This window comes from Notamacropus eugenii, chromosome 2 (genome assembly GCF_028372415.1).
Source record: "Notamacropus eugenii isolate mMacEug1 chromosome 2, mMacEug1.pri_v2, whole genome shotgun sequence".
In the NCBI taxonomy this organism is placed as follows: domain Eukaryota; kingdom Metazoa; phylum Chordata; class Mammalia; order Diprotodontia; family Macropodidae; genus Notamacropus; species Notamacropus eugenii.
This window is the reverse complement of record NC_092873.1, coordinates 14,517,627-14,588,320: the sequence shown is the minus strand read 5'-3', so window position 1 is coordinate 14,588,320 and position 70,694 is coordinate 14,517,627. Positions and strand designations below refer to the sequence as shown.

At 46.5% G+C, this 70,694-nt stretch overlaps 2 protein-coding genes across 9 annotated transcripts in view; both read left to right on the top strand.

Moving 5' to 3' along the window:
* Positions 1-9,385, top strand: part of LOC140522113 (inner centromere protein-like) — a 17,339-nt gene extending 7,954 nt beyond the window's left edge. For all 3 annotated transcript variants that reach the window (XM_072637182.1, XM_072637181.1, XM_072637180.1), the window contains 8 exons: positions 1,172-1,281; positions 1,384-1,480; positions 1,576-1,692; positions 2,383-2,528; positions 5,631-5,694; positions 5,884-6,018; positions 7,607-7,757; positions 8,903-9,385. In XM_072637182.1, the coding sequence (XP_072493283.1) occupies positions 1,172-1,281; positions 1,384-1,480; positions 1,576-1,692; positions 2,383-2,528; positions 5,631-5,694; positions 5,884-6,018; positions 7,607-7,757; positions 8,903-9,102 (1,020 nt within the window). In that variant the 3' untranslated portion in view covers positions 9,103-9,385. The remainder of the gene's footprint in view (positions 1-1,171; positions 1,282-1,383; positions 1,481-1,575; positions 1,693-2,382; positions 2,529-5,630; positions 5,695-5,883; positions 6,019-7,606; positions 7,758-8,902) is intronic.
* A 28,601-nt stretch (positions 9,386-37,986) lies between these two features.
* LOC140522140 (inner centromere protein-like) lies at positions 37,987-48,086 on the top strand. 6 transcript variants are annotated; one of them, XR_011973224.1, is made up of 5 exons: positions 37,987-38,087; positions 39,725-39,844; positions 40,057-40,201; positions 41,285-45,117; positions 47,973-48,086. XR_011973224.1 is itself a non-coding variant. In XM_072637239.1 (5 exons), the coding sequence occupies exons 4-5, from the start codon at positions 41,296-41,298 to the stop codon at positions 48,020-48,022; spliced, it is 732 nt and encodes a 243-aa protein (XP_072493340.1). In that variant the 5' UTR covers positions 37,987-38,087; positions 39,725-39,844; positions 40,057-40,201; positions 41,285-41,295; the 3' UTR covers positions 48,023-48,086. The 6 variants fall into 6 exon arrangements, 5 of the variants coding, with proteins under 5 accessions (XP_072493340.1, XP_072493338.1, XP_072493341.1 ...); XM_072637239.1 differs by having other exon boundaries at positions 41,285-41,977; XM_072637237.1 differs by having other exon boundaries at positions 41,285-41,977; positions 47,949-48,086.
* Positions 48,087-70,694: the final 22,608 nt, after the last annotated feature.

The following is a 70,694-nucleotide window of genomic DNA, read 5'->3' as shown; positions in this document are numbered from 1 at the left end:
AGCTGGAACTCAGTGGGGATTGATCCCTTGGGTAGCGTCTGTGTGGTGAGCTTCGGAAGTTATGTCAACCCTCGTTCTGTGAGAGGGAGGTGTACCGTCCACAGCATCCTGATGGGGTCATCTGTCTAGCCTTTACTGGAACACCTCAGAGCAGCAGGGAGCTCACTAGTTCACAAGGCATGGCCTGTGTCTATGGTTGCCAGCATGATGCTTGAGTGCAGTGGACCTCAAATCCCTGTACATTGGATTGAGTTAGAAGGCTCCATTCTGCTGTCCCGTTGGTTTCCTGCAGATTTTGACCCCTTCTGGGTGTGCATTCTGAGGCTGGGCAGAGTAGAGCTAGTCACTGTCCTCCTCCGTTCTCCTTTTTCTTCAGTCCCCATGTGATGAATTTCTGAAGCCTGACTCAGTCTTTCCCCTGGAGGGGTATCTAGATCTGGCAGGCCAAGAAGACCCTCGAGGTTCTCTCCCAGCACACTGGGTCCAAGGCTTCTTTCCGGACAGGTGGCCAAGGGGTGTGCGAAGTGTTCTTGTGGGGGCTGCACTCTCCTCGAGCTGGTGGGCTCAGGTATCCTGGGGTCCGATGGTATCGATCATTTGGCTGCACCTCACAGCTTTTGATGGGTGTGAAGCCCAGCTCACCGTGTCTTGTACGTGAGGCCTTGGATCAGCCCCTTGCCTCTTTGGATCAGTGAGGCCCTGATGTTGACTATCAAAAGGAGCCAGGAAAGCCTCCGAGCCTTGGTTTCTATACTGCCTCCATGGAACGGAAGGACAATGAGCCCATTTGACAGATGATGAATTTTGGATCTCAGAGAGGGGAAGCAGTGGTGTACAGCCACCTGGCCAGTTAGTGGCTGACCAAGCCCTGGGAGTCTACCCTGGCAGGACACCAGCCACCCCCCATGCCCTCAGCTTCCCTTCCTTTGACTCACTGATGTCAAGAACGGTTGTTAGAGCATGGGCAGAGAAGAGCCAGCTGCCTTCAGAGCTTGGTTCAGGTCCTGTCTGTGACACAGCCCTTCTCATGCTCTCTGCATATCGAATGGGGGGAAGGTGGGCCTTCCAGGGAAAGGGGGTGGGGAGAAGAGAGTCTGGGCATTCTGACCTCTTCTGGCCCCTGGCGGTCTCCCCATCTGCCTCACAGCTGCGATGCCCTTCTTGTCCTCAGGAGAAGGAACTGCAGCAGCTGGAAAACCTGAAAAAGAAGGAGGAGGCTGAGCTCCTAAGAAAGCAGAAGGTGGAGGAGGGCCAGCACCAGCGCCTGGAGGAGATGAAGATGTGAGTGAGCACCTTCTGGAGGCATGGGCGGGCGGTATGGTGGGGAGGACTGAGGGGGCTCGCCAAGCCCAAGAATGGGTCCATTGCTCCTTGTTCCCCCAGGAAACGGGAAGAGCACCTGTGGAAGGCCCTGAAGGCCCGCAAGCAGGCAGAACAGCTGGAGGTAGAGAAGAAGAAACGCACTGAGCAGAAGTTGGAGGTCAGAGGCAGCCCCAGAGCCTGGGCCCCTGGCAAGATGCTGGGTGGGACAGGGCAGGGTCTTGACCCCTGACCTCCTGGCTCGGGGTCTCTCAGGCAAAGCAGAAGCCGCTGGCTAAGAAGGCCAGCAAGAAAACTGCCAGGAAGCTGGAGGAGGCTGAGATGATGCTGAAGCAGGAGGAAGAAGCCTGGAGGCAGACGAGACTCCAGCAGGTGAGTGCAGATGGGCCACCATGGAGGGAGGAGTGGAGCTGGCCAGCCTCTGGTCCTTCGGCCCCACTTACTTGTGGGCAGCCAACTGTGTGCCCCTGTGTGCTGAGCCTCGAGGCAAGAGGACCTTAGTTCAGATCCAGCTGTGCCACCTTGGTTAGCTCCTTTAACTGTTGCCTGCCTCAGTTTCCTCTTCTGCAAAGTTATATTTGCCTAGTAGAAGTGTTGGTAAGGACCTGAGGAGATAAGCCAAGCCAAACACAACTGAAATGTGATCTTCATCATTCTTGTTGTCAGGGCCCAGCCCCACAAGAGAGAGGAACCTAAGAGAGAAAGACTGGGGACAGTTGTTCACCGTCCATTCTGGGATACCTGATGCCCCTCACTGCCTGGTGTGTTATTGGGGCGAGGAGGAGGACTGTGCCAGGTGCAGAATATTCATTCTGTAGTCAGTCAGAAGCATGGGCCCAATCTGGAGCCAGCATGGATGGTTCTTGTACAACCATTGATTTTAGAGCTGAGGGGGTCTTAAAGACTGTTGAGAGCAGCGGGGATACTGAGGGCGAGCTAGAGCAGCCTGATCCGTGCCCACACCAGTCCTCCTCCTGCTCAGTGAGTTGTCTGTGCTCGGAGGCCCATGTGGCCCGTCGCTCCCCACCTCCCTGACGGAATCCCTCTCCTTTCCACCTGCAGCAGGAGGAGGAGCGGGAGCAGAAGCGGCAGAGGAAGGTGGCAGAAGCCCTAAGAAACGCGGTGCAGCGGAGGCAGCGGGAGAGGCAGCTGGCGCTGGAGAGGGAGATGCAGAGGAAGAGGGAGGAGGAGAGGCTGCAGGCTGAGTGGTGAGGGCCTGTCTGCCCCCTGAGCAGCTGTGCCTCCCCTGCCTCTCTGCTCATGTCTGTGTGTGTGTGCGCGTCTGTGGATGTTTCTGTGTGTGCGTGTGGGTGCAGAAGTGTGGCCGTGTGTGCGTGTGTGTGACTGTGTGCATGAGTGTGGGTTCCTGTGTGTGATTATGTGGGTGCATGTGTGTGTACATGTGTTTGACTGTGTGTGCTTCCGTGCGACTCTATGTGTGACTGTATGTGTGCATGAATCTGTGCCTGTCTGTGCATGAATGTTTGCGTGTTTATGACTGGTCATCTGAGATTTTGTGTGTGTGCATGTCACTGTGTGCCTGTGTGCGTGTGTTTGGTTGTGTCTTCATATTTGTGTAACTGTGTGTTCTTGTGTGTGTGGCTGTTTCTGGGTGTGAGATTGTGTGTGCGTGTGAATGAGGAGACTGTGTGTGATTGGAATGTGTGTGAAATTGTGTGAGTCTGTGAGAGATTGTGTGTGTGCGACTATGTGCAGCTGAGTGTGAGAGATTGTATTCGTGTGCGTGTGTGTGTGTGTGTGTGAGAGAGAGAGAGAGAGAGAAAGAGAGAGAGAGAGACAGAGAGAGAGAGAGGATGTGAATGTGAGTGAGCTCCCTGCAGATACCCGACATCTGTGAGAAGGCCTCTTGGGCAGGGAGGTGCGTGGGGTTACTCCAGGCCACATGCTGGCTCCATTATTTACTTTCAACCGGTCATTGAGAATGTCCCTTGCCCTCTCCAAGACTCAGTTTCTTTTCCTAAAAGGTGTGGGTGCTAGATGGGCCCTGTCGGGAGACTCACAGGGTCGTGCTGAACTCTCCTCGTAGTTCCTGACCACCTTGGGAGCCTGAGATCATGTTGGCATCACTGGCAGGCAGGGCCATGGAGAGGATCGATTTTCACATTGGGGAGCTTGGGATCATGGAGCACGATTCCCCAGACACATCCTGCTTTTCTTCTTTGTCCTTTGCCCTTCTGGGACTAGCTGTTTTCCTTCCTTTCGATGGGCCATGTCTCCTTACTTCTTAGAACATGAGCAAGCTCTTTATCCCTCGCACTCAACCCAGAGCAGATGCTAAGTCAAGGTCTTTTTCCTTCCTTGGGGTGACTGTCCCGCTGTGTGGGACAATCTCCTTCACTTCTGTCCAATATCACAACAATTTTGAGAGGTGTGTATTTGCAGGGATCATCCCCATTTTGCAGATGAGGAAACTGAGACTTTGACGATTTGAGACACAAGTTGAATTTGTTGGAAGCAGATTTGAGCACGAGCAACGGTTTGTTTTTAATTCTGTATTTTGAAAATAGGTTTTATTAATGTCTTTGACAGGCGTTGTCTGCTCTCCCATAGTATTCCGTCCTGTGACAAGGGAGCTGGGCTGCCCTGACCTCAGGTGGGCAGCACTGTGCCCTCCACCTCCCTACCGCAAATGGGCTGAGGTGCAGGAACAAGAGGGGCTGGGGCGGCTGTTCAGTCCATCTCCCCTTCCATATGATTCTTGGCTCACACTCTTCTGTCCTCATGCCTGCTCTTCTCCTTGGACTTTTCTCGGTACCAGAGCTTCATTTCTTGCTGCATACTAATATTCTGTTACACCCATAGACCAGTTTGATCAGCCCCTCCCCAGTTGGTGTGTTCCTTCTTTGGTGGAGATGCTTCCTCCACGCTGGTGGGGTTCCAGCTCTGCCCAGGTAGCTGTGGCTTCTCAGTGTGGCTGAGAGCCCTTCTATATGCTCAGGTAGCATACCAGGGCCTGGGAATTTAAAGAATGACAAGCAACCCAGCTTACCAGAGAAATCGGCAGACCTTTTCTATGTTTTCATCTCTTTGCTGTCCTAGTTGCAGCCTTTGACGCTTTCAGGACAGTGCACTTACTTGGACACTCCAGCCCCATGCAATATCAGCTTGTTTTCCGGGGTGGTCTGAGGCAGCCCTGCTCGTATTTCACCTCTGTCCTGGTCCTTCGTGGAATTTTACGGATCACTCTGTATTTTTGGCTGCTGCCTTTCCACTTCCTGCGGGCATCAAGTGTTGACCTTTACAGTGAGACTTCTGTAGGACAATGATGGTCTGGCACTGAATCTTCTGTGTCCTTTGCACTTTTTCTGAGTTACTAGTCTACTTAAGTGAGAATTGCCCCAACTGTGTGCCATCTCTTCTCGTTCCATCTTTTGTGACTGGGCGCTAGTCTTGGCCTTCCCTGTAACAGTGGCGCTGCTGGCAGAGGCATCCCCAGGCCCGTCACACACCTCAGTAGGCAACCACTTGTTTCTTGCCTTTCCCGCTTTCTCTTGACTCCCGTGTTGGAATTTCAAAGTTTTTCCTCAGCTCTGAGCTTTTCATCAGGGTGTTGGAAAGTGCTCTATTCTGCTCAAGACCCCTTTTGTTCCTCTGCAGCATAATTATACTCAGTTTTTGAGCGAATCTCTTGACCGATCCTTTGACTCACTAAGGAGGCCCTGTAGCATTCTGGGATCTGATGGCAGCTACAAATCCTTTTAACGTTTTGGACCATGACAGGTGGACTTTTCATTTGAAACGTATGGCTCTGTCTCCACGGATGCGGCAGTTTCTGCATCAGGTTCCCTGCTGTGATGACATTACTGGTCCAGATATGAAATCACATCCTGATATTTACATGTATAGTTTTGCGTCTCCTATATTCATCATTCCATTAGTTTTCTAAGCTCTTGACTCAGAGGCCTATGGTGGGTGTCTGTTTTAGTGGGAGGCAGTACTGATTCCCAGCTCCTGCATCAGTGTTTGGGAATGTTCTTGGATTAAAGTGGAACAGAAAAGAGAGTTCAATTCCTTGAGCATTTCTTGAGTGCCTACGATGTACAAGAGACTGTCTCAGTTCTCTGGGGGTACAAAGACAGAAACAAAGCAGGCCCTGCCATCTGGGACCTTAGGCTTTCCTGACTTTCCTCCTGATACTCTTTCCCCTGTCCCATTGTCATGAGTAGGTGAAGAGTAGTTAAGACCTGGGCAAAGTGGCAGGAGGGGCCGCAGGGAGGGATTTGAGTCAGGACCAACCCTCTGGCCCCCTTCCTGCTGGTGACTGCTGAGGAAGGACTCTTGGTTTTCAGGGAGCGAGCTCTGCAGCTCCACAAGGAGAGATTACTGAAGGAACTGGAAGAGGAGCAGAAGAGGGTGAGGCACTGGGCAGGACCTGGGGTGGGCCTTGGTCTTAGCTACAGCCCCAGCCCTTACCTCCTCCTCCAATGGTCCCTTCAGAGGCTGCTGCCCCTGGGCTCTTTGGGTTTTCCTGGAACAGGGCAGGGATGAGGGGCAGCACCTTGGGCAGTTGTCTGGGCTGACGCAATGTTGTTGTGGCCCCAGGAGCAAGATCAGCGCCAAGAGCAGGAGCCAAAGAAGCTGCAGAAGGAGCAGGAGAAGAAGGCCAAGGAGGCCAAGGTGGTGGCAGCCGCTGCTGGAGCCCCTGACAGATGGTTGGAGGAGACCACGCACGTGCAGGTGAGGCCCCTTCTGCATCTCACTGCCCAGAAACGTAGAAAGGCAGGCTCCTAGGGGGCTGTTAGGCCACTAGCCAGGTCCACGCTCGGTCTTCTTCCAGTGCTCAGGATAAGAGGTCCCTTGGCCTCTGCTTCAAGATCTCTCAAGACCAGGGAGCCCATCAATTGATCAGCCAGCCCATTGCATTTTGGGAGAGTTCTGAATGTCAGGATGTGCCCAGGGGACCTCCCCACTTTGGCCCTGGTTCTATCCTCTGTTGTCTCAGCCAGGTGCCCACCACACGTGGACGTGAGGACACAAATTAAGTCTCCTCTTGTCCTGGCTCAGCAGTCCCACGTCCTTTGGCATTGGATTGCCCTTTTCTGCAGACTGTCTGGTTTTCAATATTGTACGATGGGGTGTAGCCTGGGCCTCAGAGGGAGCAGAGGCTAGAGGCACCAGGGCCACCTCTTTGTTTTTGGAAGCCCTGCCCACCTGCCTCTCCCTGTCTTTCTGGGATGCTGTGTCACTGCTGACCTACCCTGAACTTCCTGTCCCTTGAACGTCCTGGGGCCTTTTCACATGACCTTATGACTCTCCACACTTCGCCCTTGCAAATTTGGATTGTCTGAAACCATATTTTGACATTGACATGAATGCCTATTTAATTCCATCTTCTCAACACTGAACTAGGGCTCAGTGGGCTGGCACCGCCAGCATTGTGCAGCGTAGCCCAAGGCTGTATCTGAGAGCAGTGGGGGCTAAGGACCAAACAGGACACCACGTTGGGGTTCAGCCTATAGCATGCACCATTTCCTGTGTGAACTCTTCAATTACTAGCACCCAGAGTTCTCTTTTGCAACGTGGGGCAGTGGGATGACCTCAATGACCCCACAAGGTCCCACTTGGTTCAAACTCTGAACCTCCTCCACATTCTGTGACCTCTACAGAGGAGAAGGGAAAGAAAGCCTAGGGAGAACTCTCCAAGGGGAGCCCAGTGTGGGGACCCCTTGGCCGCCTGTCAGCCCAAAGCTTAACCAAGCTCTGCAGGCTTGCCTCAGCTCTGTCTGCCAGCAGTTTCCTGATGTTTGGCTTTTTTCGGTCAGCAGAGGGTCAAGTCCAAGAGGTCCTGGCCCTCAGGAGTGTTATCTAGGGTTTAGCTACACACATCAAGATGTGGCCATCTCCACCGCCCTTCCCCATTGCTCTCAGTGATCAGGTCCTTGGTCTATAAGGAGTTGAAGATGCCCCACAAACCCTGTGGGGTCAGTGCACACCTTCCCAGAAAAGAAGTCTTTGGACCCTGCCAGACACAAGATTTCCTCCACATAAACAGGGATTTCTTTCTGTGTTCACATCCTTTCCTCTGAGACTCCCAGCTGGAAGCTGCGTGTGACTTATCCACATTTGACACATCGAGAAACGGATCCACATAGAGGTGGAGACATAATGAGAGTGTTCTTCCTGGCCTGTGGCCACTCAGGACCTCAGTCTCTTCATCAGTCAGATGGGGTGTGGGTGGGTTTGCACTGAATCATCTCCCAGCTTCTTTCAGCTCTGGCACCCCAAGGGGCCAGGAAGAGATAAAGAGGTCTCCTTTCTTCTTCAGTCTCCAGTTGGCAACTCTTCTGAAATGACCCCCCAGAGCCCCAAGGGGAGCCTCAAGATCATCCCAGACAGTGATGGAATGGACCTGTGTAGTGATGACTCCACAGATGATGAGTTCCAGCCCGGCAGGCCCATTCCTGCTTGGGCCACTGGTAAGTGAAGACCGTCTCCCTGAATGACAAATGACACCCCTCATGAGATTGGAGTGAGGTGTACTAAGGGGAGCAATGTTTAAAAGGCTAGAAATGTAGGCTGATAGCAAGTTGTAAAGCTTGGCCTTTCAATGTCAGTGGAAACTTCCATTTGATCTAGAGGCTAAGCAGGGAAGGGATGTGGTCCGTCCTGCTGGGCTTTGGAAAAATTCCCGTGTAGCCTTGTGGAGGATGGGTGGGGGAGATCCACAGGGAGGGCAGTGTGCAGGTGAAGTCGCGGAGGGCTGTGTGAACTGCTGTGGTGGGCGAGGCAGCATCAATAACTGGGTCAGATCCAGTTCAGATAGTGTAAGGTCTGGTTGGCCCTCGATGGGCCATGTGCGTGGAAAAAGAGTGAGGAGTCTGGGGTAATGCTGAGATTGTGAGCCAGGTGGGCAGTGCTCTCCACAACAAGGTGGAGGTGTCCGTTAGGGGAGAGAATTCTGCATGTCAGATATAGAGAACTGGAGGTGCCTTTGAGACATCCTTTTTGAAAGAGCCAGCTGGCAGTGGATGATCTGGGGCTGACACTCAGGAGAGAGCAGAAAGCTATATGGATGCATAGCTCTGGAAGTGATCCACTTCACGAGAGGAAACAGTAGAGAGAGAAAGCAGAATGGGGCCCAAGAAGGATCCTTGATCCAGAGGGCTGATGAGAAGTCAATTAGGAAAGAGGAGAAGCAGGCGAGGGGCAGGTGGCCCGGGAACCATCAGCTGCAGAGATAAGATTGCTCCCTTTGGCACTGAAGAGGTTATTGGGGACAGTTGTATGTGAAGGGGGTGCTGAACATCTGACATGTGAAAGGAATTCAGTGGAGGGAGGGAAGGTCAGGAGGAGACATGCTGCAGGGTGGGCTCTTAGGAGGTTCCTTCAGGAAGAAGAGAGGAAGGGATGGGATTGAGGTATCTGGAGAGAAAGGGAATTTCCTGAGAGCCTGGGGCCTGAGGTCAGGGGAGGCAGGTTCTCAGCTGCAAGGGCTGGCGTTACAAGGGGTGAGGAGAAGGGAATATCTGGAACAACCTTGATGAGGAGAGTCATTAGGACTTGGGTGGCATCTGTTTGTGAGACCCCTGCTCTGATGTGACCCCTGACTCTCCTGCCCCAGGGTTCCAGCTCAGGCAGGCCACCATCTATCAGTACTACGTCCCTCCTGACATTGACCAGATCTTTGGCACCATCCTCAGTCCGGACCTCGAGGACATATTCCAAAAGAGTAAACCACGTTATCACACTCGCACCAGCTCTGCCCTCTGGGATTCCCCACCACTTGCCAGAGTCCCGGAGTTTGAGGGAACTGTCGTATGACCTGCAGACGCCTTGAGATGGGAGCAGGGAGGCCCCTCTTGGCCATCCTGTGCAGTCACAGCCGGACCTCACTGAGACTCTCAAAAGCTGTGGGTGAGCTCGAGGGACAATGGTGCTCACAGCGCCCACATGGTCAAGACAGCAGTCCCTCACCTGTACATAAGTGCTAGCTTGCTAGGTAGGTAGTTCGAAGCTGATGTCAGACTCCAGTGTTACAAGGTTAGGTTAAGAAAAGGTTAGATGATAAGGTTAGGTTAATAAATAAAAATTTTCTGGCATATGATGTGGCGTTGTTCCTTTTAGGAAGGTCTTGGTACTTGATCAAGAAACTCTGCAGCATGACCTGGGCTGTGAGGAGTGGCAATGGTCGGTTTCAGGTGGCCGAGTTCAGCAGCTACCTGGGCTTGGCACTGGGGTGAAACAGCTGACCCTCAGCAGCAGTCAAGGAGCAAGAGAAGGTTCTGAGATGCCTTTGTGCCCTGACAGCCTGGCTTCCAAGGATCTGTCCAGCTCTGCCTTTTCCTGGCCCTCCTGTCCCAGTCATTGTCTCCTTCCTGGCTGGAACCTTTTACATCCTGGGTTCTCTGGTTCCTCCAGTGCTGATATTTGACCTCCTCTGCTGCCCTGCTCCTCAGCCTGGACATTTCATGTCCCATGCTGTCTGGTCTCCCCAGCCCGGACATTCCTGTACTGTGTTCTCTGGTGCCACCCTGCCGGTTGGGGCTGGATGTGTTGAAGAGACCTAGAATCGGGGCAGGTGTGCAGTCAGGGTGCAGTGGGAAATGTTCAGAAATTCTTTTCTCTTTAAGAGTGTGGCCCAAATGGGAGCCCATCTGGGGGTTGCAGCATCTTAACTCTGAAATGCACGCCTGCTCAGGGAGGATGATTAAGGCCCATACCACTAATAGTTATAACAATGACATGTCTCTCTAAGGCTGATAGAGCACCTTGCAAAGGTCATTTCATTCTATCCCTCACAACCCTGGTAACTCGGTGCTGTGATCCTCACTTTTCAGCTGGGGAAATCAAGGCAGGCAGCAGCTCCTTGACTCGCCCTGCACTCCATGCACCTGGTACATGATTGGAAACTGGGGTCTTCCTGACTTCGAGCCCAGGCTCTCTTCATCTTGCTGCAGACATTCACTAGTAGAGTGACCCTGCGCAAGTCGCTTCGCCCAGCTTGCCTCTGTTTCCTCACCTGGAAAATAAGCTGGAGGAGGCTGTGGCAAATCTGCTACCATATACCTGCAAGGAGAACCGCCAATGGGATTACAGAATTGGACAAGACTGAACGTACTTTAGGCTGATGATGAAGTGCTTTGTGGCTTACAGCAGGCTTCACCTGCATCCTTGACAAGAATCACAACTACTTAAGAATGAGAAAAATGAGGCCCAGACTCCCCTCCCTGCTTCAAGGAGCAGACTCGGTGCTGGTGCTTGGACCCAGCCTCTGACCTCACTGCTGGGTTTTCAGCACAATACCATGCTTACATCGCCTCTCATGTGGGCCCCAAACTCCCGTGGATGTGGCAGGGAAGGGAAGAGGCCAGACATACACCTGCAATTTTTGTCTCCCCTTTGATTTCTCCTGAGGGGGTTATTTTTTTTTTTCAAAATCAGAATCAATCTGAATGAAACTATTTATTTCCAAGTAGTGTTTAAAAGGTCTTGGGTGTTTCCCCAGTTAATCACCCTCCATTCCTCCCCAGAGCATACCTGCTCCCACCACATCAGTGTTTGAGAGGTAACCTGGACCAGAGCTGGTGGGGAACCCGAAGCTGAATTTCAATGTCTCCATGGGGATGAAACTGGCTGTGTGACCCTGTCAAGTCACTTAAGCTGAGCCTCAACTCTTGCATCTCTAAAATGGGCATCAGAATGTGTCATAAAGTGGTTGTGAGAATCCAATGAGCTCATGGTGGTAAAGTGTCAGACATATTGCTGCTTGGTCGTTGAACAATTCATTTCACTTCTTGGCCTCTGTTTCCCCATATGTAAAAGGAGGGGGCTTCATCAGACGACCTTTGAAGCCTCTTCTAGCTCTGCAACTGTGATCCCATATAAATTCTTTTAAAAGTAGTTATTAATGACTTACAATTTTCTTTTTCTGGAAATAGTAGTTTACCTTTTTCAACTGCATGTAAATATTCCTTTGTTGATAATAAGGTTTTGAATTCCACATTTGTTTATCAGTCACTTTATTCTCCCCTCCCCCCTCCACAAGAGGCCAAGCACTTTCCTATAAGTTATGCAGACTCCACGATGAAAACATGTCTGCATTAGTCATGTTATGAAAGAAGAAACATAAGAAAAGGGCAAAGTCATACTCCCAAAAAATAGCATGCTTTGATCTCCATTCTGACCCGCTAGTTCTTGCTCTGCACATGGGCACCATTTTCCATCTTGAGTCTCTTGCAACTGTCTTAGATCCTTGCCTTGCTGAGAAGAGCTATGTCTATCATAGTTGTTCATTGTACGCTGCAGCTGCTCTGTGTACAGAGTTCTGGTTCTGCGGACTTCACTCAGCCTCAGTTTCTGTAAGTTCAGCTTTTTCTGAAGTCTGCCTGCTCATCATTTCTTAGAAGATATATTTTTATAGCACAACTTATTCAGCCATTGCCCAAGAGATGGGCATCCCCTCAGTCTCCAGTTCTTGGCCACCACAAAAAGTGCTGCTCTACATATTCTTGTCCATGTGGGTCCTTTACTATTTTTTATGATTTCTATGATACAAACCTAGTAGTGGTATTGCTGGATCAAGAGGTATACACAGTTTCGTAGCCTTTGAACACAGTTCTAAATTGTTCTCGACCATGGTGGGATTGGTTCAAAATTCCACCAATAACGCATTACTCTTCTAATTTTCCCACACCTCTAACATCATTTTCCTTTTCTGTCATGTTACACATGACAATCTGATGGGTGTGAGATGGTACTTCAGACTTGTTTGCATTTGTATTTGTCTAATCAATAGTGATTTAGAGCACTTTGACATATGACTATAGTTAGCTTTTAATGATTCAATCTGAAAATTACCTGTTGAATTGCTTTGACCATTTATTAATTGGGGAATAACTTCTATTCTTAGAAATTGGACTCACTTCTCTGCATATTTGAGAAATGAGGCCTTTAACAGAAACACTGGCTTTGAAAATTGTGTCCAGTCTTTCTGCTTTCCTTCTTCTACCCTTGGTTGCATTGGTTTTGTCTGAGCAAAAACCTTTTAATTTCATATACCCACAATGATTCATTTTGCATTTTATCATTCTCTCTTTCTCTTGATTGGTCACAAAGTCTTCCCTTCTTTGTAGATCTGACAGGTGAACTATTCCACGCTCTCTTCATTTGCTTATGGCATCAACCTTTATGTCTAAATCATGTACCCATTTTGAACTTCTCTTTGTATGCAGTGTAAGGTATTGGTGTATGCCTAGTTTCTGCCATATTTTTCTCCCTTTTTCCCAGCAGGTTTTAGGAAATCATGAGTTCTTATCCCAGAAGCTGGACTCTTTGGACCACTGAATTCTTTCTTCAAGGCCCAAGTCATGCCTCACTATATCTGGTAACGCTTCCCTGACTCCCCAGCTAAAAAAGTGGAACACTTTTTTGGATTATGGAGACCTCCTCTGTTCCCATCCCATCCTTGCGCACGGTTCCCCACTCCTCTTGTTCAGTCATGCCCAACTCTCTGGGAATCCATTTGGGCTTTCCTAGGCAGGTACTGGAGAAGGGAAATCGAGAGCTATTGCTCACCCAAAGGCCTAACACTGGGTGTTGGCTGGTGAGAAGACCTGCTTCATTGTTCGAGACGCTGGACCCCTGAAGTGGTCAACTAAGTGAGGACTAGACAAGTGCAGAAATGAAGCCTGGACTCAGTCTACATCTAACAGTTGGGTCTTACAGGGGTGAAAGTGTAGTCCAGAAGTACATGATGCAAATATTTGTTTTGTCAAGCTATACAGATTATGTAATGTAAAAGCCAGAGTGGTGATAGAATGTGGAATGTGGAATATAAGGGCTGGGAAGGATCTTTTTAAAGAAATAATTCTTAAAATTGATTTTTCTTCTATATTTATAATCTTCCCTTCCATTCATCCCCCCAGTCCCAAACAAAGGAAAAGAAAAATTCTCTCCTCATAAACATGCACAGTGCAGCAAAACAAATCCTCAGTCTTGATCCTGCCCAAAAATATACATCCTTCTTGGCACTGGGAGGTCATCAGCCTCCCATCAAAGTGAGATGGCGGTTTCCTTTTGAGTTTTCTGGACTCACAATTTTCCCCTGCTTGCTTGGACATCTGGACGTTGGTTTTCCCTACAATGTGTTCCCTATACAAACTGTTCTGGTTCTGCTCACTTTGCTCTCTGTGTGTTTATTGAGGTCTTTCCAGGATGCTCTGAAACTGGCCATTTAGTCATTTCTTGGGACACAATATTCCATCACACTCATACAGCACAATTTGTCCAGCCGCTCCCCAGTAGGAGAGTAGCCCCTTAGATTCCATCTTCAAGCTACCATGAAAAGAGATGCTCTAAGTATCTTGGGATATAGCAATCTTTTTCCTCTTTCTTTAGTCTCCTGACCTTGGGGTACGTCTTGAATACTGGTCCAGCTATTGGGAAGAATTTTAAAAACCAAAAGGTCAAACCTGGGATGGAGTAACCTTGTAATAGGGAAGATAGGATGTTAGAGCAGGACCTTAGCAGAAATGGTTTAAAGAATGTCAAGTTAGTGGACTAGTCAACAAGCTTGATTAAGCAGCTACTTAGTGCCAGACACTGTGCTGGGGATAGGAGGAGAGGCAAAAGACATTCCCTGCCCTCAAGGAGCTCCCCGTCTGGTGGGGACCATGACCAATGTCAACCCTCCACAACCATGTCAAGGTAATCACTAATATCCACACACCTTGTTGGGCTCACCACTTACTGTAACCTGGGTGACCTTGGGCAGGATACGACACACCAAAGTGGTTCAGAACATCGAATGTCAGAGCTGGGAAAGACTGTGAAGAAACTGAGACCCACAGAGATTTGGGCCAAAATTCCCCAGCTAAGACCTTGATTTCTGGCCTCGCTGATTCTGAGGCCAGAGTTTTTTCCACCTGGCCTGAGAAGCAGAGACGTCCTTCCTTCAAGAACCAGAAACCAAGACTCATGTTCTCTTTGATTATAGATGGAAGGGAATTCAAGAGAATTGAAATAGAAATCCAGCTAAGCCAAAGTGAGGGAAGCAACTCAATCTCCTAAGATTCATGGGGTTCTCACACACACACACACACACACATACACACACATGCACACATATTCACACACATGCTCACATGTGCATGCACACACATGAATGTATACCTTGATTTAAGCCTCTTCCTATTAGTGAAAAGCTGTGTTTTGTAAGTTATTCCTAGTCTAGTGCTCATCTAGATGCCAACATTAATTTTCAGAGTCAGTTATTATTTCTCTTTTCCTTTGACAATCTGTGTTTCTTTGGTCTAGAGGACACCCTGATTTGACAGAGTTTCTACTAAATTTTCAGCATTCATCTCCACAAAATCTTGACTACCATATTTTCTCCCCCTCTCTCCCCTCCCCCCCAAAACACCAAGCATTCTGATTACCCCTACCACCAATCTGCCCTCCCTTCTAACATTCCTCCACTTCCCTTGAACCTATCTTCTCTTTTGTCCTGTAGCGCAAGATAAATTTCTATACCCCACCTGTAGTTCTTATTTTCCAGTTGTGTGCAAGAATAATACTCAACATTTTGTCCTCCAACTTTCAGTTCCAACTTTTCTTCCTTCCTCCCTCCCTACCCATCAGCACTGAGAAGGCAAGCAATTGAAAATATGCTATATATGTGCAGTTTGGCAAATGACCTACATAATTCCAGTGTGTGTGTGTGTGTGTGTGTGTGTGTGTGTGTGTGTGTGTGTGTTCATCCTTCATTGCCAAAGAACAGCATGCCATCAGAGAAATGATGACATGACTTGCACTTGACTTTGTTTTGAGTGAGGGAGGGCTGTGCAGGTCACCAGCCTCACTTTTCCTCCAGAGTCCCCTGAATCCAGGGACCAGATATTCATCGGGATGCCTGGAGATGACCCAGCATGAGGTCTTTGGGATTAAGTGATTTACCCAAGGTAACACAGCTAGTGAGTGTCACGTGTCTGAGGTGAAATTTGAACTCACTTCCTCCTGACTCCTGCACTGGTTCTCTATTCACTAGCTGCCCCTCTTCCATAATAGTTATGTTGTGGAACACTAACTCTATTTCCTTCCATCCTATCCTGCCTCCCATTTCTTCTATTCTCTTTTGACCTTGTTCCTCCCCAAGTGTTTACTTCTAATTACTCCCTCCTTCCATTTGCCCTCCCTTCCATCATTCCCCCACCCTGCTTATCCCCTTCTCCCCTACTTTGCTATGATGTAAAATATCTTTTCATACCAAATTGAACATGCATTTTATTCCTTCCTTGAGCCAAATGTGATGAGAGCAAGCTTCACTTTTTCCCTCTCATATGCTCACTTTTCCCCTCCTTTGAAAAGGCTTTTCTTGCCTCTTTTATGAGAGATAATTTTCCCCATTCCATTTCTCCCTTTCTTCTTCCAGTATATTTCTCTCTCACCCCTTAATTTTACTTTTTTCAGATATGACCTCTTCCTCTTTAACTCAAGCTGTGTTCTCTGTCTGTGTGTGTGTGTGTCTGTGTGTGATTGTGTGTGTGTAATCCATCCAAGTACCCAGATGCTGAGAAAAGCTTCAAGGGTCACAAATATTGTCTTTCCATGTAGGAATGTAAAAAGATCAGCTTTAGGAAGCCCCTTATGATTTCTCTTTCCTGTTTATCTTTTCATACTTCTCCTGATTCTTGTATTTGAAAGTCAAATTTTCTTTACAGCAAGAATATCTGAAAGTCCTCTACTTCACTGGAAGGCCATTTTCCTCTTACGGTATTATACTCAGTTTTTCTGGGTAGATGATTCTTGGATGTAATCCTAGTTCCTTTGACGTCTGGAATATCCTTTCCACGCTCTTCACTCCCTTAATGTAGAAAATGCTAACTCTTCTGTTATGCTGATCATATTTCCACAGTACTTGAATTGTTTCTTTCTCCTTGCCTGCAATATTTTCTCCTTCACCTGCAAACTCTGAATTTAGGTTACAATGTTCCTAGGAGTTGCTCTTTATCGATCTCTTTCAGGAGGTGATCAGTAGATTCTTTCCGTATGTATTTTGCCCTCTGCTTCTAGAGTATCAGGTCAGTTATCTTGGATAATGTCATGAAAAAGGATGTCTAGGCTCATTCTTTGACCATGGCTTTCAGGTCGTCCAACGATTTTTAAATTGACTCTCCTGGATTTATGTTCCAGTCACTTGTTTTTCCAGTGAAATATTTCACATTGTCTTCCACGTTTTCATTCTTTTGGTTTTGATTTGCGATTTCTGGGTCTCTCATAAAGTCAATAGCTTCCATCTGTTCCATTCTAATTTTCAAGAATTATTTTTTCAGTGAGCTTTTGAACCTTCTTTTCCATTTTTCTAATTCTGTGTTGTTCAAGCATTCTTCTCCTCATTGGGTTTCTGAACCTCCTTTGCCAATTGAGTTAGCACCCTGTTTTAAAAGATGATATTTTTCTCAGCACTTTTGTGTCTCTTTTGGCAAGCTGTTGACTGGCTTCTCATGATTTTCTTGCATCTCTATCATTTCTCTTTCCAATTTTTTCTCCACCTCTCTTACTTGATTTTGAAAATCCTTTCTGAGCTCTTCTATGGCCTGAGACCATTAAAAATTTATTCTGGATGTTTGGGATGCAGAAGCCTTGACTTTTATGTCTTTCCCTGATGGTAGGCATTGTTATTCCTCATCCAAACAGATGAGAGAAGATATCTGTTCACCAAGGATGTCACCTTCTATAGATTCATTTTTCTTCCCTTTCAGAGACAAGTTCAGAGCCAGATACTTGACTTTTGGGTTTTTTCTCAAGAGTAGGGTGTACTGTGGGACCCTGTAAGATCTTAGTTCCTCCAAGGTGGCCCAAGCAAGCCTGCACACTGGTCTGGGAGCAACCAGAAAAGTTTTGTGCCCAGAATCTGTGAGTGGTAGAATTTCCTCTCCACATATACCTCGCTTCCAGTTACACCATGCCAGCCCTGGGGGCCGAGTTTCAGATGAGATGCTCAATTCCCTGAGGAGCTTGAGGTGAGGGTAGGGTCCCACTAAGGCCTGAAGTTCAAATCAACTGGTCAGTGCCCCCAGAGGCTTTACAATGGGTCCTCCTGCAACAGATGCCAGCTGCTGCCTGCCGTGAGAGCTGCAGGCTGCGGGCTCTCTTGCCTCAGCCTGGCACAAGAGCTGTGAGGGGACTGTGCTCCCTTCTCAGACAGCTGAAAAAGCCCTCTCACTGGCCTTTGGCGCCTGTGGGTTGAGGGATTTGGGCTGTCCCTGGGGATTGCTCCCCCGAGGCCTCCGCCAGCTCTGCTCCTCCTGGCAACTAGTGACTAGGACTGGGCTGCACTGTCCCCTGAGTCTGGCGAGACAGACCTTTTCCCATAGGCCTTGCAGGTCACCCTGGGCTGAAAGTCTCCTCTACTCTATCGTTCTGTGGCTTCTGGTGCTCTAGAATTTGTCGAGTCATTCCTGACAAGTGCTTTTATGGGCTGTGGGGGAAGAGCTAGAGTATGTTTGTCTTTCTACTCTGCCATCGTGCTTCCATGTCCCGACAGTGTTTTTAATCTTTTTTTTTCCTTCTAACATTTTTGCCTGTCTAGATATATCATGAACGCCAGGGGTGTCAGTCAGTCAGTTGACTGGCTTTGAATAAGCACCTACTACACACCAAGCCTTGTGCTGAACCCTGATGTCAACAGTGTGGTAGAGAAAGGTACAGGATGGAGTGAAAGGAGAAATAAGTTTGGGGTAAAGTGACCTGGATTTCACCAGCTGCATGACCTTCAGCAAGTCACTCATTTTCCTGGCGCATCAGCTTTCTTACCCATACAATTCTGGGGTTAGAGAGTTTCTGGTGTGTGACCTGGTGACTGCTTTTGAGCAATCCTCGAGAGCCCAGAATCAGGGGTCATGAAGACCTGACTTCAAACGCTGTCTCAAACAATCATTGATATGTCAGAACCTCACCTTCCTCATTGGTGAAACAGGGATAATAAAAGCTCCTACCCCAAAGACTGCATCTCAGGAGGATCACCTAGGGAAAATGTCACACAAAACTTTCAGTGTCATCTCAATCTTGGCTGTAATTGTAATGATGATTAATGGATCATCATTGAACAGTCACTGGAAAACCACTAAGAATCCCGGATGCTTTTCAGAAAACCTGCTGTTTAATGAAAAGCTAACCTTTATATTCTACTTTAATATTTGTGCAAAACACTTTACAAATACTATCTCACATTTTCCTCATACCAATTCAAAACCTGTGGGTTATTTTTATTCCTGTTCTGAAGATGAGAAAAGTGACTTTTGATCCACAAAAATTTAATCAGATGTATCCTGTGCAGGAGGTTCCAGAGAGCACCAGGCTGGTTCTTGAACATTCTTGATTCAATGTCCCCAAAGTCTCTCTATGATTATCTATTCTAGAATTGTCCCAGGAAACCAAAATTACCTTCACTCACCTAGAGTTTCAAGATATACATCTGCTTCCCTTATTTTAAAAAATTTCTCAACATTGGCTTTCCTCCATTCATAGAGGACATCTCTCCCATTCCTCATGATCAATAAATGGGTGCATTGCTGAGATTACCTCTAGGGGTCTGATGGCACTAAGTCTGTCATACCCAAATAAGGCACTAATCCTTCCTAGTTCCTAGTACCTGTAAGGATAGAAGTCATGGCTCTCGTCCTAGAACACAGTGTCACTAGATTTAGAGCAAGGACAGCCAGGGTCGAAGTGTAGGCTATATCATTTCCTGGCTCTATTTCCGTATGACTCAGTTTCCTCATCTGTAAAAGAGTCCACATGACCCTTCTAGTTGCAGGATTCTCTGTCCTGGGGTGCCTAACTGCTCTGACATGATGGAATAATGTTCCTTCCAGCTTTCAGTATCATAAGTGCCCACTGGAGGGAACTGAGCACATATATTTACACCATTCCTTCCTCCCACTACCTGGAGTTTCCTGAACTCCTGATGCTTGGCAGCTGCTGTTGGCCTCAATATCTTTCTGGCATGTACTCTGCTCTCCAGTCTCCACCCCATACCTGGGACATTTGCTCTCTTGATCAACATTATTCATAAAACACAGTATGAGTTTGAGTTTTCAGAAACAAATAAGGGAAGGAACTGCAGATTTGTACAACCCTGAGATTGGGTCAGCAAGCGATTGGAGGAAGAGGGAAGAGCCATGGCTCAGAACTCCAGCCCACCGGCTCTCCTTGTGTCTGAGTGGTTTTGCTGGACCTGCTCCATCAGTCTACTCTTGCTCGGATTTAAACCTCAGTGAGCAGTGCAGTCCCACTGACTCCATGTTGTGCCAGGTCCCTGCCTTCAGATTCCCATTCTGAGCAACTTTGGCCCCAATGAAGTGATAGGGGAAGGCACCTGCTTCAGTCCTTTACAAAGGAGGGAGACTATGGGGGTGAACATTGCTTATATCAGACTTGTTGTATGAACTATTGTTTTTATTCTTTTTTTTCATAAGGGATGGCTCTCTGAAAAAGGAAAAGAAAGGGGAAGGGATACCTTGGGAAATGTCAGGGATGTCAAAACAATCTATATCAATACATGTTTAAAATGCAATATGGAAAAAGTTCTCTCATTTAAAAAAAGAAAAACGTGGAGGAGGAGAATCCAGATGATTATAGATAGAGATGGATGGATGGATGGATGGATGGATGGATGAATGGATATTTGAATAGTAGATAGTTGGCTAGATAGGCAAGAGATGATATAGATGGAGGAATAGGTCAGTGGATGAGTAGATGATAGAGATATATAGATGCATGGATAGTTGATAAAGATGGATGGATGGATAGATGGATAGAGAGACAGAAAATTGATTAAGCTCTCCATCTCTGCTAGGCATTAGGCCAAAGGAAATATCCCAACACCCCTGGGGAAAGAGGATGGAGTCACCTGGTATTGTTTTGGAAGCTTGGAAATTTGCAGCAAATGGATTACAGTCTTTTTTAATTAGGACACTTCCGGATTTGTCCACAAAGAATTTCTTGAAATGCATAACATGTGAGCTGTTAAGTCTGTGTGTGCTCAGCGAAGCTTGCTTACCTAGGGACAGCAGTCCTAAAGTAGAACTGCACAAATCTGGGTCATATCCAAGTTCATGGAGAGATATCACAAGGTCACAGCCTGTTTAACTCGTTGCTGGTGAGTCCTTCCCTACAAACAGCTTCCTGCAGATTTGCCCCTTTAGCTGCCAAGTCAGTCCCTTCAGTTGCTGTTTTCTTCCCCTTTCCTACACCCCCAGCACCTCGTCTGCATCAGTGGGAGGCACCCACACACTCTGGGTGCATAAGATGTGCCAAGAAGCTGATCTCCCCTCAGCAAAGAAGCCTGGGAATCTCATAAATGTGAAGGCTTGGCTCAGAGGCAAACAAACCTCTCTGTATCTTTGAATAAATAAAAAGATCTTGCCAAGGCACAGGTCTGACCAAAACACTCTTCGCGCAAAAAATCTTCGGTGGCTGCTTCTTGTCTCCATTGAATGTGAGACCCTCCATATCCATGCTGGTCTAGTTTTCTAGCCATGTTTCACACCATTCCCCTTTACCTGCTCTGAATTTCTACCATGCTAGACTGTTGCCTGCAACCTGGTCATATTCGGCCTTAGCCTGACAACCTGTGTGGGGTGATATTACCTCTCCCTACCACCAACTCTCTTTCTCCTCCATTTTTTCTTAAAATCTTTATCTAAATTTCTCCTCTGCGCTTCCATGGATCCGCAACTATCTTGAGGACGAGTTCTCTAAAACAGCGTCTCTTTGGCTCATTTCCCTCACTCAGGAGTTTCTCTTGGGAAATTTCAGAATAGAGATCAAATAGAGCCAGTATCTAGACACTATCACGTGGTATCTCATTCTAGGGAAAGACCCCAATAGGAAAAAATATGGAGATTCCCTGCCTTTGGGCTCCAACTACGGAATCAAGGGGAGAGGGCTAGGTCCTGAGGATTTATCCAGTGTCCCGTGTCTTTGGTGGAAGAGAGAGCAATGGCCTGAGGTCTGGACACTCAGAACCTTGTCCTCACCATCTGGAGACTGCTGAGATTCTGGGTAAAGAATTCTGAGCACTAAAGGAAGGATGGAAGGCAGAACACAGACCTGAACTGCAGAAGTACAGGTAGGTGCAGAGAGGCCGGATATCATAGTGAAAAAGAATACTTCCTTGGGAGTGAGTAGAGCTGAGTTCAAATATTGGCCTTGCAAATTTCTGGGCATGGGCAAGGGACAGAACCTTTGTAGGCTGCCTCATTTGTCAAATGATTGAAGGTGGGTGAATGAGGTGGATGTCACATGAGTGAGTGTGTCAGGTACTTCTGAGATGGGTCCCATTCATTCCTCTTTAGGACTTTGAAGCTGGACTTGCCTACTCACAGATTTCCAGAGGCTCACTTCTTTGGCCTTTGAAAATCCACAAGATTGCAGTCTCAAAGTCATCTCTTTCACCTCAATGACAAAATAAACAAACACCAAGACAGACAGAGAATGAAGGCCGTATTCATGGACCCACATGTCAACGTTAAAGAGAGAGAAGGTCCAAGGCCTCCCCCTGATGACATTATCTCTTAGTAGCTACTAACAAAAGAGAGAGAAGAGAAACACTGAGACAGAGAGAGACAGGGGGAGAAAGAGACAGAGATGGACCAAGGAAGAACTGCCAAGGAGAATGGTCAAGGCTCTGGTTTGGTAGCACCTTCTGAAGGAACCCCAAGTTCCTTAAGATGCCATCATCTACCATGTCCTTTGCAGAATGAAACCAGGAATAGAATGACTACACATGATCCCAAGTCTCTCCAAGCCACATTGATGACCCTTCATTGTGACTCTCCCCAGCCTCCTCTACCAGGTGAGTTACATGAGTGGAAATCTCGGAATGTGCCATTCCCAATTCTGCCTATTTTACCAAACCGAGGCTCAGAGAGTTTCAGTAAATGTATTATCATCCAGCTGCCTCCTAATCCATCTCCTTACCTCCAGTCTTTCCTTTTCTTTATCAAGTTACCAACTAAGATTTCCTAAAGCCGTTCTTCCACAAGCATTAGGAAGTACCTCTTACATACCAGTTGTTGAGATGAACACAGAGGCTGGAAGGGGGAACAAAACCAAACCAAGAAGCAACCCCTGCTCTCAAGGAGCTCATGGTGTAAGGAGGATTGCTGTCTGATTGATATTGGTAAATCACACATCTGACTGTGTCAGTGTTCAACTCCAAAACTTTGTGACTTTATTTTATCGAAGACAGAATACACATTTCTCTTTCTGGCATACAGCGTCCTTCACCATCATGATCTTTCCAACCTTTCTGACCTTTCCTGACTCATCTCACTTTGCTGCCCCTCACAGATGCTCCCTTCCAGCTGTTCCTTCTACAAGACATTCCATATCCTGCCTCCAGGCCTTTGTAGACAGGTAGTGTTGTGTGCTGAGAATGCTCTCTTCACCTGTGGTTCAGAGAATCCTCATATTCCTTCAAAGCAGAACTTAGATACCACCCCAGAGAGGATGTTATTCCCACACTGTTAGTGTGCTCTGTCTCCGTCTCTCTGTCTCTGTCTCTCTCCCCTCGCTCTATGTTTCTCTGTGTGTTTCTCTCTTTCTCTCTTTTCATGAAAGTAAAAATTTTGCATTAAAATGAAGATTATATTTAGCATTTATACCCTGATTGCCTCAGTTTCCTCCTCTGTAAAATGAGCTGGAAAAGAAAACGGCAAACCACACTAATATCTTTGCCAGGAAAACCCCAAACAGGGTCATGAAGAGTGCGATATGACTGAACAATTTCTTTGTATATGTTGTTTCTGCCCAGTAGAATGTAAGTTCCTTGAGGGCAGGGGCTTATTTGTTTTTGTCTTCATATTCCCAGCACCTTGTGTAGGATCTGGCAAGTAACAGACAATAAGTCAATGCTTGTTGAGTTCATTGGCTGTGAGAGCAACTTCTTGGACCCTGAATCTAATGCTTCATCTGTGCCAGTCTCCAAGGGCTCCTTTTCCCCTTTCCCTCCCAGTCACCAAGGGTAAAATATAGATCAGAAACTGTATTCTCAGACTTCCTTGTTTCCCTAGGACTCAGTTTTCCCACCTGCCCTCGCCTCCCCACCTCCACACCACCGCCTGGGAGGTGCTAGATTCTTGGATCGATTTTGAATATGCCTGTGTGTGAATGCGTTTTTGTTGTCAGACAGAATGGAAGTTCCTCGAAGATGGATACTATTGCCTTTGTGTCTTTGAACAGCCAGCACAGTGCCTGGCATGTAATATAGGTTTAATAAGGGCTTGTTAATTGCTTTCTCGTGTTGACAATTCTCAAACCATTGGAAAGCATGTGAGGTCACACTGTAAATTTAGGAGTTGGGGATTCTTTACCTGAAGGGTGGTGCAATGGGATTGAGTCCCTTAGTTGTGTTCCTACAGGCTCCATTTTGACAAAACAGGGGTGAAGATGCTACCCATGGCACAAGAAGTCAATAATAATAATAACAATACTAGCTCGTGTTCAGACATTACCTTATGATTTAGAGAGCCCTTATCTCCTTGGAATCACACACAAATCCCATGAGGTGACCGCGAAAAGTATCATTATTTTGAAAGTGAGGCTCAGTGAGATCAAATGACACTCCATGGACAGATAGCTGCTCTTAGAATTGACATTCAAACCCAGATCTCCCCTGAATCCAAGGCTTGCCTTCTATCCATCATGCCATCTGGTCTCTCAATGGAATCTCCTAGTCACTGGCAATATGGATTTTGGTCTCCACCTTCCTGTGCCCCTTAAAGAAAGCCACCCATGTTAGGATATTTCCATGATCCCTGTGGATGGAAGAATCAGTGAGAAATGTACCCAAAATGGTCAGCGAAATATCACATGCTGTCAAAGTCAGAGGAACTGGAGCAGGTGTTGATGTCTCCCAGAGTGGCTTTGTGAATGTCCCTTGTAAAGTGCTTAGAAGCTGCAGTCAGCTCTTCTTCTAACCCTAGGACTTCCCATCAGGTTTAGTTCTGTCTCCAAGCACCCAAACTCTGAAAAGGCGTCCAAGGCACCCAGTTTCCCACCACAACCACCAACTGGCAAGAAAGAGGAAGGACTGGATCTCACAGAGCTGGGGCTCCAGCTGCCAGGGCTCCATGCCCTGAGGATACGCCCTTCCCTGCCAGTGAGGAGATGCTAGGGAACATGGGAGAGGTTTCATGCCAGGTTGGAGGCCCTGGGGAGGGGTTTCATTGAGAGACGCCAGGAGAGGGTATGGGGACAGGGGTAGAAATGGAAGGTGTGCCAAGATTTGCCATGATATCACTTGACTGACTTTTGGGGAGGGAGTGGGCAGCCTTGAAGGACACAAAGATCCCTGTGAACTCTGCTAATCCCAAAGCACTCTGAGCCTCTTTAAACTCACGGGCCAACATCTCCACCAGGAGACCTTTCCTTGATGCTCTGCTGAGGATCACCCCAGCCATCTCCTGCTGTGAAAGTGAGTAATCTTGCACCAGCTGAGCTCTCCTTAGGAAGAGGGTCATGATTTACATCTACTTCCCCCAAGAAATAGGAGAACTAAAATAGGAAACATGAGGCTATCCGTTTATCATCCAACAAACAGCTCAAAGCTTAGGGCATTGGTGCATAAGTGAGAGAGAAAGCCATCAGGATGGCTGAGTTCATGTGTCATTTTCTTTAAAAGAATGATTGTTCATCTTCTCTTGCACATTTTAATTCCTACGTGTAGTACACAATTATTCTCTAAATGAATAATGCTTTGGGACATCCCCATTCATATTAGGAAAGGAACAGATGAAAACTTCAGCCCAAACCAACTTACACATCTACGTGGGATTTGTTAAAGAACATTATTGACATTCACCTGAGGGTTCAGGTTGGCTGGAGCCAGAGAATGAGGCAATTGTCTGTCTTCACTGGGCTGATTCATGAGGAGTGGGGAGGTGAAGTCTTCAAACGTTATTTGGCATTTTCCCCTTTCATTATTTGACTTGTATACCAGTCCTCCTCACTTTGCAGAGGCTCCACGGCAGTGATTGGTGGGGAAGTGAGGTGTCATCTGATCTCAGCGTTCCCAGATCTGTTATGCGATATGTTTAAAAACTGTAATCAATTGCGAGGGGGAGAGGGGAGCAGTTCTCAACTTTCCCGAGCCAGGATCCAGATTCGAAAGCTTGCTATAAAATGATTAATATTCATTCAGGACTTTTTGTCCACTGTTTCCTACATTCAAGTTCTTGTAGCTCTAAGATGGAGCAGCAGGCAATTACTAATATGTGTCAATATCAATTGCCCAGCAGCAATGTGAATTCATTCCCGTTCACTCTCTCACGCACAAAAGTCTTAAATAGTAAATATATCCTTATGGACAGGGTCAGAGGTACCAAAATTAGACCTGAAAGGGAAGAACTAACATTTGTATAACCCCTACTATGTGCCTTACAATGATCTAAGCACGTGATAAATATCTCATTTAATCCTCAGAACAACCGTAGGAGGTAGATGCTATTATCTCTGCTCTACATTTAAGGAAACTGAGGCTCAGTCGCACTGATAGCAAGTGTCTGAGGCTAGAGTCCAGAAGGCCTGAATTCCAAGCTGGCCTCAGATCCTGACTAGCAACGTGACCTTGGACCAGTCACTTCACCTCTATTTGCTGCAGTTCCTCAGCTGTAAAATGGGCATCATAATAATGCCTAATTCTTAGGGTTATTGTGAATATCAAACAAGATGAGATGGTATTTGTGAAGTGCTTACCAGAGAATCTGGCACGTAGTAGGCCGTTGGTAAGTGCACGTACTCTCACACCCACACATACAGAGAGAGAGAGAGAGAGAGAGAGAGAGAGAGAGAGAGAGAGAGAGAGAGAGAGAAGAATGCATCGTTGCTCCAGTAGCCTCTCCCTTCCCTACCTACGTGTTTTTATTGGGGAATCATGCCAAAGAGGAGCACAGCATCATGGCTAAGTAGAGGTCAATTTGGGACTTATCCAAAAGCAGACCCTCCCTATATGGTCGTTCTTTTTCTGTATTTCAGATAATGCCTCCTAAGGGCTTATCATCCAAATCCATTCATGTTGTGCAGAAGTAAGATGTTCATTTGAGGACTAAAAATAGTGTGTGTGCAAAAGTGTGTGATATTTCTGCATGAGTTTTAAAGGTTTTTTTCCCATTATCGTTAAGGAAGTCTTTTGAGTTCAACTCCAGATGCAAAAATACAGTCCTCAAAACAGTCTAATCTTCTCCTATACATAGAACCAACCTTTGGGTATTCAATGGGACTCTTCTATTTTAAAATGAAGTTTATATTTATGGGATTGCTTGGAGATCGCAGTGAGGTATTTTGGGAGACTGTGGTCAGGAATGAGAGTATTGACTCAAGGTTCAGAGGTGGAAAAAAGAGTCTGAGAAGGGAAATCATTTACCCATTTGTCACAGACTTAATAATGACTGTGTAAAGGCTAAAGCCTGTGCTCTTGATTTATTTACTCACTGATTTCTTCATTTATTTACTCACTGAAGATAAAGCCGTCTCCACCCTTAAGAAACTGTTGCTCTCTTGGTGTGAAAACAATTAAATTAAAAAATGATTTGGAAATTAAATAAAGAGTAAGCATCAGGGACAGTGCACTTGTACGAGAGTAGGCAAGATAGAATTCTCGTAGGAGGTGACACTGCCCACTTTCCTCCTTGACTTAACACAATGTTGTGTTCTGGTGGCAAGTTTAAAAAGAAAGGAAAAGGAAGAAAGGCAGGAAGATAAAAGCAGGAAGGCAGAAAGGCAGGGGGGCAGGGGGGCAAGGGGGAAGGAGGGAGGGAGGGAAGGAAGCGAGAATTAAACAAAGAAATAGACAAAGAAGTTTTGCTAAATTACAGTCACTAGGAATACAAAGGCAAAACAGCTGGACAATAAAGATGATCTATCTCACTGGGATATGAAACACTAAGTGCTCAGCAGGAAGGGGATTGGAGTTTAGGGAAAATGAATGAAAAACTTTTCAGACAGCAACTCGAAGGAAAGCAATGAAATCAGGCTTCAATATACTTTAGACTGGCCACAGAAAAGGTGTTTATTCCAGGAAAGCTTCATACCTCAGCATTCAGAACAGGAGAATATAGACTATGCAGAGCAGGAGAAGCTGGGAGAAGAGGTAAACTACTCAGATAAGCTGGTTATAGACCATTGAAAGCAGGGTGAAGGAGAAAATATGGAACAGGGATGTACATGCCCTATAAGGTTGAGAATAAGAATTTGTGCAATTTTTTCTGCGTTGATGTACTACATGTCTGACACTTCTGCCTTCAGGTTAGAAAATGATATGGTCAGATTGATATCATGCTGCAATTCTCAAAGTGTAGTCTGGAGACCCCCAAGTGTGCCCAAGGCTCTTTCAGTAGGTTGTTCTCTTCAAGATTACTTTCATAATAACACCAGGGCACTTTAATTTCTTTCCTCCATGTTCCTTATTAATTATTATTAACATTTATTTTTCAAATTTTGGCTTCCACATTCTCTCTCTCTCCCTTCCTCCATACTCACCCTCACTGAGGAGGCAAGCAGTTTGATATAGGTGATCCATGTGTACTCATGCAAAATATTTCCATAACCATCATGTTGGGAAAGGCTAACTGTATTTCCCTCCATCCTATTCCACTCACATTTATTCTCTTCCTTCCTTTGACCCTGTCCTTCCTCTACAGTGTTCCCTTCTGATTAACATTTCCTCCCATTTCCTCACTTCTATCATCCTCTCCTGTTATCCACGTCCACCCTACTGTCCTGTAAAGTAAGATAGATTTTCATACCCAACTGAGTGTGCCAATACCCAAATATTACCTCCCTAAGCTAAATCTGATGAGAGTAAGGGACACTCATTCCTTTTCACCTCCCCCTTCTTGCCCTCCATTGTAAGAGTTGTTTCTTTCCTCTTTTTGTGAGATAGTTTACCCCATTTTACCTCTACCTTTCTCCCTCTCCCAGTACATTCTTCTCTTACCCCTTAGTTTTATTTTGCAGATACGATACCTTCATATGCAACTCATTCATTGTCGGGTTTGTGTGTGAGTGTGTGTGCGAGTGTGTGAGTGTGTGTATGTGTATGGATGGATGGATTTACGGATGGATGTATATTTCATCCAGCTACCCTAATATTAAGAAAGGTCTCCTGAGTTACCAATAGCGTCTTTCCATGTGGGACTGTAAACAGTTGAACTTTTAATAAGCCCCTTATGATTTCTCTTTCCTGCTTACCTTTTCATGCTTCTCTTGATTCTTGTATTTGAAAGTGAAAGTTTCTCCTCACCTCTGGTCTTTTTATCAAGAATGTTTGAAAGTGCTCTATTTCGCCTAAATTGGATTGCATGCCATCTTTGGGAGGGAAGAGAGCAGAGAGGGGGAGAAAATTTAAAATTGATGGAAGTGAATGTTGAGAACTAAAAATAAATAAATAAAGTCCTCTATTTCATTGAAAGCTCATTTCCCCGCTGAAGTGTTATATTCAGTTTTGCGAGGTAGGTAATTCTTGATTTTTATCCTGGTTCCTTTGACCTCTGCAATATCGTATTCCAAGTCCTCCAATCTCTTTTAGTAGAAGCTACTAAATCTTGTCTTATCCTACATGTGTTTCCACAATTTTTGAAGTGTTTCTTTCTGGCTGCTTGCAATATTTTCTCCTCGATATGGGAACTCTGGAATTTGGTTGCAATATTCCTAGGACTTTTCCTTTGGGGATCTCAGGATGTGATTAGAAGACTCTTTCAATATCTATGCTCTCCTCTGATTCTAGAGTGTCAGGGTAATTATCCTTAATAATTTCTTACAACATGATGTCTAGGTTCCTTTTTGATCACGTCTTTCAGGTACTGCAACAATTTTAAAATGATCTGTCCTAAATCTAATTTCCAGGCTAGTTATTTTTCCAGTGACGTGTTTCACATTCTCTTCTATTTTCACATTCTTTTCTATTTGTTCATAATTTCTTGATCTCCCACAAAGTCATTAGCTTCGATCTACTCCGTTTTAATTTTGAAGGAATTATTTTCCTCAATGAGCTTTTGGACTTCCTTTTCTATTTGGCAATTTCTGTTTCTTAATGCCTTTTCCTCGTTGGTATTTTCGACTTCTTTTGATATTTTGTTTAGTCTATTTGTTAAAGTGTTATATTCTTCATTATTTTTGGGGTCTCCTTTAGCAAGCTGTTGATTTGTTTTTCATTATTTTCTTGCATCACTCTCATTTCTTTTCCCTTTTCCATCTACTTCTCTTATTTGACTTGAAATATTCTTTGTGAGTTGTTCCACGTGCTGTGGCCAATTCATACTTTCCTTGGAGACTTTAGGTCTAGGAGGTTTGATTTTGTTTCCTTCTTCAGGTTGTATATTTTGATGTTTCTTGTTACCTAAGTGAGATTTCATATTCCGATTTTTCCCCATTATTTGCTTATTTTCCCAGCCACTTCCTTGACTTTGAGGCTCTTTGTTAAATTAGGTCTCTGCTTCCAGTGTGAAGGGTGTCCTGGCCCACACTTCAGGGGTGTTGTGCAGCTGTTTTCAGAGATATTTCTGGGCACCTGTAAATTTTCAGTTCTTCCAAGCTTTGATGATCCAAGAAAAGATGTTCATTCCTCTCCTGGTCTGTGCTTTGATCTGTGAACCATCCTAAACATTCTTTTCTGCCCTGGAACTGTGACGAGGACTTCCTCTCCATTATTGCCACAAACACCACCAGAGCAGTGCTCCTCCTTACTCCAGGGCCACCACCCAGCACTGCAACCCAGATCTTCTTTGCTGAAACCAGGTAATGGGACTTCATAATCCCTAAGTTCCCTTCTAAATGGAAAGGCATGACTCTGAGGGTCCAAGATTTCACCTCCTTTGGTTTGAATGGAGTAGAACTGTGAACCTTAGGATTTTAAGAGGAAAATTGGTCACAGATATTGTACCAGTCACCACGTGCAAGGGAGGGCAGGCAAGACTCAGATGCTAACAAGCTCCAAGGACAGAGGCTGGGGCAGGGGAGCAGCATCAGGGAGTCTGAAAACCCATGCGCAGGCCTTGGAATCCAGAAGAGTGGCATGAAAGTGTCAGAATGATGCTAAGTCTCTATGGCTCAAGGAGCCATTGACTTTTCCCAAGTCGTGCAAGCTACTGAATAAATTGGTTTCAGGCTAGAGAAGGTACAGCAGAATCACTGTAATTCAACATCAAATCCATCCTATTTGATAGTGCTTGCAGATTTCCAACACACTTTTCACACTCACAGGAGCCCTCTAAAGGAGGAAGTACCAATATTCGTGTTTCTTTCTTACAGATTGACCGACTGAGGTTCAGAGAGGCTTCTTGCCAGTGTGATAAGTCTGCAGTGAAGAGTGTTTTAGAGTAGATTCAAAACCACTTTTCCTGCCTCTGAGTGCAGAACGTGTCCCTCAACATCAGGGAACAAAGAATGTGTTTCTTTGTTTCACTTCCAGGTACAAATGGCAGAATGTGAATCATGACCTGGCTTATAGATTCTTTTCTCGTGTTATCTCCAACCTTGAATTCTTTGTAGTGAAATTTGATAAACCACAGAGAACCATGAAAGTTAACACTATGAAATCAGGGACAGGGGAATCCAGTCTGTCCTTGCACTTCACTCTTTCATTCCTTGGCTCCCTTATCCTTTTGGGTTCCAAATCTATAAAGCAGGTAAGATAATCGAGGCAGTAAGATGTAATGGAAAGTTTACTGGCTCTCAGGTCCAGAGCATGGGTTCAATTTTCCCCCCTGACTTGCAGATCGATTTGACCTTACCAATCTTTGAGGCTCTGTGTACTTCCAATTACTTATGTTAGATGTTGAGGATTGGATTGGACATTCTCTAGGTTCTCTTCCAGTTCTTGAATCTACTTTCCTCAGAGAATTATGGAAGCTAGAACCATTTGTTGTTCCTATATACGCAACAGAGGATGCTACCTGAGTCAGGATCTTGTGAAATCCTTCTGGGAATCCCATTAGAGAAAAGAAACATCCAGAAAGTCAGTGATGTATGCAGTTGGGGACAAATTAGTGGTGCTCTGATAGAAAAGTGACGAGCATTTTTCCGGAACTGGGATTAAGCTTCACTACCCGTTGGATGGTGATTCAGATGACTCTAAGGACATTTTGTAAATATACATGGTTAAATGGCAGAACTCTCCAGTTAGCAGAGGAGAAGCTGGGACTTCGTTTGGTGTTGTGCAGCCTCTTCTACCTTGAAGTAGCATACGGGTAATTGCCTCAAACCCCCATTGCCAGGAACTACCTGGCCTCCAACGTCCAAGAAAGAGACGTTTGCAGAACTGATACCATAAGAAGTCATTTGGATGTAAGCTGACTTCAACCTGGGTTTCATGTCTGGAGGAGACAGTCTCATGAGCAAGTCCCGTGAAGTAAAGATGGGGAGGTTGCCATCTAGCCTGAAGACTTTGAGGAAACTGAGAGTCTCAGGGATTACTTCACTAAGAGAAGTCAGGAGTCTTGTTGGAGAGAGGTGGAAGGGGTGTGTGTGTGCTCCAGGCTTTATCATAACATCACATGACTCACTCCTAGGGGAGGTCTGGGCAGCCTTGCAGGGCACACATATCCCTGTGCTCTCTGGAAGTTCCAAAGCACTCCCAGCCTCCTGAAGCCCAGTACCTTAGAACCTTATTTTCTTATGATGAGACCTTTCCTTGTCGTTTTGCTGCTTGCTAGCTTGGTGATTTACTACTGTGAAGGTGAGTCACCTTGCCCTGCCTGATCCCTCCCTGCGAGGGTTGCATTCCCCACTCATCTGGCCCTGACAGCAGGGAACCTATTGGGTCATTCATTTTAGGTCTCAGGGTATTCATGCTCTGGATCACTCTACTTCAAGGAACTCAAAGTATAAGGTATGGAGAATCCATGAGAGGTCCTGTAGTTCATTTCCCTGCCTCTCCAGGCTGAATTAACAAAAAAATGAGTTGCCATATTCTCTCCAGTTTCTTCAGCCTTTGCTGTCTGTGCTGGAGTGTCTTCAGTCAGGAATTATATCAAGGATGGGGAAAGGATCAAAAGGCAGCAAAGAAAGATTATATAACAGCCCAAAGCAGTGTCTCTAACTGTCATAATTTCTCTTTGTGTATTTCATCCACTTCCATGAATATGACGAGAAAGTTCACCTTGGACCGCGTTAGTTTTCTGAGAGATCTCATGCTGACCATAATAGATAAGAATGAATGTGTCAAACAACTAAGTGAGGAAAAATGGAAATTCTTCAGTGAGTTTGTAGTCATATCTTTTGCTAATCCTCTTAGAACTTGTTCATGTTTAGCTGCTATTTTTGAGCCCAGTACCAGATGTAAGGAATAACAGAGTAGATGTCCTAGATTCTTAGACCAGTCCTTTTATTTCTTAGCTAGCCTAGAGAACCAAACCCAGTTGATTTTCTTGGATTCATAAGCTGAGCCAGACTCTCTACTGTGGGTTAGAGAGCTGAGCCTGGCCACTTTGTCTCAGCCAATGTTTAGAGTAGCTCCCTTTCCTGAGGTAAGATCCCTGAGCATGGCTCCTTTCCTTAGATGAGATCTTGAGCTGTATTTCCTTCCCTGCACCAGGACTGAGCCTGGATCCCCTTCTTCCCCAGCCTGATAATCAGCCTAATGTGATTCTATAGCTGAAAAAAATTATCCTGACTTCTCAAGATTTGTGTCCTTTAGTCCCTGAGTTTGTTTTCGTTGGTAAACTGCCAGAGAGTTGGTCGTATCTACTCCAGCTTGAGAGGGGATTTCTCTTTCTATGTCCTGTTGTTGGGCTTTCTTATTACTCTATAGAAATGCAGAAGATTTGTGTGGGTTTATTTTGTAACCTGCAACTTTGCCAAACTTGTTTATTATGTCCAGAAGTTTTTTGCTTGAATCTCTGGGATTTTCGGCCTATATCTTGGTATCATCTGCAAAGAGGGATAACTTAGTGTCTCGTTTGCCCATTTGGCTTCTCTTTTTCTTCTGTTATTGCTACAGGTAATATTTGTAGTGTCATACTGAATAATAATGGTGATAACTGACAACCTTGTTTCACCTCTGATCTTATGGGAAATACATCTAGCTTATCTCCATTGCACACAATGCTTACTGAAGACTTTGGGGAGATACTACTTATTGTTTTATGGAAAGTTCCCTTTATTCTTATGCTCTCCAATATTTTTAATAGGAATGGGTGTTGTATTTTGTCAAAAACTTTTTTCAGCATCTACTGAGATAATCCTGTGGTATCTGTTGGTTTTCTTGTTGATATGATGGATAATGCTAATAGTTTTTCTAATACTCAACCAGTCCTTCACTCCTGGTATGAATCCCACCTGATCATAATGTATTATTCTCATGATAACCTGCTCTATTCTTTTTGCTAAAATCTTATTTAAAATTTTCGCATCTATATTCATGAGAGAAATTGGTCTATATTTTTCCTTGTCTGTTTTGCCTCTTCCTGGGTTAGGTATGAAAGCCATATTAGTATCATTAAGAGGGTTTGGGAAGACTCCTTCCTCTGTTTTCACAAAGAGTCTACATAGTGTTGGAATTAACTGTTCTTTAAATGTTTGATGGAATTCACTGGTACATCCGTCCAGCCCTGGCAATATCTTTTTCTAGGGAAATCATTGAGACTTATTCAATGTCTTTTTCTGAGATGGAGTTGAGTATATGCACACCTCTGCAAGACACTTTTCACACAAATGAAGTCAGATCTAAGGAAGAGGCAAAACATCAGTTGCTTGTGGGTAGGCCAAAGCAATATAATAAAAATGACAATTTTCCCTCAATTAGTTTACTTATTTAGTGCCATATCAATCAAAGTGTGTGATAATTATTTTCTAGAGCTGGAAAAATAGTATCAAAATTCATCTGGAAGAACAAAAGGTCCAGAACATCCATGACAAGAAATCCCAGGGAATGTGGCCTAGCGCTACCAGATCTCCAGTTGTCTTTCAAAGCAGCAAATATGAAAATCACTCGATACGTAGTAAGAAAGAGAAGGGTAGAGTAGTGGAATGAGCTAGGTACTCAAGACAGAGTGGACAACGAATATAGCAATGTACTGTTTGATAAACCCAAGGACCCAGCTTCTGGGATAAGAAGTCACTGTTTGGCAAAAATGGTTGGGACAACTGGAAAAGACTATGGCAGAAACTAGGCATAGACCCATGCCTGACATCATATAGAAGAGTAAAATCCAAATTTGTGCACAATCTAGGCGTAAAGATTGATCCTATGGAGAAATTCATGGAGGAAGGAATAGTGTATTTCTCTGACTAAAGAAGAGATAGATAGTAGTATGAAGTGCAAGATGGGTAATTTTGATTACCTTCCACTGACAAGGTTTGGCACAACCAAACCCAATGCACCAAAAATCGGAGAGATGTAGAAAACTGGGAAAGGATTTTGACAGAATGTCGGGGATAAATGCGTCATTTCAAGAATATATACAGAAGTGAGTCAAATTGACAAAATTACAAGTCATTCCCCAATTGATAAATGGTCAAAGGATGTGAACAGATAGTTTTCAGAGGAAGAAATTAAAGCTTTCTATAGCCATATGAACAAAATGCTCTAAATCACTTTTGATTAGAGAGATGCAAATCAAAGCAACTCTGAGGTACAGCATCACACCTGTAGGATTGGCAAACATGACAGAACAGGGAAATGATAAATGTTGCAGAGTATGTGGGAGAGTTGGAACACTAATTCATTGTTGGTGGAGCTGCGAGCGCATCCAACCATTCTGGAGAGAGGTTTGGAAGTATGCCCAAAGGGCTACAAGAATGTGCATACCCTTTGACCCAGCAATATCGCTACTAGGACTGTATCCAAAAACATCATAAAAAAGGAAAGGGTCCGACATGTACCAAAATATTTCTAGCAGCGCTCCTTGAAGTTGCCAAAAAGTGGAAATCAAGGTGATGCCCCTCAATTTGCGAATGGCTGAATAAGTTGTGGTATAGAAATGTCATGGAGTACTATTGCACCAGAAGAAATGATGAACAGGAAGACTTCAGAGAGGCCTGGAAGGACTTTTATGATCTGAGGCTGAGCGAAAGGAGCAGAACCAGGAGAATTTTGTGCACAGCAATGACCACAGTGGGAGAGAGATTTTTCTGGTAGACTTGGAATTTTGTAGTAATGCAAAGACTTAAAAAATATTCCCAATGATCTTCTAAGGCAAAATGCCTTTCATATCACAGAAAGAACTAGGGAATTCAAAAGCAAAATATAGCAGATAATTTTTTTCCTGTGTATTATGTTTTGGTTTGTCCTATGGTTTCTCCCATTCATTATAATTCTTCTACGCAGCGTGACTATAATGAAAATACGTTTAATAGGATTGTATGCATGCATCCTATATAAAACTGTTTGCCGTCTGAGGGCAGGAGGAGGGACGGAGGAGGGAGGGAGGCGAAAGAAATGTAAATTATACGGTCGGGATTGTAGAACACCCAAAATGAAGAAAATTAATATTAAAAAAATGTGTCACTTATTCCTGGATTTTCCAAATTCTCCTTTCTTCCTCCTCTCCCTGAACGTGCTCATGCCAACACTGAACACCGAATCAACGTTGAATCCCTAACCTCTGGCTGCTGGGATCCCTGTTTTCTGTGGAATGACTGGAGTAACAGGGATGTAAGAATTTGTGCTAACTCAATTCTCAAAGAAAGGGCTGAGCCACAGTCACATATTTCTGTCTTTTTTTGAGGAAAAATGGAAGATTATTTTTAGAAAAGGTGTTGCAAATGCAGTTTGTTCCTGAATCTGTCCTCATACTTACTTAGCTGTGTCTGAGATTGGGTGGTGGGACTTCATGGAATCAAAAAGGACCAAGCAGGTGAAAGAGTACAATTGTTGGAATGACATTCATAGCATTTATAGCATTATAGCATATGTAGCTGAACTACAGTCACATATTTCTGTCTTTTTTAGGAAAAATGGCAGACTATTAAAAAAGGTGTTGCCTCCTAGAAGCTTTTGTGGAACCAAATGGACATCTTGTCAATGAGGGGCCCACTCATTGTAGAATGTAAACCTCAACGTTGCCTGTGATCCTGAGGATCCACCGCAAAGCCTCCCCTCAATAAAGCTAAGGCAGTTCCTTCCTGAATCTGTCCTCATACTTAGTTAGCTGTGTCTGAGATTAGGTGGTGGAACTTAATCGAATCAAAAAACAAAACACCAAGTTGGTGAAAGGGTACAATTGTTTGAATGATGTTTATAGCACACCAATTGATTGTTCTCTGAGGCCTGGAGGCTCCAAACAATGAGCTTTCATGATGGGCTATGTGGTGGGTAGAAGTCACTTAAGCTGTCTGTACCTCAGGTTTCTCATTGTCAAACCAGGGGAATATTCTGGCAGTCATATCTATATTTCCTGGGCTTCTTCTTTGAAGGGTCCAATGCAATGACCAGCCGTACTCCTAGGTTTGAGGGTAACACTGAAATCCATGAAAGATCCAATTTTTCTCAATGAGCATTGAATGAACTACAGGTATGTGCAGGGCACAGTCTTGTGCTTTGAGGGAGATAGAAAATCTAGAAAAGAACTGGCTCCAGTATTAATATAAATTACAATTTTTTAAATGCATACGAGAATAGCATGGGTGGTTATCACACAAATGCTCACATGTCAAGTGTGCTAGAGGTACTACATGTAATAGAAGTGTAGACCACCTTCTTCAAAATGTCAAATTGAGAACAGGGGGTCATGAAGCATCTGTGGCAAGTGAGGCTATTTCTAAGCATGGGATAATCAATCAAAAAACATTTATTAAGCACCTTCTCCTTATCAGGCACTGTGCTAAGCTCTGAGGATACAAAAAAGGCAAAAGACTTAAGAAGTCAATAGAAAGGAAAAGACTGAAGAATCATAAAAAAAAAGACATGACGATTGGATCGTGAACACAGGGGAGAATGGGAACAAATCAGAAGAACAGTCTTAGGAACAACTCAAGATATGTTTTGTTCCAAGATCATGGCAAGGCAAAAATAATAAGGCAATAAGTATTTTTTAAGATCTGGCTCTATATCAGGCACTCTACGACTGGGGTACAAAGGAAAGAAAAGAGAGTGTCCTTGTAAGGAGAATGAATGAATGACTGAATGGATAACAACATTTATTAAGCTCTTACTAGGTACAAAGTACGGTGCCAAGTAGTCCCTGCTCTCAAGGAACTCCTATTCTAAATGGAGAGGGCAATGTGTAGGTTTCAAATGTCAGTCAGATGACATGTTCCCATCATTCTTATGGTGCAGGAGGAAAACATAAGGTAACCAGCATCCTTTAATGTAATTCCTTCAGACCATTCTTATGTTTCCAATTTGGAAGTTTTTGTGATTTTGAACCAAGAACTTTGGTGGCAAGAACATTATTTTCGGGGTATTTCATAAATTCAGTGTCTTAGGAGGTTGGGGCACTAGCAGGAGTAGTTACCTTTGCCCTTTGTTTTACAGATGAGAAAACTGAGGTACAGGGATGGGGACACGATTTGCCTGAGCCACATTTGTAGTAAAGTGGCCAAAGCATCTGGATTCAACCCCTCAGGTTTCTAGCTCCAAAGACATCCCTCTAGCCACACCTTAGTGCCCCACCCCGTCCCTCCCCCACTGGTCCTTCTGTCCCTAACTGCCATGGAATTCTGTAACCCCAACAGTCTGCATAACTGCAAAAGGGACAGGTTTGGAGGGTTGCTTGTTGACTCTGGAGATCAAGAAATGGCCCCAAACTGGGGAGTAGGAGACCAAGGTGTGACCAGGTCTCGCTGGTGTGGCTGCAGACCCCTAGGTAAGCAGGAGTGGGGGAGAGGGGGAGCATCAGTCTGGCTTGAGGTTCATTTCGTGGGGGGAGGCAAGGCTGGGGCTGTGGATTCTTGGCTCCATTTTTCTTCTTCTGTTCAAAAGCTTCCCATAGAAGGCACTTGGACAACCTCTTTGTCCCAGGGGCCTCTCAGTTTGATAAGAGATCCCAAAGTCTGAGACGACTCTCTGTCCCCCACATCTTCCTGACTGGCCCGGCTCCATGCACTGTCATGTGGGTTACACTGCTGTGTGTGTCTGTCTCAGAGCTCCCCTGGTGGACCATAAGCTAAGGTCTAGTCAAGGCAATGGTTAGGTTGTCTCTTTCATCTTTGTGCCTTGAGGGCCCTGAACACCTGACATTGGCTCAGCTTCAGATACACTGGGGCAGCCAGCACTGCAAAGGCCTGACCTCTTTCCTCGTCACCTGTCACAGTGTTTGTGGCCCTCCATAGTGGGAAACTGCGGGTCCAATATTGGTGCTTCTCCTCTGGACCTGGTCACTTACTGGCTGTGTCACCTTGGGCTAGTCACTGAACTTCTGTCCACCTCAGTTTCCGCAACTGTCAAATGGAAAGAGTCATAGCACCTGTTTCCCAGGGTGGTGAGGATCAAGGGAGATAGTATAGGTAAGGCACTTGGCAGAATTGAAAGCACTTTTAAAAAACGATTATTCCCATCAATTATAATGGACTTAAGATCTCAAAACTCCTTTCCCAGCCAGGGATTTTGTTCCCAGTGGAGCTTGGAGTGGGTGTACGGGCCTGGCTCTCCTTGTCTGTACTTCCCAATTTCTACCTGGCTGCCCTGTTCCCTTCTGGAATTCAGGGCTCACTTAGCTGAGGAGACCTGAAGACCTGCAGTTGGGGCTTGGATTGATATGAGTCATCAGGGACAGATCTTGGTTGCCTTTTCTGCCTTCATCCTACTTTGGCCCTTTTTTCTGGATTCATCCTTGGGCTATAGGTTCTTCCTGTGGGGAATGGATCTGCTGGGGATTTGCATCCCCTCTAGTTCCCAGGGTGTTGAATTGAAGGGAACTAATCAACGTGAAGAGGGGTCATGTTGACACTGGTGAGCAGTGGGGTGCTGGGCCCGAGGTTGCTTTGCAGAATAGTAAGCCATCAGAGGGAGGATTTTGGGTTCCTGGGGATTCTCTTTCCTCAGGGCAGCAGTATGAAATGAGCATGTGAGCTCCTTCTGATGCCCCATGGCCTCCGTGGGCAGGGTTGCCTGAGTCCCCAACCAACTGCTTACTGCATTTGGGGTGTAAAGCATCTGAGGGAGAAGAATGCCAGCTTGTTGCTGGGCCGGCACTCCACCTTAATTACAGGGTTGCCCCTGCCTCTGGGTCCTGGCTTATTTTAAGGGGCAGCAGCCAGTGATGTCTGACCCATGTCACTTCTCTCGAAGGGAGAGGAATGCTTCCTTTGTGCCTGGCCCTGGGCTTAGCATGGCAGATACAAGTAATCCAAGCTGGTGTCAGCCTTCATGAGTCACTAATGTTCTTATGTGGTAGATAACACAGGGAAGTGGTAACCAGTCTGGGGCACTGATTGAAACATACCACCCAGAACGAGTACACTTGACTTTTAACTGTTCATTTGATTCCTTGGAACCATTTAGCTGTTCTGAGATCTCTGGTCTGTTGGAAGAGTTGAAGGAAACCATATGACCTAGGCCAACGTGCAGAATTGTGACTTGAAATGGAAAAAGTGAAATGCATCCACATGCGCAGATAAGAAGGTAACCAGAGTGCTGCTGTAGTGAAGACATTCTTCGCATCTGAGGACGCTACTACTGGGTAGTGGGCTCAGGGTGGAGGGATGGGACTGACCTTAAAGACTGGGCCTGGTCCCTTTCACCTGAGCAACGCTGGAGCCTGCTTCAGACGGTTTTCCTCAGCAGGTGACCTGGGAATTCTCATTTCGACCTTCCCTTCTGCTCTGAAATTGCAGATGGCACCATGGGGACCAGCAAAGGCTCTGTGAGCATCAGGGAGGCAGACAACACCACAGTGAGGGAGTTCAGGCAAAATGTGGAGAAGGAGGACATGGTGTGGCTGCAGAAGATTAAGAAGGAGGCTGTGACAACGTTTTCCAGGTAAGCCTGGGGCCAAGGGACACACGTAGGTGCAGCAGCCCAGGGCATGGGGTATTGGGCAAAAACTGAGTGACCTGAGGGATTGGTGGCAGAAACCATTATGGAAAATGGGGGAAATGTGTGGGAAATCTGGCCCCTGATGCAAGGCAGAGCCAAAGGAACTGAGAAAGCACAAACAAGGACGAGCGCGTGTCCCATTACCCTCCTGCTCAAAGCTCTGCCATTTTGGGCTGTTTTCATTCCTTCCTTCCCCTCCTCTTTCTTTTCTTCTTTTGCTTTCTTTCTCCTTCCATCCTTCTCTCCCTTCTTGCCTCCCTCTATGCCAGGCATTGTATGGAGCCCAGAGAATGAGACACTCTCTTCTCTGTGGACTGGATCTTGTGTTCTAAAGGGATCTGACCAGTCTTCTGGACCTGCCCTTCCTATGCTCCATCAGTATCTGGCTTCCCCAGGGCTAGGTGGGCAAGGCAGGACAATGGAGAAAGGCCTGGGTTGGGAGTCAGCATTCATCTCCAGACCCCTTAGTCTGTGCTACCTCCCTAGGCCTCTGTAAATAGTGGGAGCTGGGCCAGAAGGCTTCCAAGGTCCCATCCATTCAAATGGTGGTCCAGTGATGATGGTAGAACTCTCAACACTGTGCTTGGTGCTGTGGGAAACATGGAGGGAAGAAGGAGATGTTGAGGGGAGAGGAGACCCAGGCAAGCAGCAAGAGCAGGGCAGGGGAGAGTTTGGTGCTGACGTGCAGGCCCTCCAGAGCATCCAGGACCCAGATTTGGAGCCAGAAGGGACCTTGGAGGTCCTGGAGTTCAAGACTCTCATTTTTACACATGAAGGAACTGAGGTAAAAGGTAAAATGCCTTGCACATGGTCACCTAGCTAGTCAGTGTCTGGGGCTGGATTTGAATTCGGGCCTTCCTGACTCCAAGCCAGTACTCTATCCACTGTGAGTTCCTTAAGGGCAGGGAACATATTTTGGACTTTGTTCGATTGCCAGGCACATGCTTGTAGACTGAGAGACAGAGCCTCTTAGATAGGTGATGCCTAGGGCCGTGGTCTCAAGACCCTACTTTCTGTTTCCTGCAGGGGTTCTGGCCATGGTAGCCCCAAGAGCAGTCAGTACAGCTGCCAGCTACTTCAGAACAAAGACAACTTGGAGAAGCTGGTCCCGGTGGTGGCTGAGAACCGCTCCGTCCCTTGTGGGACCCAAAGCCAAGCAGCAGTGGTTCCCTCGGTGCCTGCATCACCCACGTTGTTCCCCAAAATGTCCGGGAATCTGCCATCCTCAGGTAAGCTCGTACCCATCATGGAGAGCTTCGTTCAGAGAGCAGCAGAGTGCTGAGAAGTGCCTGGTGGCGAGCAAGGCTAGGACAGCCAGCCAGAAGCTCTCCTTTGTCCACGCTTTGGAGTATGAGGAGACATCTGTGCCAAAGGAGCAGGTGGAAAGCCTAGCCGATCCAGCATCTGGGACCTCCTCAATGGGACTCCCTGAGGCACCCAAGGTGAAAGATATGAGACCTGCTCAGTCTGTGGCCAAACTCTGGATGGCCCAGCCAGCTTCTCCAGAAGATGTAGCGCCTGTGCTGACCGAGTCAGGTGATGCCTCCTCTTCTCTAAGAACACTGCCTCAGCCAGAGACTGAGCTCCTCTTGGACTTGCCAGAAAGCCCCTGGACTCGAAGGGGCTCCCGCTGTGACCTGTGCTCTGTGTGTAGGATCCACGTGCACAAGTCCTCACAGGCCCAACCAGAGTCTAGAAGCCAAGCAGATAGTGACAGTGGTAAGGCCTTGTCGGGGTGATCTGCTGTAGGAAGGAAGGGGAAGCTCTGGGGCTGGTGGTTGTCTGCCTGCTGCCTCCTTGTCCAACCTGCTCTGACTTTGTGTTTACTGGAGGAGCACCTCCCTCTATTCCTCCATTTCCTCATTTCTAGAGTAAGGGCTGTCAGAACAGATGATCTCCTGGGGGCCATCCCTTTAGAGGCTGTCCCAGGCAGGGGCAGACCTATTAGGTCAGCAGACAATCACCAGTAACGTCTCAGACTCCACAGAAAAAGCTTGACTTTTCTCTAAGGCAATTGGGATGTCAGGAGGTGGGGAAACTGTGCTTCAGAGAAGAAATTGTGGAAGAGTGGGATGGCAATGCCAGCCTGAACCTGGATAGGGCAGTCCTACTCCATAAGGGTTGGCAGACTGGTCCAGACTGGCTGCCAGATCCTGGCTGACAGTTCAGTCCTAGAGTCGCATGCCAAGTGTGGGTGTGGGCTCTAGCGTCTTGCTGTAGCATTGGGGGCAGATGAAGGAAAGGTTCATGGGACAGGACTGAGGAGGAGGAGGTCACGTGGGACGGTTGCTGGCGGTTGTTGGGGTATTTTTGTTTTAGGGAATTCAGCAGCCCAGTGGTCAACCCAGGCTGGCCACTTAATTGAATCTGTGGTTTGGCTTGTACTTCAGATGGTGACTTGGCTCCTCAGTGGACTACCCCCACCTGCTCACCTAGGCAGGGTGGAGAATTGAGGGGGAACCACTTGGCAGCCTGGTGCCCTCGGAGTCAGTGCAACCTTGGGCAGGTCCCCTTTTTGGGTCAGTTCTACTACTGTGACTTGGTTCCCTGTGTGCCCTAAGTCTCTGATGAGGATCTCACAAGATAGTGGGGGTGAAAAGCTCTGAGTAAGGGTGGGTCTCCATTGTCTTCTTCTCTCTGTAGAGAGCAAGGAGGCCAGGAAGCTTCCTCAGAGCATCAGGTAGGGTGACCCGAGAGTATCCCTGAGCACAAGCGGCAGGGAGAGACCACTCATGATGGCCCCCAGAGCTGGCCAAGGGACACAAGGATTCAGTGATGCTAAAGCGCCACTGTGTGCCTCAGTCAGGAAAACATCCTGGCACTGGGCTGAAGGTCTGCCCTCCAGGTGGTTAGACTCAGCCCTTCTCAAAACCCCCAACTACATATACAAAGGCAAGCTAGGCTGTTGGGGAAAACCACTTTCCAGATGAGCTTGGGGTCCCAGAGGCACTCCAGAGAGCCTTGATCTGGTCTCTGCCTAACCCATCCTGACACACAGCTGTCATGTCCGAAATAACTTCATTCTCAGAATCACCGTTTAAGAAGAGTCTGGTTAGTGGGGCAGGTGAAAGGAAAGGAAGAAGTCATTCTCTAAGTTCTCTGGATGATAAGACCTCAGACTTATTGGTGTGACTTTGGGCAGATGACTCTTCTGTGCCTCAGTTTCCTTCTCTGTCAAATGGGTGAATTGGAAGGCCTCTCAAGCTTTCTTGATGTTCTGTTGCTGGCAAAGTGCTGGTGGACCTTGAGTAAACCCTCCCTGTGGCCTTGGTGTGTGGCTCCAGGAGGAGTTGTGGCCTCCAATGGAGACGGAAGTGTCCTCTCTCCCTCCCTCCCCTAATAAACTCATGCACCATGTATAGGTGACCTACATACATACACACACACACACACACACACACACACACACACACACACCTAACTGTAGACATTCCTAACAGGATGTGAGACTTTGAAGGCAGAACTTGTTCCCTCTTTACTGCTGGAGCCTCAGAACCTAGAACAAGGCTTTTTAATACAGGAGGTGCTTAGAAAAGTTCTATTTGGTTTAATCAAACACTTATGATTACACAGTAGTGGGTGTGTTATTCTCACCCTGGCTGTTGTCATCTGGTCTTCCTGTTAGATTGTGAGTTGCCTGAGGGCAGGTGGGGGGACTTGACCTTTGTCCCTCCCCAGGTCTACCTAGAGCCCTCTAGGAGTGAGCCACTACGTCTGTGATTTTTGAAGTGTGCCAGGGTCAGGACATGGAGGGAGGGGGAAGGCTGAGACCCCACCTGTCAGGGCCTGGCTGCCTGGGCTGTGGCAGGGGGCTGCTGTCATCCCTGTCAGGGCCCCCATGGGCGCTGCTTCTGACCCCACGGAAAGAAGAGGAACTACAAGCAGGCTGTCAGTGAGCTGGGTGAGAACTGTGACCACATGGATGACGAGGCTCTCACTCCTCCTTGCATCCATCAACGTCTGCCCTGGCAGAAAGGTAAGGCAGGTGTGCATAGCTCTCATCCTGGCTGCTGCTATGCTGGCACCATGCCCACGCCTTCATGCTTGTCTCCCTGGGCAGGCGGTGCAGCCCCTATGAACATTCCTACACACACTGCAGAAGACCCAGACGCTCATGACGCTGACCTCAGCCAGCCGCCCCAGTGTCATTAAATCATTCTTCAAGTGCAACACTTCGCACTATCTCGATGCCAAGAGCAGCACCAGGGCCCAGGATAGGCACGAGACAGCCTTCTTTGCTTGTCCTGTTCCTGGGCCTTTCACGGGACCGCTGGGAGTGCAGTTTTGGGTTGGTGACCTTCTCAGAGAACTGGGGTCCAAATAGTCCAAGCAGTGCCTGTAGGTGAGTCAAAGGTTTGGTCTGAGTGTACCCAAGAGGCACCTTTGACCCTGGCACTCTAGGTTCTGACTAAGAGCTGAGGCTCAATTTAATGTTCCATATGGGTTGTGTACAGTATAGCTGTAGGAGTTTAGCTTGCTTAAATATTGTGTTGGCCCAAATATTGTGCAAGACCATCAGGGGAAACTCAGCCTACTATGGTTAGCTTGTCCGAGACTTTAGAGGAAATGGCTGGGTCAGAGGTTGGGAGGGCAGGCAGCCCCCTGCCCTGGAGCAGCCTGGAGGACTGGCCTTCAAGGGTAGGTTGGTCAAGTCCTCTGGCTGTGTGCCTGGCTGGGGTGTCTGAGGCAGCCAGAGGAGTTAATGCCAGGTTTTTCTCCTTTCCTCTTTTCACAGGGCAGTTTTCTCCTGAGTAATCCACCCACCGATCACCTTAGTAGCATAGCCACCCATCCCCACCCTCCCTACTGCAACACTACTTCCTGAAGTACTAGAATCACTTGTTTTGAACACCAAATTTGTGAGTGTGTCAGCAGAGTAACTCCCTGGGGAAGGGAATCCCAGGAGGTCGAGTTGCTGGTTCAGGGTCACCCAGCGAGTCCCTGCAGGGCTTGTCCCGGGTTGCTGGCCTGGCACAGATGACCCAACACGGGCATGCCTTTTGCTGTGTTAGCAGCCACGACCCAGTGCCTGACCCTCCTTGATCCTGAGGCCTCAAACCTGAGGTCTTGCCCACAAAGAAACAAGTGGCCGCTTGGCCTGTCTTGCCCCCGATTTTCCCCGTACCCTGGCTCCATGGTACTGCTCCCCACATTAGAATGGTAGGGTTGACCTTTTCAGCTACTGTTAGTGAGAAGAACTACGTTTTCAAAGTCTCATTCCTAATTCCCAAAGTCTCTGAGATCCTTGCTTAAGGAGGTTGGAACTTTCCTTTGAGTTTGATGTAAGGAGCACACTACTGTTGAGGCTGGTTCCTGCCCTGAGGAATATTCCACAAAACCTTCTAGCCAGTTGATTTTAAAGTTGTGGAAGTGATTTGCCTTTTGGAATTGAAGAGGGGGAAGAGCCATGAGACAGACCTGGAGTGATGAAAGTGAAGGGAACCTGAGTCTTGGGCAGAGACAGGTCTATCACCATCACCAGCCTCTGGGAATCAGAAAAGGACCCTGGGGGAGCAGGACAGCTGTCTCCATAACTTTTGGCTGCTGTCGGCACAGTCTCGCCTACTTTCCTGTGCCCAGCCAGGGGTACTGCCTCCGGGATCCCCACATGCTAAGGCAGGGGGTTGTTGTCTGTAGGGTGTCTGTGCGAGGTTTGGGGGAGGTCTCTCACTTACCTAAATCTGGGTTCCTGGGGTGAGATTCCTGCTGACCTTCTTGGATACTTCGTAAGAAACTTCAGGGCCATGCCCAAGGTCCAGGCCAAGCAGCTGATTCTATCTTGAAATATTTGCATGCTTCCTCCAGGGGGAGCAGCCTTTTCCTTTTATGTTCTAGAGACCAGAAAGAGCCCAGCAGATGATTAGGAGTCAATGAAACCATATTTTTCTCCCTCTGGGAATGGGGAGTTCCTTGCGTTGGAGCGTTGGGGCACGGGGTAGCATTTCTAGCCAGGGTTGTGGTGTCTTGGCTCTCCTCTGAGGAGAGCTTTGTCCCATGATGACTCACTGAACTTGAGAGTCAGAAGGCCTTGGAGTCCCAGGGAAGGCTGTTCACCCCAAAGTCTCTGTTTAGGGAGGGATCCGAGTGCTTTGACCTTCAAGAGATTGTGGACTAAAGGGCAGGTCACGGGAACTTCAGTGCTCCGGGCCCTTTCTTTAGCTTGTCCAGAGATGTAGATAGTGAATGGTGGAGGGAATTTACAAACTGGGAATTCTCCTGAGACGTGGCTCCCCCCCAAAGCCCCCTAGTTTGTCAGTTAAATGTGCTGCAAGAAGGTGCTGCTTAAAGCATTTCTGGTTTAATTTCTTTCAGAAAGGACTTTTGTTTCATCAGTTGGAAGGGTTTTGGTATATTCGATTTGATGAACATTGGTTGACACCTGAATTATTGAACAGGCAAACCCAGTTGTACCAGTCATCCCTAAAATGTTGTCTCCCACTATCTTCCCCATTGTTATGCTTCCCACTCTCCCACTTCTTAGTCCAAGCTGAAGCACTTGCCTGAATCGGGAGATTTTACCTCTGGATGATGGCAGAAAGGGCAGTGCGAGGAGGGAGCTGGAGCTGAGTGGGGATAGATCCCTTGAGTAGCGTCTGTGTGGTGAGCTTGGGAGGTTATGTCAACTCTAGCTCTGTGAGAGGGAGGTGTACCCTCCACAGCATCCTGACGGGGTCATCTGTCTAGCCTTTACTGGAATACCTCAGAGCAGCAGGGAGCTCCCTAGTTCACAAGGCATGGCCTGTGTCTATGGTTGTCAGCATGATGCTTGAGTGCAGTGGACCTCAAAGTCCTGTGCATTGGGTCGAGTTAGAAGGCTCCATTCTGTTCTCCCGTTGGTTTCTTCCAGATTTTGACTCCTTCTGGGTGTGCAGTCTGAGGCCAGGCAGAGCAGAGGTAGTCTCTGTCCTCCTCTGTTCTCCTTTTTCTTCAGCCCCCATGTGATAGGTTTCTCAAGCCTTACTCAGTCTTTCCCCTGGAGGGGTACCCAGAGCTGACAGGCCAAGAAGGCCCTCGGGGGTCTCTCCCAGCACACTAGGTCCACGACTTCTTTCCAGACAGGTGGCCAAGGGGTGTGTGAGGCGTTCTTGTGGGGGCTGCACTCTCCTCGAGCTAGTGGGCTCAGTTATCCTAGGGTCCAATGGCATTGATCATTTGGCTGCACCTCACAGCTTTTGATGGGTGTGAAGCCCAGCTCGCCGTGTCTTGTATGTGCAGCCTTGGATGAGCCCCTTGCCCATCTGGATCAGTGGCCCCCTGACATTGACTATCAAGAGGAGTCAGGACAGCCTCCGAGCCTTGGTTTCTATACTGCCTCCATGGAAGGGAAGGGCAATGAGCCAATTTAACAGATGATGACTTTTGGATCTAAGAGAGGGGAAGCAATGGTGTACAGCCACCTGGCCAGTTAGTGGCTGAGCAAGCCATGGGAGGCTGCACTGGCAGGACACCAGCCACCCCCCATGCCCTCAGCTTCCCTTCCTTTGACCCATTGATGTCAAGAATGGTTGCTAGAGCATGTGGAAAGAAGAGACAGGTGCCTTCAGAACCTGGTTCAGGTCCTGCCCGTGACATACTCTCTGCAGGTGGAATGGGGGGAAGGTGGGCCTCCCAGGGAAAGGGGGTGGGGAGAAGGGAGTCTGGGGATTCTGACCTGTCTTGGTGCCTGGTGGTCTCCCCATCTGCCTCACAGCTGCAGTCCCCTTCCTGTCCTCAGGAGAAGGAACTGCAGCGGCTGGAAAACCTGAAAAAGAAGGAGGAGGCTGAGCTCCTAAGAAAGCAGAAGGTGGAGGAGGACCAGCGCCAGCACCTGGAGGAAATAAAGATGTGAGTGACCACCTTCCGGAGGCTTGGACGGGTGGGGTGCTGGGGAGGACTGAGGGGGCTTGCCAAGCCCAAGAATGTGTCCATTCCTCCTTGTGCCCCACTGAAATGGGAACAGTGCCTGTGGAAGGCCCTGCAGGCCCACAAGCAGGCAGAACAGCTGCAGGTAGAGAAGAAGAAATGCACTGAACAGAAGCTGGAGGTCAGAGACAGCCCCAAACCCTGGGCCCCTGGCGAGATGCTGTGTGGGACAGGGCAGGGTCTTGACCCCTGACCTGCTTGGTCAGGGTCTCACAGGAGAAGCAGAAGCTGCTGGCTGAGAAAGCCAAGAAGAAAGCTGCCAAGAAGCTAGAGGAGGCTGAGATGAGGCTGAAGCAGGAGGAAGAAGCCTGGAGGCAGAAGAGACTCCAGCAGGTGAGTGCAGATGGGCCACCATGGAGGGAGGAGTGGAGCTGGCCAGCCTCTGGTCCTTAGGTCCCACTTACTTGTGGGCAGCCAACTGTGTGCCCCTGTGTGCTGAGCCTTGAGGCAAGAGGACCTTAGTTCAGATCCAGCTGTGCCACCTTGGGCAGCTGCTTTAACTGCTGCCTGCCTCAGTTTCCTCTTCTGCAAAGTTATATTTGCCTCCTAGAAGTGTTGGTAAGGACCAGATGAGACAACCCAAGCCAAGCACTTTTGAAATGTTGTGATCTGCATCATTCTTCCTGGTGTCAGAGAGGAATCTGAGAGAGACAGACTGGGGACAGTTGTTCACCGTCCATTCTGGGATACGTGATGCCCCTCACTGCCTTGTGTCTTACTGGGGCAAGGAGGAGGATGATGCCAAGTGCAGAATATTCACTCTGCAGTCAGTCAGAAGCATGGGCCCATTCTGGAGACACTATGGATGATTCTTGTACAACCACTGATTTTAGAGCTGAGGAGATCTTAGACTGTTGAGAGCAGGGGGGATACTGAGGGCGAGCTAGAGCAGCCTGGTCCGTGCCCATACCAGTCCTCCTCCTGCTCAGTGAGTTGTCTGAGCTCAAGGGCCCATCTGGCTTATCCCTCCCCACCTCCCTGATGGGATCCCTCTCCTTTCCACCTGCAGCAGGAGGAGGAGTGGGAGCAGAAGTGGCAGAGGAAGGTGGCAGAAGCCCTAAGGAACACGGTGCAGCAGGGGCAGTGGGAGAGGCAGCTGGCGCTGGAGAGGAAGGTGCAGAGGAAGAGGGAGGAGGAGAGGCTCCAAGCTAAGTGGTGAGGGCCTGTCTGCCTCTTGAACAGCTGTTCCTTCCCTGCCTCTGTGTTCATGTCTGTGTGTGTGTGTGTGTTTGTGTGCATGAGTGTGTGCGTGTGACAGGGCATGTGACAGTGTGTGTGCATGTGTGGGTGCATGCAGGTGTGTGTGTTTGCATGTGTGTGACTGTGCGTTTGTGTGACAGTGTGTTACTGTGTATGTGCATGAGTGTGTGTCTGTGCGTGTATAGATGCATGCATGTGTGCCAGTGTGCATGTTTGTGACTGTGTGCCTGTGTGTGACTGTGTGCCTTTGTGTGTGTTCATGTGTGAGACTGTTTCTGTGTCTAAGATTGTCTGTGTGTGACTATGTGTCTGAGACGCTGTTTGAGACTGAGTGTGTGAGATTGAAATGTGTGTGAGATTGTGTGTGTCTGTGAGAGATTGTGTGACTGTGTGTGTGAGTGGTAGTGAGACTGTCTGAGTGTGTGTGTGTGACGTGCGTGTCTGTGAGAGATTGTGTGTGTGACTGTGTGAGGCTGAGTGTGAGAATGAGTGTGTGAGAGATTGTATATGTGTGTGTGAGAGAGAGGCTGTGAGTGAGTGAGCTCCCTGCAGATACCCCACATCTGTGAGAAGGCCTCTTGGGCAGGGAGGTGCGTGGGGTTACCCCAGGCCACATGCTGACTCCATTATTTGCTTTCCACGTGGCATTGAGAATGTCCCTTGCCCTCTCCAAAACTCAGTTTCTTTTCCCAAAACGTGTGGGTGGTAAATGGGCTCTGTCGTTAGGCTCACAGGGTCATGCTGGGCCCTCCTTGTAGTTTCCCGCCTCCTTAGGGGGAGTCTGAGATCGTGGTGTCATCTCTGGCAGACAGGGCTATGGAGAGGATGAGTTTTCAGATTGGGGAGCTTGGGGTCATGGAGCATGATTCCCCATGCACATCCTGCTTTTCTCTCTTTGTCTTTTGCCGTTCTGGGACTCGCTGTTCTCCTTCCCTTGGATGGGCCATTTCTCATGAGTTCTTAGAACATGAGCAAGCACTTTGATCCCTCGCACTCAGCCCAGAGCAGAAGGCAAGGTCTTTTTCCTCCCTTGGGTTGACTGTCCAGCTGTGCGGGACAAACTCCCTCGCTTCTGCCAAATCTGACAACAATTCTGAGAGTTGTGTATTTGCAGGGATCATCCCCATTTTGCAGAAGAGAAACCTGAGGCTTAGACAACTTGAGACACAAGTTGAATTTGTTGGAAGCAGATTTGAGCGTGAGCAACGGTTTATTTTTATTTCTGTATTTTAAAAATAGGATTTATTAATGTCTTTGACAGACATTGTTTGCTCTCCCATAGTATTCCTTCTTGTGTAAAGGAGAGCTGGGCTGCCCTGACCTCATGTGGGCAGCATTGCGCCCTCCACCTCCCTACAGCAAATGGGCTGAGGTCCAGGAAGAAGAGGGGCTGGGGCGGCTGTTCAGTTCATCTCCCCTTCCGTACGATTCTTGGCTCACACTCTTCTGTCCTTGTGCCTGCTCTTCTCCTTGGTCTTTTCTCAGTACCAGAGCTTCATTTCTTGCTGCATAATAATATTCTTGTTATACCCATAGATCAGTTTGATCGGCCCCTCCCCAGTTGGTGTGTTCCTTCTTTGGTAGAGATACTTCCTCCACGCTGGTGGGGTTCCAGCTCTGCCCAGGGAGCTGCGGCCTCTCAGTGTTGCTGAGAGCCCTTCTATATCCTCAGGTAGCATAGCAGGGACTGGGAACTTAAAGAATGAAGAGCAACCCAGCTCCCCAGAGAAATCGGCAGACCTTTTCCATGTTTTCATCTCTTTGACATCCTACTTGCATCCTTTGATGCTTTCAGGACAGTGGGCTTACTTCGACACTCCAGCCACATCCGATATCAGCTTGTTTTCCCGCAGTTGTCTGAGGCAGCCCTGCTCCTAATTAATCTCTGTCCTGGTCCTTCGTGGCACTTTACGGATCACTCTGTATTTTGAGCTGGTGCCTTTCCATTTCCTGAGCACATCAAGTGTTGACTGGGCTCTTGGGTTCCCTTTACAGTGAAACTTCCGTAGGGTAATTATGGTCTGGTACTGATTCTTCTGTGTACTTTTCACTTTTTCTGACTTACTAGCGTGCTTCAGTGAGAATTTCCCCAATTGTCTGCCATCTCCACTCCTTTCAAGTTTTCTGCCTGGGCGCTAGTCTTGGCCTTCCCTGTAATAGTGGCTCTCATGGTAGAGGCATCCCCAGGCCTGTCAAACACATCAGTAGACAACCACTTGTTCCTTACCTTTCTTGGTTTCCCTTGACTCCCGTGTTTGAATTTCAAAGTTTCTCCTCAACTCTGAGCTTTTCATCAGGGCATTTGAAAGTGCTCTATTCTGTTAAAAGCGCATTTGTTCCTGCTGCAGGATTACTGTATTCATTCTTGGAGCCAATCTCTTGACTGATCCTTTGGCTCACTGCATTCTGGGATTTGATGGCAGCTGCTAATCCCTTTTACATTTTGGACCATAACAGGTCGAGAATTCAAGGTGGAGAGTTGTAAGGGAAAGAGGGTGGATGCGGCAAAGACAGGTTATGTAGATGGGCTTTACATACACTCATTTAACACACTTCGTTTGTGACGTATGGCTCTGTCTCCAGGATGGGGCAGTTTCTGCATCAGGTTCCCTGCTTTGGTGAAATTACTGGTCCAGATATGAAATCACATCCGGATACTTACATGTATAGTTACGCATCTCTCACATTCATCATTCCATTTCTTTCAAAGCACTTGACTCAGAGTGCTATGGTGGGGGTGTTCTGGTGGGAGGCAGTACTGATTGCCGGCTCCTGCATCAGTGTTTGGGAATGTCCTTGGATAAAGTGGAACAGAAAATAGAATTCAATTCATTGAGCATTTATTAAGTAGATACTATATGTACAAGACACTGTATCTCAGGTCTGGGGGTACAAAGACAGAAACAAACCAGGCCCTGGCATCTGGGACCTTACGCTTCCCTGACTTTCATCCTGATTCAGTTTCTCCTGTCTCATTGTCATCAGTAGGTGAAGAGTAGTTAAGCCCTGGGCAAAGTGACAGGAGGTGGCGCCCCGCCGTGCTGGTGACTGATAAGGACGGACACTTGGTTTGCAAGGAGCGAGCCCTGCAGCTACACAAGGAGAGATTTCAGAGGGAAGTGGAGGAGAAGCAGTAGAGGGTGAGGCACTGGGTGGGACCTGGGATGGTCCTTGGTCTTGGCTACAGCCCTACCCCTTACCCTCTCCTCCATTGGTTCCTTCAAATGCTACTGCCCCTGGTCTCTTTGGGTTTTCCTGGGACAGGGCAGGGGTGAGGGGCAGCACCTTGATGATTCCGGGCTGGCACTCAGCAGAGAGGAGAGGGCTACATGCATGCATAGCTCTGGGAGTGATCCACTTCACCAGAGGAGACAGTATAGAGAGAAAGAAGGGGGCCCAGGAGGGAGCCTAGATACAGACGGCTGAGGAGCAGTCAGTTAGGAAAGAGGAGAAACAGGCAAGGGGCAGGTGGCCTGGAGTCCATCGGCTGCAGAGACAAGACTGTTCCATTTGGTACTGAGGAGATTGCTGGGGACAGTTGCACTTGAAGGGAGTGATGAGCATCTGACTTTTGAAAGGAGTTCAGTGGAGGGAGGGAGGGCAAGGGAAGAGACGTGCTGCAGGACGGGCTCTCAGGAGGCTCCTTCAGGGACAAGAGAGGAAGGGATTGGATTGAGGTGCTGGGAGAGGACTTTGGCTTACTGAGAGCCTGGGGCCTGAGGTCAGGGGAGGAAGGTTCTCAGCTGCGAGGACTGGTGTTACATGGGATGATGAGAAGGGAAGTATTGGAGCAGCCTTGATGGGGGGAGCCATTAGGACTTGGATGGCATCTCCTTGTGAGTGCCCTGCTCTGCTGTGACCCCTGTCTCTCCTGCCCCAGGGTTCCAGCTCAGGCAGGCCGTCATTCATCAGTACTACCTTCCTCCTGACATTGACCACCTCTTTGGCACCATCCTCAACCTGGACCTCCAGGACATATTCCAAAAGACTAAACCGTGTTGCCACACTCGCACCAGCTCTGCCTTCTGACATTCTCCACCCCTGCCAGTGTCCCTGCGCTTGAGGGGTCTGTCGAATGGCCTGAAGACGCCTTGAGAAGGGAGAAGGGAAGTGCCTCTTGTCCATCCTATGCAGTCAAAGCCAGGCCTGGGGGCAGCAGAGATGGAGACCCCCAGAAGCTGTGGGCGAACTCCAGGGAAAATGGCGCACACACGGCCCACATGGCTAAGCCAGCAGTCCCTCACCTGTACATAAGTGCTAGTTTGCTACATAGCTAGTTTGAGGCTGATGTCAAGCTCCAGCGTTATAAGGTTAGGTAAAGAAAAGGTTAGGTTATGAGGTTAGGTTAACAAAGAAAAATTTTGAGGAAGCTTTGAGGAAACTTGCTGGGCTCCTCATCTTGGTCCATCTTGCTCTCTATGGAGAGAAGAACACAATGGAGAACCACCCTTACTCAGATCCTTTCACCTCTGCTATCTTGTTAGATCCTCGTCAGAGATTTAGGGCACAGAGGGAACCAAGTTACAGTAGTGGAAATGGACAAAAGAGGAGACCTGAACAAGGTCACACTGACTCCCAGGGCACCAGGCTGCCAAGTGACCCCCCAATTCTCCCCCCTGCCCAGGTGAACAGGAGGGGGTAGTCCACTGAGGAGCCAATCACCATCTGAAGTTCAAGCCAAACCTCGGATTCAATTAAGTGGCCAACCTGGACTGACCACTGGGCTGCTGAATTCTCTGAAAAAACAATGGCCCAACACCCCCCAGGAACGTTCCATGTGACCTCTTTATTCTCAGTCCTATCACATGAACCTTTCCTTCATCTGCCCCCAATGCTACAACAAGACGCTAGAGCCCATACCCACGTATTGCATGCTTTGCTAGTGCTGCTCCCATCCACCAGAGCCTGGCAGCCAGTCTGGACCAGGATGCCAACCCCTGTGGAGTTTGCCTGACTTATCCAGGTTTAATCTGGCATCACCAGCCTCCTCCTCCACAACTTTCTCTCTGAAGCACAATTCCATGCCCTCCTGACATCTCAATTGCGTTAGAGAAAAGTCAAGCTTTTTCTGTGGAGACTGAGACGTTACTGGTGATTGTCTGCTGACCTAATAGGTCTGCCCCTGCCTGGGTCAGCCTCTAAAGGGATGGCCCCCAGGAGATCATCTGTTCTGACAGCCCTTACTCAAGAAACGAGGAAATGGAGGAATAGAGGGAGGTGCTCCTCCAGTAAACACAAAGTCAGAGCAGGTTGGACAAGGAAGCAGCAGGCAGAAAACCACCAGCCCCAGAGCTTCCCCTTCCTTCCTATAGCCCATCACCCCGACAAGACCTTACCACTGTCACTATCTGCTTGGCTTCTAGACTCTGGTTGGGCCTGTGAGGACTTGTGCACCAGGCTCCTACAGACAGAACAGGGGTCACAGCGGGAGCCCCTTCAGGTCCGGGAGCTTTCTGGCAAGTCCAAGAGGAGCTCAGTCTCTGGCTGAGGCTGTGTTCCTAAAGAAGAGGAGGCATAATCTGACTTGGTCAGCACAGGTGCTACATCTTCTGGAGAAGCTGGCTGGGCTATCCAGAGTTTGGCCACAGACTGAGCAGGTCTCATATCTTTCACCTTGGGTGCCTCAGGGAGTCCCATTGAGGAGGTCCCAGATGCTGGATCGGCTAGGCTTTCCACCTGCTCCTTTGGCACAGATGTCTCTTCACACTCCAAAGCGTGGAAAAAGGAGAGCTTCTGGCTGGCTGTCCTAGCCTTGCTCGCCACTAGGCACTTCTCGGCACTCTGCTGCTCGCTAAGATCTTCATGATGGGTACGAGCTTACCTGAGGATGGCAGGTTCCCGGACATTTTGGGGAACAACGTGGGTGATGCAGGCACCGAGGGAACCACTGCTGCTTTGCTTTGGGTCTCACAAGGGACGGAGCCATTCTCAGCCACCACCTGGACCAGCTTCTCCAAGTTGTCTTTGTTCTGAAGTAGCTGGCAGCTGTACTGACTGCTCTTAGGGCAACCACGGCCAGAACCCCTGCAGGAAGTAGAAAGTAGGGTCTTGAGACCACGGCCCTAGGCATCACCTATGTAAGAGGCTCTGTGTCTCAGTCTAAAGCATATGCCTGGAAGTCAAAGAAAGTCCAAAATATGTTCCCTGCCCTTAAGGAACTCACAGTGGATAGAGCACTGGCTTGGAGTCAGGAAGGCCTGAGTTCAAATCCAGCCTCAGACACCGACTAGCTAGGGGACTATGGGCAAGTCATTTTGCCTGCGTACCTCAGTTTCTTCATCTGTAAAAATGAGAGTCTTGGACTCCAGGACCTCCAAGGTCCCTTCTGGTTTCCAATCTGGGTCCTAGACTCTCTGCAGGGCCTGCACGTCGGCACCAAACTCTCCCCTGCCCTGCCCTTGCTGCTTGCCTGGGTCTCCTCTCCCCTCAACATCTCCTACTTCCCTCCATGTTTCCCACAGCACCAAACACAGTGTTGAGAGTACTACCATCATCACTGGACCACCATTTGAATGGATGGGACCTTGGAAGCCTTCTGGCCCAGCTCCCACTATTTACAGAGGCCTAGGGAGCTAGCACAGACTAGGAGGGCTGGAGATAGATGCTGACACCAAACTCAGGCCTGTCTCCATTGTCCTGCCTTGCCCACTTAGCCTTGGGGAAGCCAGATACTGATGGAGCATAGGAAGGGCAAGTCCAGAAGACTGGTCACATCCCTTTAGAACATAAGATCCAGTCCACAGAGAAGAGAACGTCTCATTCTCTGGGCTCCATACAATGCCTGGCATAGAGGGAGGCAAGAAGAGAGAGAAGGATGGAAGGAGTAAGAAAGGAAAAGAAGAAAAGAAAGAGGAGGTGAGGGAAGGAAGGAAAACAGGCCAAAATGGCAGAGCTTGGAGCAGGAGTGTAATGGGACACATGCTTGTCCTTGTTTGTTTGTGCTTTCTCAGTTCGTGTGACTCTGCCTTGCAACAGGGGCCAGATTCCCCATACGGTTCCTAAATTATTTTAAATAATGGTTTCTGTCCCCAATCCCTCAGGTCACTCAGTTTTGCCCAATACCCCTTGCCCTGGGCTGCTGCACCCATGCGGGTCCCTTGGCCCCAGGCTAACCTGGAAAAAGTGCTCAAACCCTCCTCCTCCTGCATCTGCTGCAGCCACACCGTCTCATTTCTGTGGGCCTCCAGGACTCTCCTAGAGCCTATGGTGGTCCCCATGGTGCCATCTGCAATTTCAGAGCAGAAGGGAAGGTCAAAATGAGAATTCCCAGGTCACCTGCTGAGAAAATCATCTGAAGCAGGCTCCAGGGTTGCTCAGGGGAAGGGGACCAGGCCCAGGCTTTAAGATCACTCCCATCCTTCCACCCTGAATGCACTAGCCATTGGGAGCATCTTCAGATGCCAAGAATGTCTTCACTGCAGCAGTAATCTGGATACCTTCATATTTTCAGATGCTGATGCATCACACTGGTTCCCATTCCAGTCTCCGTACTCCATCTTTCTCGAGGTCGTAGGTGTTTCGACGACATTGGAAAGGCAGCAGTGATCTCAGAAAGGCTAAATGGTTGCAAGGAATCAAATCAACAGTTCAAAGTCAAGTGTACTCATTCTGGGTACTGTGTTTCAGTCAATGCCCCAGACTGGTTACCACTTCCCTGTGTTATCTACAACATAAGAACCTAAATGCTCAATGAAGGCTGGCACCAGCTTGGCTTGCTTGTATCTGCCACGCTAAGCCCAGGACCAGGCACAGAGAAATAATTCCCTTCCTTCCTATTTGTCCTCTGAATATTGTCAAGCTGTTAGAAGCCCCAACAAGTGCCATTAGATTTTTGTGTCTTGGCAGCAAACTGGGAGGTAGCAGCATACTGGGCAGGAAGAAGGTGATTAACAGGAGTCTTGGCGACTGGCTGGCGGACCACGGGGACCACTGAGTCTATATCTGGGATCCCAGGGTGAGGAAAGGAAGAGAGAAGTGACATGGGTCAGACATCACTGGCTGCTGACCCTTAAAATGAGCCAAGATCCAGAGGCAGGGGCAACCCTGTAACTAAGGTGGAGTGCTGGCCCAGCAACAAGTTCGCATTATTCTTCCTCAGATGATTTACACCCCAAATGCAGTAAGGAATTGGTTGGGGACTCAGGCAACCCTGCCCAGGGAGGCCATGGGGCATCAGAAGGAGCTCGCATGCTCGTTTCATACTGCTGCCCTGAGGAAATAGAATCCCCTGGAACCCAACATCCTCCCTCTGATGGCTTACTATTCTGCAAAGCAAATTCGTGCCCAGCACACCACTGCTCACCAATGTCAACACGCCCCCTTTTTCTGTTGCTGAGTTCCATTCAATTCAGCGCCCTGGGAGCTAGAGGGGATGCAAATCCCCAGCAGATCATTCCTCACAGACAGAACCCTTAGCCCAAGGAGAAAACCAGAGGAAAGGGACACAGTAGGATGAAGGCAGGCAAGGCAGCCAAGACTCGTCCCTTATTACTCACGTCAACACAAGCCCTACTGCAGGTCTTCAGGTCTCCTCAGAAAAGCGAGCTCTTAATTCCAGAAGGGAACAGGGCAGCCAGGCAGAAATTGGGAAGTATAGACAGGAAGAGCCAGGCCCGTACACCTACCCCAAGTTCTACTGGGAACAAAAGCCCTGACTGGGAAAGGGGTTTTGGGATCTCAGATCCATTATTATTGATGGGAATAATCATTTTTAGAAGTGCTTTCAATTCTCAAAGTGCCTTACCTATACTATGTCACTTGTTCCTCATCACCCTGGGAATCAGGTGCTATGACTGTTCCCATTTGACAGTTGAGGAAACTGAGGCACACAGAAGTTCAGTGACTAGCCCAGGGTCACAGAGCCAGTAAGTGACCAGGTGCAAAGTTCTACCCCCCGAGGCACCAGCTAAGGGAATATGGTACCAGTTTCCCCAGGGGAGAAAGTACCAATATCGGACCTGGAGTCTCCCTATGGAGGGCCAGAAACACTGTGACAGGTGCCAAGGAAAGAGGTCAGGCTTATGCAGGCTGGCTGCCCAAGGGCATCTGAAGCTGAGAGAATGTTAGATATTCAAGGCCCTCAAGGGACAAAAATGAAAGAGCCAACCTAACCATTGCCTTGACCAGACCTTAGCTCATGGTCCACCAGGTGAGCTCTGAAACAGACACACGCAGTAGTGTAACCCGCACGACAGTGCAAGAAGCCAGGTCAGTCAGGGAGATTTGGGGGACAGAGAGTCCTCTTAGCCTGTGGGATCTCTTATCAAACTTAGAGGTCCCTGGGACAAAGGGGTTGTCCAAGTGCCTTCTATGGGAGGCTTTTGAACAGAAGAAAAAACAGCTAAGAATCCATAGCCCCAGCTTTGCCTCCCCCGAGAGATGAATGCCAACCCAGACTGATACTTCCCCTCCCCTCCACTCCTGCTTACCTAGGCGTCTGCAGCCACACCAGCGAGACCTGGTCACTGTTTGGACTCCTACGCCCCAGTTCTGGGCCATTTCTTGACCACTAGAGCCAACAAGCAACCTTCCAAACCAATTGTCCCTTTTGGAGTTACGCAGACTTATTGGGGTTGCAGAATTCCATGGCAGTTAAGGGGAAGGAACGGGTGGGGCTCTAAGGTCTGGCTAGAGGGATGCGTTTGGAGCTAGACAACCGAGGCGTCGAATCCGGCTCCTTTGGCCACTTTACTACAAATGTGGCTCAGCCAAATCGTTTCCCCATCACCATGCCTGAGTTTCCTCATCTGTAAAAGAAAAGGAAAAGATAACTATTCCTGCAGGTGCTAGAGCCCCAACGTCGTCAGACATTCAATTTATGAAATACCCAGAAAATAACATGCTTGCCACCAAAGTTCTTGCTTCTATATCCCAAATGATTCCAAATTGGAAACATAAGAATTGTCAGTAGAAAATATATTAAAGGATGCTCGTTACCTTATGTTTTCCTCCTCCATCCTAAGAATGCTGGAAATGTTTCATCCGACTGACAGTTGAAACCTATACATTGCTCTCTCCATTTAGAATAGGAGTTCCTTGAGAGCAGGGACTACTTGGCACAGTAGTTTGCACCTTGTAAGAGATGAATAAATGTTGTTATTCATTCTGCATAGAAGGACACTCTCTTTCCTTTGTACCCCAGGACTTACAGTGCCTGGTATACAGTCAGCACTTAATAAATGTTGCCTTACTGTGTTTGCCTTGCCATCATCTTGGAACAAAATGTATTTTGAGTTGTTTCTAAGACTATTCTTCTGATTTGCTCCCATTCTCCCCTGTGTCCACGATCCAATAGTCATGTCTTTTTTCCTTATGATTCTTCAGTCTTTTCCTTTCTATTGACTTCTTAAGTCTTTTGCCCTTTTTATATCCTCACAGCTTAGCACAGTGCCTGATAAGCAGAAGGTGCTTAATAAATGTTTATTGATTGATTATCCCATGCTTACACATAGCCTCACATGCCACAGATCCTTCATGACCCCCTGTACTTAATTTGACATTTTGAACAAGATGGTCTACACTTCTATTAGGCTTAGCACCACTAACACACCTGCCGTGTGTGCATCTGTGTGATAGTCACCTATGCTATTATCTTATGCATTTAATTGTCATTTATATGAATCCTGGAGCCAGTTCTTTTCTAGATTTTCTATCTCCCTCAACGCCCAGGAACGTGCCATGTTCATACCTGTAGTTCGACCAATGCTCAATGGAAAAAGGGATCTTCTATGGATTTCAGTCTTATTCTTAAACCTAGGAGTTTGGCTGTTCATTGAATTGGACCTTGTGAGGAAGAAGCCCAGGAAACATAGATATGACTGCCAGAATATTCCCCTGATTTGACAATGAGAAACCTGAGCTACGGACAGCTTAAGTGACTTCTACCCACCACATAGCCCATCAGGAAAGCTCATTGTTTGGAGCCTCCAGGCCTTAGAGAACATGCTGTAAATGTCATTTAAACAATTATACCCTTTCACCCACTTGGTCCTTTTTGATTCCATTATTCCCACCACCTAATCTCAGACATAGCTAAATAAGTATGAGGACAGATTCAGGAATGAAATGCATTTGCTTTATTGAGGGGAGGCTTTGCAGTGGATGCTCAGGATGACAGGCAATGTTGAGGTTTACATTCTACAGTGAGTGGGCCCTTCGTTGACAAGACGTCCATTTGGTTCCACAAAAGCTTCTAGGAGGCAACACCTTTTTTAATAGTCTGCCCTTTTTCCTGAAAAAAGACAGAAATATGTGACTGTGGCTCAGCCCATTCTTTGGGAATTTAGTTAGCACGAATTCTTATGTCCCTGTTACTGCAGTCATTCCACAGAAAACAGGGATCCCAGAGGCCAGACATTGGGGATTCAATGTTGATTCGGTATTCACTTTTGGTATGAGCATGTTCAGAAAGAGGAGGAAGGAAGGAGAATTTGGCAAAATCCAAGAACAAATGACACTTTTTTTCTTCTTTTTTTCTTTTATATTTGTGGTGTTCTGCAATCACTACCATAAATTTAGATCATTTTCACCTACCTCCCCCTTACCTCTCTCCGTGAGACAGCATATAATTGTATACAGGATCTATACATACATTCCTATTAAATACATTTTTACTTTAGTCATGCTGTGTAGAAGAGTTATAATGAATGGGAGAAACCAAATAACAAACCAAAATGTAATACACACACAAAATAATGATTGCAGTATTCTGCAATTGAATTTCATAGTTCTTTCTCTAGATGTGGAAGGCATTTTGCCTTAGAAGATAATTGGTAATTTTTTTAAAGTCCTTGTATTGTTATGAAATTCCAAATCTACCGGAAAAACTGTAGCAAACTGTGGTCATTGCTTTGCACAAAATTCTCATGGCTCTGCTCCTTTCACTCAGCATCAGATCACATAAGTCTTTGCAGGTCTCTCTGAAGTCTTCCTGTTCATCATTTCTTATAGCACATTAGTATTCCATTATCTTCATGTATCACAATTTTTTCAGCCATTCCCCAATTGATGGGTACCTCTTGGATTTCCAGTTTCTGGCCATCACAAAGAGTGCGGCTGTAAATATTTTTGTACATGTGGGACCCTTTCCCATTTTTATGATCTTTTGGGGATATAGTCCTAGAAGTGTTCTTGCTGGGTTAAAAGGTACGCATATTTTGTAGCCATTTGGACATAGTTCCAAATTGCTCTCCAGAATGGTTGGATCAACTCACAGCTCCACCACCAATGTATTGGTGTTCCAACTCTCCCACATCCTCTCCAACATTTATCATCTTCCTGTTCTGTCATGTTTCCCAATCTTATAGGTGTGGTGCAGCACCTCCGAGTTGTTTTCATTTGCATCTCTCTCTATTCGAAAGGGATTTACAGCATTTTTTCATATGATTATAGATATCCTTAATTTCTTCCTCTGAAAATTGCTTGTTCATATCCTTTGACCATTTGTCAATTGGGGAATGACTTGTATTTTTGTAAATTTGACTCAGTTTTCCATATATTCTTGAAATGAGGCATTTATCCCTGACATCAGCTGTAAAAATTCTTTGCCAATTTTCTACATCTCTCCGAATTTTGGTTGCTTTGGGTTTGATTGTGCAAAAATTTTTCAGTTTAAGGTAATCAAAATTACCCATTTTGCACTTCATAAACTTTCTATCCCTTCTTTAGTTAAAAATTCATCCCTTCTCCTTAAATCTGATAAATACCCTATTTCTTGCTCACCCCATCTGTCCACAGAATCAACCTTAATATCTAGATTGTGTACCCATTTGGGTTTTATTCTTCTCTACGATGTCAGGCATGGGTCTATGTCTGGTTTGTGCCATACCGTTACCCAGTTTTCCTAGCAATTTTTGTCAAACAGTGACTTCTTATCCCAGAAGCTGGGTCCTTGGGTTCATCAAACAGCAAATTGCTATATTCATTGTCTACTCTGTTTTGAGTACTTAGCTCATTCCACTTCTCTACCCTTCTCTTTCTTACTAAGTACCAAGTGGTTTTCATAATTACTGCTTTCAAATACAACTGGAGATCTGGTAGTGCTGGGCCACATTCCCTAGCATTTCTTGTCATGGATATCCTGGACCGTTTTTTCTTCCAGATGAATTTTGATAGTATTTTTCCAGCTCTGGAAAATAATTATCCCACACTTTAATTGATGTGGCACTAAATAAGTAAACCTATCGAGGGAAAAATGTCATTTTTATTATATTGGTTTGTCCTACCCACGAGAAAGTGATCCTTTGCCTCTTACTTAGATCTGACTTTATTTGTGGGAAAAGTGTCTTGCAGTTGTGTTCATGTACTTAACCTCATTTCAGAGAAGGAAATTGAACTAGCCATCAATCATCTCCCTAGGAAAAAATCTCCAGGGCTGGATTGATTAACCAGTGAAGTCTATCAAACATTTAAAGAACAGTTAATTCCAACACTATATGGATTATTTGGGAAAATGGAGGAGGAAGGAGTCCTCCCAAATTCTTTTTTCAATACAAATATGTTTCTGATACCAAAAGCAGGAAGAGACAAAGCAGAGAAAAAATTACAGACCAATTTCTCTAATGAATATAGATGCAAAAATTTTAAATAAGATTTTAGCAAAAAGAATACAGCAACTTATCACGACAATGGCACATTGTGATCAAGCAGGATTCACACCAGGAATGCAGGGCTGTTTCAGTATTAGGAAAACTATTAGCCTTATCAATCATATCAACAAGAAAACTAATAGAAACCACAGGATTATCTCAATAGATGCAGAAAAAGCTTCTGACAAAATACAACACCCATTCCTACTAAACACATGGGAGAGCATAGGAATAAAGGGAATGTTCCACAAAACAATAAGCAGTTTCTATTTAAAGCCTTCAACAGGCATTTTGTGCAATGGAGATAAGCTAGATGCATTTCCAATAAGATCAGGGGTGAAACAAGGTTGTCAATTATCACCATTATTATTCAATAAGGTACTAGAAATATTAGCTATAGCAATAAGAGAAGAAAAAGCATTTGAAAGAATTGGAATAGGGAAAGAAGAAACTAAGTTATCATTCTTTGCAGAGGATATCAAAATATACTTAGAACATCCCAGAGATTCAACTAAAAAACTACTTGAAACAATAAGCAACTTTGGCAAACTAGCAGGTTACAAAATAAACCCACATAAATCTTCTGCATTTCTATAAAGTAGTAACAAAGCCCAACAGGAAGACACAGAAAGAGAAATCCCCTTTCAAGCTAGGGTAGACACTATAAACTACCTGGCAGTTTACCTGCCAAAACATACTCAGGGACTAAAGGACACAAATCTTTAAAACCCAGGAAAATTTTTTCCAAGTCTGGAATCATTCATATTAGGCTGATTATCAGAGTGGGAGAGAAGGCGATCCAGGCTCACTCCTGGTCCAGGGAAGGAAATACAGCTCAAGATCTCATCTAAAGAAAGGAACCATACTCAGGAATCTTACCTCAGGAAAGAGAACTACTCTCAACTTTGGCTGAGACAAAGTGGCCAGGCTTAGCTTTCTAACCCACAGAAGAAATCTGGCTCAGATTGTGAATCCAAGAAAGTGAACTTGGTTTGGTTCTCTAGTCTAGCTAAGGAATGAAAGGACTGGTCTAAGAATCTAGGACATCTACTCTGTTATTCCTTACATCTGGTGCTGGGCTCAAAAATAGCACTTAAAGAGGACCAAGTTATAACAGGATCAGCAGAAGATATTACTACAAACACATTGACGAATTTAATTGTTTCTCACTTAGTTGTTTGACACATTCATTTTTGTCTCTTACAGTCAGCATGAGATCTCTCAGAAAACTAACGCGGTCCAAGGTGACCTTTCTCATCATATCCATGGAAATGGCTGAAATACACAAAGGGAAAATATGACAGAGATACTGCTTTGGCTTTTTATTTAATCTCTCCTTGTTGACTTTTGATCCATTCCCCATCCTTGATATAATTCCTGACTGAAGACACTCCAGCACAGAGAGTAAAAGCTGAAGAAACTGGAGAGAATATGGAAGCTCATTTTTTTTTAAGTCAGCCTGGAGAGGCAGGGGAATGGACTATATGACCCCTCATGGATTCTCTATACCTTATACTTGGAGTTCCTTGAAATAGAGTGATCTAGGGCATGAATACTCTGAGACCTAAAATGAATGACCTGATAGGTTCCCTGCTGTCAGGGGCAGATGAGTGGGGAATGCAACCCTCCCCAGGAGGGATCAGGAAGGGCAAGGTGACTCACCTTCACAATAGTAAATCACCAAGTTAGCTACCAGCAAAACAAGAAAGAAACATCTCACCATAAGAAAATGAGGTTCTGAGGTACTGGGCTTCAGGAGGCTGGGAGTGCTTTGGAACTTCCAGAGACCACAAGGACATTTGTGCCGTGCAAGGCTTCCCAGGCCTCCCCTAGGAGTGAGTCATGTGATGTTACGATAAAGCCTTGCACACACAGGCCCCTTCCACCTGTCTCCAAGTCAACTCCTGACATCTCTCAGTGAAGTAATCCTTGAGACTCTCAGTTTCCTCAAAGCTTTCAGGCTAGATTGGAACCTCTCCATTTTTATTTGATGGAACTTGCTCATTTGAGTGTGTCTCCTCCACACATGAAACCCAGGCTGAAGTCATCCAAGTGACTTCTTATGTTATCAGTTCCGCAAACGTCTCTGCCTTGGACGTTTGAGGCCAGATAGGTCCTGGCAATGGGGGTTTGAGGCATTTGCCTGTATGCTACTTCAAGGTAGAAGAGGCTGCACAACACCAAAAGAAGTCCCAGTTTCTCCTCTACTAACTGGAGAGTTCTGCCATTTAACGATGTACAATTACAAAATGTCCTTAGAGTCATCTGAATCACCATCCAACGAGTATTGAAACTTAATCCCACTTACAGAAAAATGTTCTTCACTTTTTTTGTATCAGAAAACCACTAATTTGTCCCCAACTGCATACATCACTGACTTCCTGGATGTTTCTTTTCTCTAATGGGATTCCAGGAAGGATTTCAAAAGATCCTGACTCAGGTAGCATTCTTTGTTGAGTACATAGGAATAACAAAGTATTCAAGGTTCCACAATTCTCTTAGGATAGTAGATTGAAGAATTGGAAGATACCTTAGAAAGTATCTAATCCAATCTTCAACATCTGACATAAGCAATTGGAAGCACAGGGAGCCTCAATGACTGGTAAGGTCAAATAGATATGTAAGCCAGGGCTAAGATTTGAACCCATGCTCTTGACTTGAGCATGCATTTCTGCCTTCCTGCTTTCCTTTCTTCCTTCCTTTTTCTTTCATTTAAAACTTGCCTCCAGAACACAGAACACAACATTGTGTCAAGTCAAGGAGGAAAGTGGGCAGTGTCACCTCCTATGAGAATTCTATCCTGCCTACTCTGGTCCAAGTGCACTGTCCCTGGTACTTACTCTATATTTCATTTCTACATCATTTTTAAATTTCATTGGTTTCACACCAAGAGAACAACAGTTTCTCAAGGGTGGGGACTGCTGTATCTTGTTTTTGTATCCCCAATGACTAGCACAAGGAATACAGTCTATGGGGACTTATGAAACTGACTTGAAGAGGTGGGCAAATTCTTTGCTCCAGTAGAGAAGTATCAATAATCAGTACCATGGACAGATCAAGGGGGCTAACTGTAAGGTATCTGAGGACAAGGACTGTTTGCATTCTGGCTCTCTGGTCCCAGTGCTTAGCACATCAGAGGTATTTTATAAATGTTTGTTGAATCAGTGATTAAATACATCCAGAGAGCAGGTTTTAACCTTTACATGGTCATTATTAACTCTGTGACCAATGAGTAAATAATTTCCCTACTCAGACTCTTTGTTCCACCTCTGAACCTTGAGTCAATACTCTCATTCCTGACCACAGTCTCCCAAAACACCTCACTGAGATCTCCAAGCAATCCCATGAATATAAATTTCATTTTGAAATAGAATATTCCCATCGAATACCGAAAGGTTGATTCTATGTATAGGAGAAGGATAGACTGTTTTGAGCATTGTATTTTTGCATCTGGAGTTGAACACAAAAGACTTCCTTAAAAATAATGGGGAAAAGCCTTTAAAAGTCATGCAGAAATACCACACACTTTTTCATACATGCTATTTTTAGTCCTCGAATGCACAGTTTACTTCTGCAGAACATGAATGGATTTGGATGATAAGCCCTATGAGGCATTATCTGAAATACAGAAAAAGAAATACCATATAGGGAGCATTTGTTTTTGGATAGGTCCCAAATGGTTCTCTACTTAGTAATGATGCTGTCCTTATCTTTCGCATAATTCTCACATAAAAACATATAAGTAGAGAAGGGAGAGGCTAGTGGAGCAATGATGCACGGTTCTGTGTGTGTGTGTGTGTGTGTGTGTGTGTGTGAGTGTGTGTGTGTGAGAGTACATGCACTTACTAACCTCCTACTATGTGCCAGATTCTGTGCTAAGCACTTCACAAATATCATCTCATCTTGTTTGATACTCACAATTACCCTGAGAATTTGGCATTTTGCACGTGAGGAACTGAGGCAAATAGAGGTGAAGTGACTGGTCCAAGGTCACATTGCTAGTCAGAATCTGAGGCTAGACATGAATTCAGACCTTCTTGACTCTAGCCTCAGACACTTACTATCTGGGTGTCCCTCCCTCAGTTTCCTTAAATGTAGTGTACAGAAAATAGAATCTACCTCCTAGGTTTGTTAAGAGGATTAAATGAGAAATTTATAACGTGCTTAGCTCATTGTACTGCACGTAGTAGGGGCTATATGAATGTTAGTTCTTCTCTTTCAGGTCTAATTGTGGCACCTTTGACCCTGTCCATAAGGATATATTTACTATTTAGGATTTTTGTGCCTGAGAGAGTGAATGCAAATGAATTGATATTGCTGCTGGGCAATTTATATTGACACACATTAGTAAAGGCCTGCTGGTCTGTCTTACAGCTACAAGACCTCTGAATATCTGAAATACTGGACAAAAAGTCCTGAATGAATAATATAATTTCATAGCAAGATTTCGAATCTGGACACTGGCTCAGAAAAGTCGAGAACTGCCCCACCCACCCCCAATTGATTACAATGTTTAAACATCTCACTTGACAGATCTGGAAATGCTGAGATAAGATAACACCCCACTTCCCCACAAATTACTGCCCTGGAACCTCCCCAAAGTGAGGAAGACTGGTAGACAAGTCAAATAATGAAAGGGGAAAATGCAAAATAATATTTGAAGCCCCACTCCTCATAAATCAGCCCAGTGAAGACAGATAATTGCCTCGTTCTCTGACTCCACCCAACCTGAACAATCAGGTGAATGTCAATAATGTTTTTTAATAAATCCCACCTAGATGTGTAAGTTGGTTTGGGCTGAGGTTTTCATCCGTTCCTTTCCTAATATGAATGGGGATGTCCCAAAGCATTATTCATTTAGAGAATAATTGTCTGCCACATGTAGGAATTTTAATGGGCAAGAGAAGATGACCAATACGTTTTTTTTTAATGAAAATGACATATGAACTCAGTCGTCCTGGTGGCTCTCTATATGACTTATGCACCCATGCCCTAAGCTTTGAGCTGTTTGTTGGATGATAAAATGATAGCCTCATGTTTCCTATTTTAGTTCATCTATATCTTGGGAGAAGTAGATGGAAATCATGACCCTCTTCCTAAGGAGAGCTAAGCTGGTGCAAGATTACTCACTTTCACAGCAGGAGATGGCTGGGGTGATCCTCAGCAGAGCATCAAGGGAAGGTCTCCTGGTGGAGATGTTGGCCCGTGAGTTTAAAGAGGCTCAGAGTGCTTGGGGGATTAGCAGAGTTCACAGGGATCTTTGTGTCCTTCAAGGCTGCCCACTCCCTCCCTAAAAGTCAATCAAGTGATATCATGGCAAATCTTGGCACACCTTCCATTTCTACCCGTGTCCCATATCCTCTCCTGGTGTCTCTCAATGAAACCCCTCCCCAGGGCCTCCAACCTGGAATGAAACCTCTCCCATGTTCCGTAGCATCTCTTCACTGGCAGGGAAGGGCATATCCTCAGGGCATGGAGCCCTGGCAGCTAGAGCCCCAGCTCTGTGAGATCCAGTCCTTCCTCTTTCTTGCCAGTTGGTGGTTGTGGTGGGAAACTGGGTGCCTTGGACGCCTTTTCAGAGTTTGGGTGCTTGGAGACAGAACTAAACCTGATGGGAAGTCCTAGGGTTAGAAGAAGAGCTGACTGCAGCTTCTAAGCACTTTACAAGGGACATTCACAAAGCCACTCTGGGAGACATCACCACCTGCTCCAGTTCCTCTGACTCTGACAGCATGTGATAGTTCCCTGACTATTTTGGGTATATTTCTCACTGATACTTCCATCCACAGGGATCATGGAAATATCCTAACCTGGGTGGCTTTCTTTAAGGGGCACAGGAAGGTGGAGACCAAAATCCATATTGCCAGTAACTAGGAGATTCCACTGAGAGACCAGGTGGCATGATGGATAGAAGGCAAGCTTTGGATTCAGGGGAGATCTGGGTTTGGATGTCAACTCTAACAGCAGCTATGTGTCTTGGGAGTGTCATTTGACCTCACTGAGCCTAACGTTCCAGATAATGATACTTTTCACGGTCACTTCATGGGATTTGTGTGTCATTCCAAGGAGATAAGGGCTTTCTAAATCTTAAGGTAATGTATGAACACTAGCTAGTATTGTTATTGTTATTATTAACTTCCTGTGCCATGGGTAGCATCTTCACCCCCATTTTGTGAAAAGGGAGCCTGCAGGAACACAGCTAAGGGACTCAATCCCATTGTACAACCTTTCAGGTAAAGAGGCCCCAACTCCTAAATTTACAGAGTGAACTCGCATGCTTCCCAGTGGTTTGAGGACCGTCAACAAGAAAGATCAACATTTGTGGGAGAAAACAATTAACAAGCCCTTATTAATTATGTATTATGTACCAGGCACTGTGCTGGCTGTACAAAGACACAAAGGCATCACTATCCATCTTCAAGGAACTTCCATTGTCAGACAACACAAACACATTCATACATAGGCATATTCAAAATCGATCCATGAAGCTAGCAGCTCCCTGGCGGTGGTGTGGAGGTGGGGAGGTGGGGGCAGGTGGGAAAGCTGAGTCCTAGGGAAACAAGGAAGTCTGAGAATACAGTCTCTAGTTTCTGATCTATATTCTGCCTTTGGTGACTGGGAGGGAAAGGGAGAAAGGAGTCCTTGGAGACTGGCACAGATGAAGCATTAGATCTGAGAAGCTGATCTCACAGCCTTGTGACCCAAGCCAATGAACTCAACAAGCATTAACTTATTGTCTGTTACTTGCCAGATCCTACACAAGGTGCTGGGAATATGAAGACAAAAACAAATCAGCCCCTGCCCTCAAGGAACTTACATTCTACTTGGCAGTAACAACAGATACAAAGAAATTGTTCAGTCATATCACACTCTTCATGACCCCGTTTGGGGTTTTTCTGGCAAAGAGAGTAGCGTGGTTTGCCGTTTTCTTTTCCAGCTCATTTTACAGAGGAGGAAACTGAGGCAATCAGGATATAAATGCTAAATATAGTCTTCATTTTAATGCAAAAGTTTTACTTCAATGAAAAGAGAGAGAAAGAGAAAGACAGAGAAACATAGAGCGAGGGGAGAGAGACAGAGACAGAGAGACAGGGAGGCAGAGCACACTACCAGTGTGGGAGTAACATCCTCTCTGGGGTGGTATCTAAGCTCTGCTTTGACGGAATATGAGGATTCTCTGAGCCACAGGTCAAGAGAGCATTCCCAGCACACAACATTACCTGTCTCCAAAGGCCTGGAGGCAGGATATGGAATGTCTTGTAGATGGACCAGCTGGAAGGGAGCTTCTGTGAGGGGCAGCAAAGTGAGATCAGTCAGGAAAGGTCAGAAAGGTTGGAAAGATCCTGATGGTGAAGGACGCTGTATGGCAGAAAGAGAAATGTGTGCGGTGTCCTCGATGAAATAAAGTCACAAGGTTTTGGAGCTGGACACTGACATGGTCAGATGTGTGATTTACCAAAATCAATCAGACAGCAACCCTCCTTACACCATGAGCTTCTTGAGAGCAGAGATTGCTTCTTGGTTTAGTTTTGTTTCCCCTTCCAACCTCTGTGCTCATCTCAACAACTGGTAAGTAACAAGTACTTCCTAATGCTTGTTGAATGACACCTTTAGAAAAACCTAGTTGGAACCTGGATAAAGAAAAGGAAAGACTGGATGCAAGGAGATGCATTAGGAGGCAGCTGGATAATAATACATTTACTGAAACTCTCTGAGCCTCGGTTCCATAAAACAGGCATAATTCGGAA

Bases quoted from the DNA above. Each gene is read 5' to 3' on its own strand.
- LOC140522140 (XM_072637238.1), top strand. From the start codon at position 41,296: ATGGTAGCCCCAAGAGCAGTCAGTACAGCTGCCAGCTACTTCAGAACA. The intron at 41,978-47,948 runs GTAAGGCCTTGT...TCTGCCTCACAG, and splicing joins CCAAGCAGATAGTGACAGTG to CTGCAGTCCCCTTCCTGTCC.